This window comes from Phyllobates terribilis, unplaced genomic scaffold, assembly GCF_046119375.1.
Source record: "Phyllobates terribilis strain yellow unplaced genomic scaffold, ASM4611937v1 Scaffold_10__3_contigs__length_209671492, whole genome shotgun sequence".
Taxonomy (NCBI): domain Eukaryota; kingdom Metazoa; phylum Chordata; class Amphibia; order Anura; family Dendrobatidae; genus Phyllobates; species Phyllobates terribilis.
This window is the reverse complement of record NW_027362770.1, coordinates 136,488,216-136,560,304: the sequence shown is the minus strand read 5'-3', so window position 1 is coordinate 136,560,304 and position 72,089 is coordinate 136,488,216. Positions and strand designations below refer to the sequence as shown.

Sequence of the window (72,089 nt, the reverse complement as noted above, 5' to 3'; positions counted from 1 at the left end):
TTTAGTAAGTTCTTCTTTAACCCAATTTTATTTGTGTAACTGCATATGTACTGTATTGTTTCCTTTAGTAAAACTTTTTGTACATTTTTTATAAACAATACCTACCTTTTAGATTAAATATAAAATTTAATAGTCCTATTTCTTTTGTTCTGTAATTGTTCCCTCCCCCGAAGCCATATCAGCTATCAGAAAGCAGGCATCCGATCAGGCCTGTATTGTATTTTAAAAGCCGGTCGGTGGTGGCAGAAAATAATAATAAGTGGGTTATCATGAAGCTGGCAGGGACCGTACGGGGTGTATACATGACGCGCCCCCTGGGCCAGTGTTGTTTGGGGGATACCCGGAGCCGGATCAGATGGGGGTTGTAGTCTCCGAGTGGCGGTGACCCGGTCCGTGCCCAGGGTGTCAAGCTCAGTGTGTGGCAGTCCTACAGATGTTACTGGATGTTCTTTAGTGTCGACTACGCCACCCGTTGATTTGCGGTCACTACGGCCGCCGCTGCAGCAGGGTCCGCTGAGGCTGGTGGTGTGTGTGCAGCTCAGGTAGTATAACCCAAAACGGGAGGGGTATAGCCTCAGGGGGTCAGTTGCAGAGGATGGTGGTTGTGGAGGTGCAGTGAGGATGGTAATGAAACTCAGAGTCGGGCTGTGCAGTTCAGGGTTTTTACTTACTGCTTTTGTGTTGGTCACTCCGGCCTTGAGTGACCACCCGAGCCGTGCTGCGTCCACCAGGTCCTGGACTCGGCCAACCCCCAGGTGATTCTGGAGCGTGTTCCTGAGCTCCCTTTCTGACTTGTCCTTCTCTCTGGCCTTCCCCACCAGGGATCCACCTAAGTCCGGCTCCCTCGGGCCTCTTGTTGGTAAAACCCTTGTCTCTGGGTTCCCTGACCCTATTCTTGGTTTGCCTTCCGGGTGGATTTAGTGGGTGGTCGTGGCAGATCCTGCCCACGACCTCCGGTCTCTGGCTAAGGATTAGTGCCCTCCACCAGCTTGGGATCCGGTACCCTTGTGCCAACTCTTCACCCTCTGGTCTAATTTTGGGTTCTTGGAGTTCCCTCTTCTCCCCCTCTGGGTCCTTCTTTTCTCCTCTCTCTCACTCTCTTGGCCTTGGAGCTGGCTGAGCTGCTCTGCTTGTCGGACCAAACCTCTACAAAAGACTCTGTTCTAAGATGGTTCCCACCTTATATACTCCCTCTATGTGTGAGCTCAGGTGACCTGCACCCAATGAGCTCCTAGCATTACCCAGACTGCTCCCCCTATCTGCCCCTACACTACTGGGATGTTCCACCCCCCTCCCACTCCAGCCAGGGACAGACGCTGTCGTACCTGCACATTTCTCTAGTGGGAGTACCATTGGTCTGTCCCCCGGAAATGGGATGTATGCAGTGCATGCAGCCTACTGAGCTCAGTTCCACACTCCATCCTTACCCGGGAGTGGAATACCACACCTCTGGGTTGAGGTGCAATACCCCTGTAGCAGCCGAATCCTCAGGGTGCTACATTCCCCCCTGGTAAATCACAGCACGTCCTCGGGCTGTAAGATATAAAAAAACATCCAAAACATACAATTTTTTTTTTTTTTTTCATAAACATAAACATATAAAACATCACATATATTATCAGCAATAAAACTTTTCATATAAAACTTTTCATAAATAACATCCTTGTAAACACTCTTGCTCCTCCGGCCACGGTGCAACTTGTGACCGGGAAAAGTGCGACAGTCTCCTTTAGAAACACGGTTTTCCTATAAAACCTGTAGAGGGCGCCTTAGAAAGCGCAACTATATACAGGGGGAAAGTGGCCGCTCTCAGTCCTCGGCCAGGTAATGGGAATAGGGACACACGGGTTAACAGTTCACTCTTGTCCCAACGGGGACATATTTAAAGCAGCAACAGTTCACTGTACCCCGATGGGTAACTATTTACAGTCTCTTTACCGTACTTTAACGACGGCGTCCTCCTGCTCCTTCTTTGGATTCAGACCCGTCCGGGTCCTCCTGCTCCTCCTCACACCGCAGCTCCTCCTCCGTCAGGCGATGTACATGGAGGGCGTAGGGTCCTTTGGCACATTTGTGCCGGGTGAAGGTGACCTCGTCCCCTACATACAGGTCACGACCTCTGTGTCCCTCCGGCAGATGGCTTTCTACGTCTCTGCGGGTGACAAATACGTCGCCGGGGGTATGATGGTCTCTTATGAAGCCCCACCCATGCTGCAGGTTGAATTTAATCACAGTCCCGGTGGTACGGGGACCATGAGCTGCACGGGGATCTCTCCAGGTCCGGCTCTTCTGCTCCGCGCTCCTTATCTGTGCTTGCTGTTCCCGGACCCGCCTCTCTCTCCGCTCCTTCTCGAAGACCTCGAGCTGCTGGCGGCAGCACTCTGCACGCTCTGCTGCGGCCGCCCGAGTCTCCTGAGTGAACCCCATGAGGTCTCCTCCGGTGGGGTCCCACTCAAACTGTGCCTCCTCTAGCGGGGGCTGGGTCCTCCTGACGGGCTTCGGAGCCGGAATCAGGGGCTCACACAGGGGCCTCGCCCTTTGGAGTTCCAGTTGGTAGTACTCCTGGGGCCATATGAAGGGCTGCCCATCCGGGCACGTATGCTGGGCGAACAGGTCCTCACCCGGGTGCGGTACTTTAGGTGTTATGGGCGCTGTGGTGGTAGCGGCGCCCGGGTTGACCAGGCCTTGCGACCAGGCTTGGGGCACGCTAAAGGAAAAGGGCACCGTAAGAACGGCGGCGCCCGTGGTTACTCGGCCCTGCGACCAGGCTGGTGGCTCCGCGGAGGTAGGGGGCGCTGTTGGAATGGCGGCGCCCGGGTGTACTAGGCCTTGCGACCAGGCCGATGGTATTTCCTGCTTTGCCGCGCTCAGGGTCGAGGCGTGTGACGTCACAGGGGTCGCGGCCGCGGCTTCTGCTTGAGGCCTAGTCCGGCACGGTGACGATGCAGCAACGGGCACGGCAGGGGGAATTTCGGGCTCTGCGACGGGGAGCTGGGGCAGGCACGCGGTTTCCCGGCTCGGGGTAGAGACGTCCCCTTTACCTGCCTCCATTCGTTCAGCTCCCTTCTCGGCGCCGTCTCCGGCCTTGAGTCCTCCTGCACCATCCTCAGAGGCGGTCTGTCTCCTCGTCTCGGGTGGCGTGCTCCGCTGACGGGTTTCGGTCCGCTGGGCCATCTCTCGGCTCCACTCCGCCAACGTCTCTCGCTGCACCCGGGCCATCCTCCGTGCGAGGCCCTCCAGCGCAGTCTGTGCACACTCCCGGTCTCGGGGGAGCTGTGCCAGGACCTCCACTAAGCCTAGTGGGGTTGTTGCTTGCAGCAGGCTCCTGACCACTGGGTCGGTGCTGCCTGACTCTCCCTCCATCTCCGGGTACGCTTTCTCTGGACTCCTCTCCAGACTTCTTGTCTCCGGGTGCGCTCTCTCCAGACTGCTCCAGGCGACACCCATCTTCGTTCTCTTCTTCTGTCTCCGCCCACACTGAAGGTGGTCCCGGGGCAACTTTGTGATTGTCAGTTCCAGAGGCAGTTCTCTCACGCTGATGGACACTTCCAGCATCACAGTCTCTGTTGGTGGGCGCGGTTTCCGCTTTTGGCGCCATTCTTCGACCTGGCCCACGATGGGAGGTGACCTCTTGCCAACCTCTGGCACGCCCATAATGGCGTCCGCTCTTCCAAGGCGGGAAATCTTTGGAAATGGCGGGAATCGTCTCCCAGTGGCGGGAAACTCCACGGATGGCGGGAAAAAGCTGCAAATGGCGGACAACCGGCGGGAAACGACCTGTGATGGGGTCCGTTGGCGGGGACCCTCCGGAACCGGCGGGAGACTTCTTTTTGAGGTAACGGTGAACTTTTCTTCAGGCACGCAGTACCCGGTTGTTGCGGGCACGTTATCCTGCCGACTACGCCAAAGTTGACGCGCCCCCTGGGCCAGTGTTGTTTGGGGGATACCCGGAGCCGGATCAGATGGGGGTTGTAGTCTCCGAGTGGCGGTGACCCGGTCCGTGCCCAGGGTGTCAAGCTCAGTGTGTGGCAGTCCTACAGATGTTACTGGATGTTCTTTAGTGTCGACTACGCCACCCGTTGATTTGCGGTCACTACGGCCGCCGCTGCAGCAGGGTCCGCTGAGGCTGGTGGTGTGTGTGCAGCTCAGGTAGTATAACCCCCAACGGGAGGGGTATAGCCTCAGGGGGTCAGTTGCAGGGGATGGTGGTTGTGGAGGTGCAGTGAGGATGGTAATGAAACTCAGAGTCAGGCTGTGCAGTTCAGGGTTTTTACTTACTGCTTTTGTGTTGGTCACTCCGGCCTTGAGTGACCACGCGAGCCGTGCTGCGTCCACCAGGTCCTGGACTCGGCCAACCCCCAGGTGATTCTGGAGCGTGTTCCTGAGCTCCCTTTCTGACTTGTCCTTCTCTCTGGCCTTCCCCACCAGGGATCCACCTAAGTCCGGCTCCCTCGGGCCTCTTGTTGGTAAAACCCTTGTCTCTGGGTTCCCTGACCCTATTCTTGGTTTGCCTTCCGGGTGGATTTAGTGGGTGGTCGTGGCAGATCCTGCCCACGACCTCCGGTCTCTGGCTAAGGATTAGTGCCCTCCACCAGCTTGGGATCCGGTACCCTTGTGCCAACTCTTCACCCTCTGGTCTAATTTTGGGTTCTTGGAGTTCCCTCTTCTCCCCCTCTGGGTCCTTCTTTTCTCCTCTCTCTCACTCTCTTGGCCTTGGAGCTGGCTGAGCTGCTCTGCTTGTCGGACCAAACCTCTACAAAAGACCCTGTTCTAAGATGGTTCCCACCTTATATACTCCCTCTATGTGTGAGCTCAGGTGACCAGCACCCAATGAGCTCCTAGCATTACCCAGACTGCTCCCCCTATCTGCCCCTACACTACTGGGATGTTCCACCCCCCTCCCACTCCAGCCAGGGACAGACGCTGTCGTACCTGCACATTTCTCTAGTGGGAGTACCATTGGTCTGTCCCCCGGAAATGGGATGTATGTAGTGCATGCAGCCTACTGAGCTCAGTTCCACACTCCATCCTTACCCGGGAGTGGAATACCACAAATCTGGGTTGAGGTGCAATACCCCTGTAGCAGCCGAATCCTCAGGGTGCTACATACACATATTCCATGCATTAGAATCCTGAGGTGTGTACGCCATACTCTCTCTGCGCGCTTGCCGATACCTACATAGTGAGTAATCGGGATCGTGTGCGTGCGAATCCCTGTTTAATCCTGACAGAGTGATGGTAGTGGTGGGATATTGTGTGATCTCCCCGGTGTCGTCTATGACAAATCCTGACAAATTCATGGCAAGCGGTGGGACATTACAGAACATCAGTGGCTGGATTGAGCCATCATTCCTGTCACTGAAAACTTGTATGGCTCTGTGCAGAGTTTTAAGAAATCAGACTTATTGTTTTAATATTTTTTATCTGGGACATTACTGTATGTGTAGCAGTTGCATCCCCCACCCCCTTCTCTTGTTTTTCTGTCCTATCTTTTATTTGGCAATGATGGCTACGCGTGGAGAGCCCTTGTATCACCAGAGGTCAAAGGATGTTCTTAGTGCCCTCTGTGGGATGGGACAGATTGACCCCACGGGCAAAATCAGAAACCAAATGATTGCTGAACTGTTGCAAGGTGCCACAGAACCAGTCGGACAGCAGAGACCTGATGATGGGGTGGCCAGCCAAGGCCCGGATGACGCTGCTGCAGGGGTCCCACCTGCGATTGCCAGCCAATACCCGCAGCCAGGGTAGTGTGGACTCCCATCTGCAGATGGCCTTGCAGCAGTTCGCTGCAGACGACCGTGACGGACGACTGCAGTTGATCCTGAAATTCCAGGAGCAAGCAGAGCAACGGGCCCAAGCTGACTGAAAGGCTGCTGAGCGAGGCCCAGGCTGAGAGAGCCGAGCGACAGGCCCAAGAGGAGCGTCTGTACCAGCTGAAGCTATCCCAGATTCAGAAAGAGCCATCTCCCACACAGACCTGTGAGTCCAACAGTGCCAACGGATTTAAACCCCGTCCTTGAACATATTTCTGAAAGGGTTTGAAAAAGCCCGCAAGCCGTACCAGCTGCCTGAAAACCAGTGGGCCAGATATCTAACTCCAGGGCTCAGAGGAAAAGCTCTGGAAGTATTTGCTTCTCTCCCTCGAGAACAAGATGGAGACTGTAGAGCCATCAAGCAGGCCTTGATAAAAAAATACAAGCTGACTCCGGAGGTTTACCGGTAAAAGTTCAGAGCCCTCCAACGTGGACCGCATGATAGCTACAGTGATATGGTAGATGGGCTCAGGACCAACTTTGAGCAGTGGGACCAAGGACTGTCAGGCACCACCTTCGAGGACCTGAAGGATCTGATGGTGAAGGACCAGTTTCTCCTTCTTCCCAGTGGAAGTGAGACAGTTTGTGCTGGACCGGGAGCCGAAGGAAGCCGCCAAAGCAGCCCAGATCGCTGATACCTATGAGGCCAACCACACACCAGAGGTGCAGAAGTCGGCCGCCATCAGCTGGAAAGGGGATAAGCCGACAGCCACCCCCAGTGTTCCAGCCAGCCCTTAGCGGGTTCTGCCCCATCTTCCAGCACCCGGCCTGCGTTTGACTCCTGTAAGTGTCACATTTGTGACCAAACAGGTCACATCAGCCTTGTCTGCCCGGAGAGGCAGAAGATGAACCCCACACCTAAGGCCCCAGGGCCTACTGAAGCCATTCTTTTTGCGGGTGGGGCGGTCAACAGGGCCCATGAGAACTTATAAAAGGTTACTGTGGGCAACACCGTTACTGTTGGCCTTAAGGACACTGGCGCAGAACGTTCCCTCATCCACCCTGAGATTGTATTACCAGAAGAAATCATTCCTGGGAAGACCCTGACTGTAACCGGGTTTGGGGGCGTTCACCGTTCTCCCATGGCCCGAGTTTTCCTGGACTGGGGTGCGGGGATGGGCTTTAGGGAAGTGGGGGTGTCGGAGAATCTCCCCACTAATGTGCTATGGGGAACTGATCTGGGATGGATGGTTGCCTTCCTGACAGCCCTCCCAGATCTGATATGTCATGTGATGTAACTGTCAATAATGTCAATGTCATGCATAATAAAAATGTGTGTAGTCATAAAGGGAAACTCAGCTACATCACGCCGCGAGGTGATGCTGCTGAGGTTCCCCTAAAATGAGCCAGCATAAGTGCTATGGGCAATGGGGGCAGGCAAGGACACCAGGAAGCAGGTCATCCCATGCAGGTGGCCAGTGTCACGCCAGATGGTGACATGGTCGGTAGTAGCTGCCCCATTACTAGCACAGCTCCAGAGGTAATGAGAAAGGATAGGGAGAAACACGGGGATCATAGAGAAAGTGGTCCCATGATGGACTGTGACATGGCCGGTCGTAGCTGCCCCATTACTAGCACGGCTCCCCAGGTAACAAGGTGGGGTGGGAGGGTAGGTCCCAAAAACAGGCAAAGTAAAATGAATGTGTGTCCCACTGACTGTCAGGAGTATGGGAAGAAGGTACCCATAGGCTGTCAGAGGGATGGGAAGAATGTACCCCGAATCGGTCAGGGTGATCGGAAAGCTGGATGCCCAGTCGGTCAGAGTAGTGGGCTAGTTGGGTCCATGGCTTGTCGGATCAGCAGGAAGGGTGGGCCGCGAGGTAGGCTTAAGGGGCGATCTGTAAATTGGCCCCTACGCTACCTCAAAGAGAGGGAGATATCATAGAAATATTAAGGATCTCCCTCTCCCCCTGAAACCTCTCACCCCCCCTCCTCCATATTGGTTGTTAGAGTAGCAGAGCTGACAATCTACGGAGCTGTCTGTATGCAAACTAGCACACACAGGAGAAGTGGCTAAGAGGCAAATGCCAATACAAAGAGAAGTGGCAAACCCAATTAACATGTGAGTGTATTTTCCAGTGGCACAGACCTGTGATACGTTTACACCTAGGTGAGAAGCATGTAATCCCCGGCTTCGAAAGAATTCTCTCTCACCCCCTGGGGCCTCCCCCTTTAGCTGAACAGCAATCTTCAGTCTGGCCGGCACCAACGCGAAATATGGAATATGTAAAATTCTGTACCTCCGATTGATAATGGAAAATATGGTATCACTTTCGGGCTTTTGTGATCAACCAGCGAGAAATTATCACAGAAGCCAGATATTTTTGATAAAAATATAAAGGCTGGAGCACAGCCCACATGATGTTATCAAAGGGGGTGTGTGGGCAGGTTCCCTCCTTCGACATAAAAGACCCAGCCGAAGATGGGTCAGTACTCGTAGCTGGGAGGTATAGATTCTATAAGCAAGGGGTCACGTTCGCTGAACAGGCATTGGAGCGCCTCTCCTCCAGCTAAGCTCAATCATCTCTACAATCTCTTTAGTAATTTCTTCTTTAATCCCATTTTATTTGTGTAACTGCATATGTACTGTATTGTCTCCTTTTGTAAAACCTTTTGTACATTTTTTATAAACAGTGCCTCCCTTTTGGATTAATTATAAAATTTAATAGTCCTGTTTCTTTTGTTCTGTAATCGTTCCCTCCCCCGAAGCCATACACTACCAGAAAGCAGGCATCCGATCAGGCCTGTATTGTATTTTAAAAGCTGGTCAGTGGTGGCAGCGAATAATAATAAGTGGATTATCGTGAAGCTGGCAGTGATCGTACGGGGGGCGTATACACATATTCCATGCGTTGGAATCCAGAGGTGTGTATGCCATACGCTCTCTGTGCGCTTGCCGATACCTACGCAGTGAGTAATCGGGTTCGCATGCCCTGCTCAATGCTCACAGAGTGACGGCAGCGGTGGGATATTGTGTGATCTCCCCAGTGTCGTCTCTGATAAATCCTGACAGTTTGCATCAAGAATTTGTTGAAATTTCATTGACTCTTTCTTCCCTCTACATGTGGAATGTTCCCTGTGCCATTGGCTGCAACACAACCCCAAAGCATGATTGATCCACCCCCATGCTTAATGGTTGCCGAGATGTTCTCTTCCTGAAATTCTGTGTCCTTTTTTATCCACACATACAGTTGAAACCAGAAGTTTACATACTTTTTTGTTTGTGTATATTTATATGTCTGTTTAAATGAATTTTTGCATATAGGTCTTCAAATACAGTATGTACTTTACCTTTGATCATTGTGGCCAAAGAGTTCTATTTTAACATCATCGGTCCACAGGACTTCTTTCCAAAATGCATCAGTCTTGTTTAGATGTTCTTTTGCATACTTCTGACACTGAATTTTATGGTGAGGACGCAGGAGAGTTTTTCTTCTGATGACTTTGCCATGAAGGTCATATTTGTGCAGGTGTCTCTGAACAATAGAACAATATACCATAACTCCAGATTCTGCTAAATCTTTCTGAAGGTCTTTTGCAGTCAAGCGGGGGTTCTGATTTGCCTCTCTAGCAATCATACGAGCAGCTGTTACTGAAATTTTGCTTTATCTTCCAGACCTTATCTTGACCTCCACTGTTTCTATTAACTGCCATTTCTTACTTATATTTTGAACTGAGGAAAGAGCAACTTGAAAACGCTTAGCTATCTTATATAGGCTCCTGTTGTTGGCACAAGGTTAGAGGAGGCTGAGTTTTTATAAAGCTGGGAAATTTGCATCACCTGGCCTTTCCTAATGATGATAGTAAACAAGCTATAACCCCAACAGGCTAATTAAGGCCTGAAACCTTGGTCAAAGCTATCTGAGCACATAAATCTCCAAGGGAGCCCAAACTTTTCAATCGCCCCAGTTTCCTTTTTGCAATTTTTAAAATGTAAATGATGAAATTATATATATATATGTATATATATATATATATATATATATATATATATATATATATACAATACAGACCAAAAGTTTGGACACACCTTCTCATTTAAAAAAAATTCTGTATTTTCATGACTTTGAAAATTGTATATTCACACTGAAGGCATCAAAACTATGAATTAACACATGTGGAATTATATACTTAACAAAAAAGTGTGAAACAGCTGAAAATATGTCTTATATTCTAGGTTCTTCAAAGTAGCCACATTTTGCTTTGATGACTGCTTTGCACACTCTTGGCATTCTCTTGATGAGCTTCAAGAGGTAGTCACTAGAAATGGTCTTCCAACAATCTTGAAGGAGTTCCCAGAGATGCTTAGCACTTGTTGGCCCTTTTGCCTTCACTCTGCGGTCCAGCTCACCCCAAACCATCTCGATTGGGTTCAGGTCTGGTGACTGTGGAGGCCAGGTCATCGGGCGTAGCACCCCATCACTCTCCTTCTTGGTCAAATAGCTCTTACACAGCCTGGAGGTGTATTTGGGGTCATTGTCCTGTTGAAAAATAAATTATGGTCCAACTAAACGCAAACCGGATGGAATAACATGCCACTGCAAGATGCTGTGGAGCCATGCTGGTTCAGTATGCCTTCAATTTTGAATAAATCCCCAACAGTATCACCAGCAAAGCACCTCCACACCATCACACCTCCTCCTCCATGCTTCACGGTGGGAACCAGGCATGTAGAGTCCATCCGTTCACTTTTTCTGCGTCGCACAAAGACACGGTGGTTGGAACCAAAGATCTCAAATTTGGACTCATCAGACCAAAGCACTGATTTCCACTGGTCTAATGTCCATTCCTTGTGTTCTTTAGCCCAAACAAGTCTCTTCTACTTGTTGTCTGTCCTTAGCAGTGGTTTCCTAGCAGCTATTTTACCATGAAGGCCTGCTGCACAAAGTCTCCTCTTAACAGTTGTTGTAGAGATGTGTCTGCTGCTTGAACTCTGTGTGGCATTGACCTGGTCTCTAATCTGAGCTGCTGTTAACCTGCGATTTCTGAGGCTGGTGATTCGGATAAACTTATCCTCAGAAGCAGAGGTGACTCTTGGTCTTCCTTTCCTGGGGCAGTCCTCATGTGAGCCAGTTTCTTTGTAGCTCTTGATGGTTTTTGCAACTGCACTTGGGGACACATTCAAAGTTTGCCCAATTTTTCGCACTGACTGACCTTCATTTCTTAAAGTAATGATGGCCACTCGTTTTTCTTTACTTAGCTGCTTTTTTCTTGCCATAATACAAATTCTAACAGTCTATTCAGTAGGACTATCAGCTGCGTATCCACCATACTTCTGCACAACACAACTGATGGTCCCAACCCCATTTATAAGGCAAGAAATCCCACTTATTAAACCTGACAGGGCACACCTGTGAAGTGAAAACCATTTCCGGTGACTACCTCTTGAAGCTCATCAAGAGAATGCCAAGAGTGTGCAAAGCAGTCATCAAAGCAAAAGGTGGCTACTTTGAAGAACCTAGAATATAAGACATATTTTCAGTTGTTTCACACTTGTTTGTTAAGTATATAATTCCACATGTGTTAATTCATAGTTTTAATGCCTTCAGTGTGAATGTACAATTTTCAAAGCCATGAAAATACAGAAAAATCTTTAAATGAGAAGGTGTGTCCAAACTTTTGGTCTGTACTGTATATATATATATATATATATATATATATTGCCTAAAATATAAAGGAAATGTGTCATTTTTAGAGATTATTTCATCTTCAACTTGCTTAACTGTTTACAATAACAGTAATTTGGAGTAAGGAATGCCCAAACTTTTACATGCCACTGTACTGTGCCAGAAACCCACTGTGTGTACTCTGCACCTATATCTATGGGAGTACTGTGCCAAAAAGCTGCTGTGTGTACTCTGCAACCCCGACTTTGGGAGTACTGTGCCTTTAACCTTCTGTGTGTACTCTGTGAAAATACTGTTCCAAAAGCCTTTGTGTACTCTGAAGCCGTGTCTGTACAAGTAGTGTATGCCTAAAAAATAATTCTACTCTGCAGCTGCGTCTTTGCCATTTCTGGGCTCAAAAAATAATTTTACTCTACCGCTTTGTCTATACAAGTAGTGTGCCAAAAAAATAATTCTACTCTTCAGCCATTTTGCCATTATTGGTCCAAAAAAATTATTTTACTGTACCGCTCTGTCTGCATAAGTAGTGCGCCTAAAAATAAATCTACTCTGCAGCCATTTCGGTCTCGGCCTCTTCCCTCCGCTCACGATCAAAAAGGCCGCAAAAAGAGGATGTGACAACACCACCAGCACCAGTGTCACAGAGCATCTGTACACCAGCTCAATGAAGTGTTCAGCTTTCCATCCCTATAACCCTTGAGAGAAAGAGGAGATACCCCCCTACACACCAAAGAGCCATTGTTGAATGACAGCATTTACATATTGCTGATCTTTGAAATGCTGCTATTCCACCTGGTGGAGATGGATAGCTTTAAAAAAACTGATGGCGGTGGCTGTCCCGTAGCACACTCTTCCCAGCCGCCACTGCTTTTCCAGGTGAGCCACCCTGCCCTGCACACACATGTTGCGGACAAAATAAGGTGTGCACTGCGCAACGCCATCAGTATTCTTCCACAAGCTATTCTCAATAGTTGGTCGGAATTTGGGCCCATTCCTCCTGACAAAATTAGTGTAACTCATTCAGGTTTGTAGGTCGCCTTGCTCGCACCTGCCTTTACAGCTTTGTCCATAAATTTTCAATAGGATTGAGATCAGGGCTTTGTGATGGCCACTCCAAAACATTGACTTTGTTATCCTTAAGCCACTTTGTTACCATTTTGGCAGTATGCTTCGGGTCATTGTCCATTTGAAGACCCATTTCAGCCCAAGCTTTAACTTCCTGGCTGATGTCTTGTGATGTTGCTTCATTATTGCCACATAATCTTCTTTTCTCATGATGCCTTCTATTTTATGAAGTGCACCAATCCCTCCTACAGCAAAACAACCCCACAACATGATGCTGCCACCCCCTTGTTTCACAGTTGGGATGGTGTTCTTAGGCTTCCAAGCTTCTCCCTTTTTTCTCCAAACGTAACGATGGTCATTATGCCCAAAAAGTTAAATTTTAGTATCATCAGACCACAGGACATGTCTCCAAAAATTAAGGTCTGTGTTCCTGTGTGCATTTGCAAACATTAATCTTGCTTTTTTTTGTTTCTTTTGGAGTAATGGTTTCTTCCTGGCAGAGTGGCCTTTCATCACATGTTGAGACAGTACTCATTTCACTGTGGATATTGACACAATCTTACCAGCTTCCACCATCATCTTCACAAGGGGTTTTGCTTTTGTCCTTGGGTTGATATCCACATGTTGGACCAAAGCATGTTCATCTCTGGGACACAGAACCTGTCTCATTACTGAGCGGTATGATGTCTGGACATTCCCATCATGTTTGTACTTGCATATAATAATTGTTTGTACAGATGAACGAGGCACCTTCAGGCATCTTGAAATTGTACCCAAGGATGAGCCAGACTTGTGAAAGCCCACAATTCTCTTCCTGATATCTTGGCTCGTTTCTTTAGACTTTTTCATGATGCTACATAAAGAAGCAGTGTGTTTCAGGCGTGCATTAAAATACATCCACAGGTGTGTATCTAATAGTGATGAACGAGCATGCTCACTATTGATCGGTGCTCGCCCGAGCATCTCACTGCTCGAGATGCTCGGCGCTCGCAGAGTATTTCCGGGGTTGCTCGGCAGGAGCTCTGGTCTCCTCCCTGCATGTTTGGCGCCAATGAACACGCAGGGATTGCTTGCCACTCACTGTAATGCCATAGCCATGTTGGTTGTGGCATTACAGTGATTGGCTGGCCGCACAGCATCATCAGGTCTATATCAGACCTGGCACCGCCATGCTCGTCACAGTCACTCCGGAATCAGACAGTGTAGAGAGAGCTGCTGCTGCGTCAGGGAGAGATTTGATTGTTTCTAGTTAGTGTAGTTGTACCAAACACCTAGAGACACATATCCATCTCAACAAACAGTCCTTCTGAGGACTAATCCATCTGCAGAGATATCAGGAAGGCAGTGTATATAGGCAGGCAGGCAGTGTATATAGCAGACAGCAGTGCACACAGCACAAGAGGCTCCATTCCAGATCTGTCTGCTGCTGCTGCTGTTAGATATTTCTAGAAATAGGCCCAGGTCTCAGGGGCCAGGAATATTTTTTTTGGATCTTAATAATCATTATTTGCTGAAAAAGCAATCCAGAGAACACAGTTTTTCTGCGCCATTTGCTTGTTGGCACTGCAGAATACAGCCAGGTCCTTTCCATATTACAGCGCTAAAAATCCAGCTATTTAAAACAGTTTTCTCTGTCACACGGATTACATATACATTTTCAGAAAATACTGCCATTTCTGGCCTCCATTAAAAATTCCTTTCAGTGTGTCAGTGAAGCAATTGACACCAGTTTGCTGTTCAAAATAGTCACCTACAGGCCAGGTATTTAAAACCGTGTTTTCCCGTCACACGGATCACATATACATTTTCAGAAAATTCTATTAGATATTGTCCTCCATTTAAAATGGGCAAGGCACGTGGCAAGAGACGGGGAACTGGACGTGATGGTGATGATGGTGCATGCAGAGGCCGAGGCCATGGGCAAGCTGAAATTGTGCCACAACAAACACCCACATCTTCTCGCTCAGCCTTCCTGTCCCAATTAATAGAGGACCGCAGAACACCACTATTGAACACAGAGCAGTGTTACTTAGCCACCACTACCACCACCTTGTCTTCCACATGGTCAAGTCTCAGTAGCTGTGAGTCTGGACCGCATATTCCTCACCCTGATTTTCCTTCCTCCCGCCATGACGAGTGCCCAGAGACAACTGATTCCACACTTGGACACTCAGAAGAGCTGTTCACTTTTCCATTTATAGATTCTGGCATCTTGCCCGGTCCACTTGAAGCGGGGCAAGAGGAGATCGCGTGTAGCAATGCCCAAATATTTGAGCAGCCACGGTCACACGAAGGCGATGGTGGGAAAATTTCACATGAGGTGGACGATGATGAGACACAATTGCCAGAAAGTCAGGAGGAGGACCAGAGTGCGGAAGTGGAAGAAGAGGTGGTGGATAATATAGTAACTGACCCAACATGGCGGAGGGAAGCAGAGCACCCCAACAGGCAGGAAGAAGCAGTGTGGTGGCCACAGAAAGAAGACAGGCAACCGTTCCCTGTAACATCAACACGAAGGAAGATGCCATAACAACTGTTAGGTCTTCCTGAGTCTGGTTGTTTTTTAAAGACTCTTCCAATAACCCCAAAAAGGCCATTTGCACCATCTGCCAGGCCAGCATCAGCAGGGGTGGCAAAATGACCAGCCTGACCACCATCAGCATGATCAGGCACATGGCAGCAAAGCATCCGACTTTGTGGGTCGAACCCCAGGGTCCAGTAACAGTGTCTGCGGGTGGCACCACTGCTTCTTCCACTGTTGTGCATGCAAGCCAATCCACTGTCCATGGTGCATGCGAAGATGCCTCCTGCCTTGAACCTGTCATTGCACACTCTCAAGTAGCAGCATCAAGAAGTATTTTGCGCTAGAAATGTTGCCTTTTAGGCTCGTGGAGACGGAAGCACTCCGCAACCTGATGGCGGCGGCCATTCCTCGGTACTCGGTCACCAGCCGCTAATATTTTTCCCGGTGTGCCGTCCCCGCATTATACAAGCACGCGACCCACATGGACAAGTGCTTGTGGGCAGGGATGGTACATCTCGCTGATGGCACACTGGGTTAACATAGTGGAAGCCGGGACCCAGTCGGACCTTGGGACGGAACACGTGCTCCCGACGCCAAGGATTGCGGGCCCTAGGTCAATCAGGGTTGCCCCCATGGTCTACAACTCCTGCACCTCATCCTCCTCAGCCTCCTCCTCCTCTTCAGCCTCCATCTCTGAAATAACCACATAAGTCACAAGCTGGAAGCACTGCAGCACTGCCTCTGCCAAGCGGCAACAGGCTGCGCTGAAGCTAATATGCTTAGGTGAAAAACCACACAATGCTGAAGAGTTGTGGACAGCTTTGAAAGAGCAGGCAGATCTGTGGCTCACACCGCTGAACCAACAGCAGGCATGGTCGTGTGTGACAATGGCCGGAACTTGGTGGTGGCTCTGAGGCGAGGCGAGCTCACACACGTACCATGCCTGGCCCATGTGCTTAACCTCATGGTTCAGCGGTTTCTCAAATCCTACCCGGAGCTTCCGGATCTGCTTGTTAAAGGATGCCGCCTGTGTGCCCATTTTAGAAAGTCAGCTACAGCTTCCGCCGCCCTTGCAGTGTTTCAGCAGCGTTTGCAGCTTCAGGCTCACAGACTGGTGTGTGATGTCCCCACATGTTGGAACTCTACATTGCAGTTGTTGGGAAGGATTTGTGAGCAGAATAGGGCAGTTGTTGAGTGCCAGCATCAACAAGGCCGTCGGTATTCAGTTCAGACTCCACAAATAAGACCTCAGGAGTGGACATGGATGTCAGACATATGTACCAACCTCCAAAACTTTGAGGACTCCACCAAGATGGTGAGCGGCGATGACTCCATAATTAGCATCACCATCCCGCTTCTCTGTCCTCTGAAACGCTCTCTTCTCACAATCAAAGAGGATGCATTGCAGGCAGAGCACGATGAGATGGAGCAAGGAACCATACAGGGTCATTACACACAGCCAAGCCTCATCTAATCCCAACATGGATTGGGTGACAATGAGGAAGAGGAGGAGGAGGAGGAAGGACAGGAGCTAGTTTCATGCACTATAGACGGTACTACCTGCACAGCTGTCATACCGTCTGTTCAGCGTGGATGGCCAGAGGACAGAGAGGAGGAGGAGGAGGAAAGCATGGTCAGTCATCCTCTTGGTGAGGACACGAAAGTCTTGCCTGTTAGCAGTCTGGCACGCATGGCTAAGTTTATGTTATGCTGCCTTTCCCATGACCCTTGCGTTCTCAAAAATTTGAGTGACAATCATTACTGGTTGGTGACACTTCCAGACCCATGCTACAAGGAGAACTTTATATCTCTTATTCCTGAGGCGGACAGGTCTACAAAAATGGGGCTGTACCAGAAGGCCCTTGTTGCGGAACTATTAAAAAAAATCCCATCTGAAAACGCTGGCGGCAGAGGGCACACTTCGTTGGACAACCAAGGAGTACAGGCGAGAGAGACACAACTTCAATCCAGCAGAGGCAGGGGAACACTGTCAAAGTTCTGGGAGAGTTTTCTCAGACCCTCCCAATGGACAGGCCCTGAGGCGCGGGGTACTCTCACAAGGAGTGCAAAGTTTGGGAAGATGCTGAGGGAGTACCTTGCCGACCGTACCAATGTCCTCTGTGATTCCGCTGTGCCTTATAATTATTGGGTATCCAAGCTGGATACGTGGAATGAACTGGCTCTTTATGCCTTGGAGGTCCTGGCCTGACCTGCCGCCAGCGTTTTATCAGAGTGGGTTTTTAGTGCCGCTGGTGGAATTATAACTGATTAGCGCATCCGCCTGTCAACTGAAAATGCTTACAGGCTGACTCATAAAAATGAACAAGGGCTGGATTGGGCCAGACTTCTCAACACCACCGAATGATAGCTGCGTAACATAAACTCCAATCCAGTGTCTTTTCTTGGGATGTGTATTCCCATGCACCTTTTCACACCCACACATGGGTATACGCTTCCTGATTTTGGCTATTTGCTCTTGTCCTCCTCCTTCTCCTCATCCTCCACCACCATATCACCAGGGTGACCGTGGTCCGTGATGCAACACCCACAGAATTTTTTAAAGGGTGTTTATGATGCCCGTAAAAAAAAATTTGATACAGTATGTTCATGTATACGCCCAGGGCTAAATGTTTATTAGCCCATACACTTAGTGCATGGCATTACAAGTATAGGAGACCCGCTCCTTTCTAATGGGAACATTTTTTTATGAAGCCCTCCTCCACGTCTCTTCCAAGGGGCATTGAAGTGCCTCCAAATTTTTGGCAGCCCTTGCATTCACTGCATAGGCCAACACTATGGGAGACTCTCTCTTTCTAATGGGAACATGTCGTACTTGTTACTGTGGCCCTGCTCCACGTGACTTTAAATTCTTAGTGGGGTTTTTCCTAAAATTGGTCAGCCGTTGGACTCACTGCATATCCTATAACTGTATAGCAGACCCTCTCCTTTCTAATGGTAAAATGTCGTACTTGTTACTGTGTCCCTGCTCTGTGTGTCTTTAAATTCTTAGTGGTGTTTTTACTAAAATTGGTCAGCTGTTGGACTCACTGCTTCTGCTATAAATGTATAGCAGACTCCCTCCTTTCTAATGGGAGCATGTCATCAGGGGTGGATTACGAGTAGCAAAGGCCCCGGGCAGTTTAGAAGTCGCGCCCCCCCCCCCACACCTGATTTATCACATGTCACATGATCCCCTGTGATAGATCATGTGATAGTTCACGGGAAATTAATTTGGCACAATATTAATTGTGCTGCCCCATCTGAGAGCAGCACAATATAGGGGCAGATACCCTGATTCCAGCGATGTGTCACTTTTTCAGCTGCTTGTTGTCATTTTGAGAAAATCACCGTTTTATCTGCTGCAGATCTAGCAGCTCTCTGAATGCTGCGCTCTGTATAGCCCCACCCACACCACTGATTGGCAGCTTTCTGCCCATGCTCAGTGTACACAGAAATCTACTGATCAGTGATGGGGGTGGGGTCCTACAGAACTTACTAGTCATCTAGTGATAATTACCTTCTGACAAATCAATGATTTTATCAAAACAGCACTAAGCAGCCCAGTAAGTGACACATTACTGGAATCAGTGCCTCTAACCCTACATTATGCTGCTCTCAGATTAGGTGGCAAAAAGCTGATGACAGATTCCCTTTAAAGGAGCTGTAAACACAAAAAAGTTTGTATTAAAAAAAATACAAGCCATTTGTGAAATTAACTTTTTTTCATTGTTAATTCACATTAGACTGTATCTTCAACACTTTTGTCAGCAGGTCTTATTACAGACTCTGAATAGGGCAGCTCTCTCCCTCTCCCTCAGCAGAAAGTCACAGCATGGTTAAAAAATGGGATCTTTTATGATTTTCTCATAATAAATAAAAAAGGACATGCAAGTCCTCCAAACTATTTTCCGTTTCTCTATAGGGGAGGTCCTAAATCTTTCTTGTTCTTTAGTTGATCACATGTCAAAAAGGCAAAGCATTTACTATGAACTCGCCTAAAAAAATATACACTGGGAGAGTAATATCATCATCTGCATGTAAATATTCCTTGACTCTATGGGCTCGCTCACACTGTCGTATAACACGGCCGAATGCTATGTGATGTTTTATTGGATAGGACTCGGCCCTATGTTATGCTATGGGACAGTGCAGATCTGCGATTATCGGCATGAGAAAATAATCTCATTCGATATTCGGACCATGTGCACCCATACAAGTCTATGGGTGCACGTAAAACATTAGACTGCACTCGGATGTCATCCAAGTGCAGTCTGATGAACACTCACAGAGACTATGGAGAAGATGGAGAAAGTAAGTTCTCCATATCTGTGCTGCGAGAGAATCGGATCACATTCAGTTGAAGCTCTGACAGAGTTTGAGCCGAGTGTCATTAGCATAATTGGCCCTATTCTCTTGCATGAGAGAATATATGGCTTAATGAGTGGACCCTAAAACTGAATAGTAGTGACGGACAGGCACCTCACAAGCGGGATCCATGTAGCTCTCAGATGTCATGTAGGTAGGGCTTCATTCCATGGGGTAGGGCTTAATTTCAAGGTATATAAAAAAATGGACTTCAAATAAAAATTAAATGAACACAAAAAGCACTAATTGAATAATTTTTTTTGTATTTATGTTTGCAGCCCCTTTAAAAACCCTTTGAGGACCAAGGCACATATATGTCCCATAGTTGAATAAAATTTAAGGTCCTCGAAGGTTTAAGTAGGTCATAAATTCATATGAATACATGCTCATACAATTGCACATGCCAGTAGATGAAGAAGAACAGAATCAAAGATATGACATTAAGTGGTACAGGTATTCAAGGTGAAAGAGACCAGCAAAGGCATCGTCTCGAATGACAGTAAATGAGTTAGAATTCAGCAAGCTGAAAATGAAGACAGCAGGTTAGAAGCGAACCAGACTTTATGGTGCTCAGAATTAGTCAAGCAGAATTTATTGACTGCTCTTGCAAAGCACTGAGACTCCCGGGGTGTATAGATGGCGCCGTGTGGCCTCCCGCTGTGTATAGATGGCGCCGTGCGGCCTTCCGCTGTGCATAGATGGCGCCGTGCGGCCTCCCGCTGTGTATAGATGGCGCCGTGCAGCCTCCCGCTGTGTATAGATGGCGCCGTGCGGCCTCCCGCTGTGTATAGATGGCTACGTGCGGCCTCCCGCTGTGTATAGATGGCTACGTGCGGCCTCCCGCTGTGTATAGATGGCTACGTGCGGCCTCCCGCTGTGTATAGATGGCACCGTATAGATGGCTAGGTGTGGCCTCCTGCTGAGTATACGTGTATAGATGGCTACGTGCGGCCTTCTGCTGAGTATAGATGCCGCACAGCGCCCCCCCCAGAGACAGCAGGAGGCCGCACAGCGCCATCTATACTCAGCGGGAGGCCGCACGTAGCCATCTATACACAGCGGGAGGCCGCATGGCGTCCCCCCCAGAGACAGCAGGAGGCCGCACAGCGCCATCTATACTCATCGGGAGGCCGCACGTAGCCATCTATACACAGCGGGAGGCTGCATGGCGCCCCCCCCCCAGAGACAGCAGGAGGCCGCACAGCGCCATCTATACTCAGCGGGAGGCCGCACGAAGCCATCTATACACAGCGGGAGGCCGCACGGCGCCCCCCCAGAGACAGCAGGAGGCCGCACAGCGCCATCTATACTCAGCGGGAGGCCGCACATAGCCATCTATACACAGCGGGAGGCTGCACGGCGCCCCCCCAGAGACAGCAGGAGGCCGCACAGCGCCATCTATACTCATCGGGAGGCCGCACGTAGCCATCTATACACTTCGGAAGGCTGCATGGCGCCCCCCCAGAGACAGCAGGAGGCCGCACAGCGCCATCTATACTCAGCGGGAGGCCGCACGAAGCCATCTATACACAGCGGGAGGCCGCACGGCGCCCCCCCAGAGACAGCAGGAGGCCGCACAGCGCCATCTATACTCAGCGGGAGGCCGCACGTAGCCATCTATACACAGCGGGAGGCTGCACGGCGCCCCCCCAGAGACAGCAGGAGGCCGCACAGCACCATCTATACTCAGCGGGAGGCCGCACGTAGCCATCTATACACAGCAGGGAGCCGCACGGCGCCATCTCTACACAGCAGGGGGCTGCACGGCACCATCAATACACGGCGGGGGGCCGCACAGCGCCATCTATACACAGTGGGGGGCCGCACGTAGCCATCTATACACAGCGGGGGGCCGCACGTAGCCATCTATACACAGCGGGGGGCCGCACGTAGCCATCTATACACAGCGGGGGGCCGCACGGCGCCCCCCCCAGATACAGCAGGAGGCCGCACGGCGCCAACTATACTCAGCAGGTGGCCGCACGCAGTCACGCACACACACAAACATATACATACACGCATAAACACATTTGAAACACAAAAATACATATAAACAGACATCACACAATCATATCTGCCCACACACACACAAACAGACATCACACAATGACATCTGCCCACACACACACACAAACAGACATCACACAATGACATCTGCCTACACACGCACACATACACACACAAACAGACATCACACAATGACATCTGCCTACACACACACAAACAGACATCACACAATGACATCTGCCCACACACACATCGCACAATGACATCTGCCCACACACACACACACACACATACAAACAGACATCACACAATGACATCTGCCCACACACACACACACAAACAGACATCACACAATGACATCTGCCCACACACACACACACAAACAGACATCACACAATGACATCTGCCCACACACACACACACACACACATACACACACACACACACACACACACACATACACACACACACACACACACACACATACATACACACACACATACACACATACACACTCACCATCCCCCGGCTCGGCTTCAGTCCTCAGGCTCTTCGGTGCAGCAGTGCAGGCCGGGTGCGCACTGCGTGACGTCACAGCTAGGAGACACGGCCGCGCACAGGGCCGTGTCTCCTAGCAGTGACGCGGCCGGGCCAGCACAGGGAAGTTAACTGCTGCAGTGCTGGCCCGGCCGATGAAGAAGTAGCGGCGGCCGCTGCTGGGGGAGCGGTACGGGGCCCCCCCTCCCGCCACTGCTATCGGTATGTGCCGCGGCGGCCCGCACATATAATGAGGGCAATCCGGCATTAGACACCCCGCCCGGAGCCGCGGGCCCTCTGGAGGCACGGGGCCCCGGGCGGTCGCCCGGATTGCCCTCATTATAATCCGCCTATGCATGTCATACCTTGTTACTGTGGCTCTGCTCTGTGTGTCTTTAAATTCTTAGTGGGGTTTTTCCTACAATTGTCAGCCTTTGGACTCACTGCATACCCTATCTACTATATAATTGTCTTATCCCGTCTGTCTGTCTGTCTGTCTGTCCAGGAAATCCCGCGTCGCTCATTGGTCCGGCAGCGGCCAATCAGCGCCGCGGGATTTCAGAAAAAAAATGGCGGCCGTTAGCGGCTCATCTGCGGGACGGAGCTCAGCGGCGATGTAGCCGGGAGATGAGCGCCGCGAGGCGACCAATCAGCGAGATTGGCGCCAAATTTAAACAACGCTCTGCTGATTGGTCGCGGTCGCCGGCCTCGACCAATCAGAAGAGCGATGGAGAGCGGGGTTTAAATTTGGCCCCAAAGTCGCTGATTAGTCGCGTCTGACGGCCGCGACCAATCAGCAGAGCGGTGTTTAAATTTGGCGCCAAATTGGATGATTGGTATAGGCCGCCGGCCGCGACCAATCAGCGATTTTGGTGCCAAATTTAAACCCCGCTCTGTATCGCTCTGCTGATTGGTCGCGGTCGGCGGCCGCGACCAATCACAGATATTGCCGCCAAATTTAAACACCGCTTTGCTGATTGGTCGCGGTTGCCTAACGCGACCAATCAGCGATTTGAGCGCCAAATTTAAACGCCGCTCTGCTAATTGCGCCCCGTCGGCCGCATACCTATTCTAGAATACCCGATGCATTCGAATCGGGCCACCATCTAGTCTATATATATAATCGTCTTATCCCGTCTGTCTGTCTGTCTGTCTGTCTGTCCAGGAAATCCAGGAAAATGAGCGCCGCGGGATTTCTGAAAAAAGATGGCGGCCGTTAGTGGCTCATCTGCGGGACGGAGCTCAGCGGCGATGCAGCCGGGAGATGAGCAGCACAAGGCGCTCATCTCCCGACCGCCGGCGCCGCTGACCTCCATGCGGCTAGGGTGTCAAGGGAGGACCGGGGAGCGGCGCTGCGGGGCGGGATACTTCTGCTGCGAGCGCCCGCTCATGTTCCGGGTTCTCGCAGCGGAAGTAGCCGCACAGGCAGCGGCACTCCCCGGTCCTCACCAATACGATTCCGCTCCCCGGTCCTCAGCAATACGATTCGATGATTGGTCGTGATCTCTCGCCTCGACCAATCGCTGATCTTGGACCAAAAGTTAAACACCGCTGTTCTGATTGGTCGCGGCCTCTGCCCGCGACCAATCACCGATTTGGGCGCCACATTTAAACACTGCTGTGATGATTGGTCGCGGACGCTGCCCGCGACCAATCACCGATCTTGCAGACACATTTAAACACCGCTGTGCTGATTGGTCGCGGACGCTATTTAAATGTGGCGCCCAAATCGGTGATTGGTCGCGGGCAGCATACTCACTCAACACTAGTCTCTAATTAACTCAGATGTTGCTTCCAAACACATGACATCATCATATGGGCAGTCCAGAGTTGTTTAAAGGCATAGGAATCTTAGTTTATGTAAACTGTTGACTTTTCAGTAAGTAATAAAAATGCCTTAAAACATTCTCTCTCTCTCTCATTATTCTGGCATTTGGCAAATATTAAAAATTATAGTAATTCTAATTGACCTAAAATGGAAAAGGTTTATTCTGATTTCATGTCAGCTTTTGAAAAAAAAAAAACATGCAGATGTGTCTTTTTATATAGTGTATGTAAAGTTCTGGTTTCAACTGTAAATATTTGAAAACATATATACAAAAATTCATATAAACAGACATATAAATATACACAAACATAGATATACACACACTAGATGGTGGCCCGATTCTAACGCATCGGGTATTCTAGAATAAGTATGCGGCCGACCGGGCGCAATCAGCAGAGCGGTGTTTAAATTTGGCGCCAAAATCGCTGATTGGACGCGGCCGGTGGCCTTGACCAATCAGCAGAGCGTTGTTTAAATTTTGCGCCAATCTCGCAGAGCGGTGTTTAAATTTGGCGCCAATCTCGCTGATTGGTCGCGGCTGGCGACCGCGACCAATCAGCAGAGCGATGTTTAAATTTTGCGCCAAAATCTCTGATTGGTCGCAGCCGGCGGCCTTGACCAATCAGCAGAGCGTTGTTGAAATTTGGCGCCAATCAGCAGAGTGTTGTTTAAATTTGGCGCCAAAATCGCTGATTGGTCGCGGCCGGCGGTCGCGACCAATCAGCAGAGCGTTGTTTAAATCTGGCGCTAATCTCACAGATTGGTCGCGTCTGGCGGCCGCGACCAATCAGCTGAGCGGTGTTTAAATTTGGCACCAATCTCTCTCATTGATTGCGGTCGGCTGGCGGCCGCGACCAATCAGCCGAGTGTTGTTTTCATTTGGTGCCAATCTCGCTGATTGGTCGCGGACGGCCGGCTGCCGCGACCAATCAGCAGAGCGTTGTTTAAATTTGGCGCCAAAATCACTGATTGGTCGCGGCCGGCGGTCGCGACCAATCAGCAGAGCGGGGTTTAAATTTGGCGCCAATACTGCTGATTGGTCGCGGCTGGCAACCGCGAGCAATCAGCAGAGCGGTGTTTAAATTTGGCGCCAATAATGCTGATTGGTCGCGGCTGGCCACCGTGACCAATCAGCAGAGCGGCGTTTACATTTGCCGCCCATATCGCTGATTGGTCGCGGTCGGCCACCGCGACCGATCAGCAGAGCGGGGTTTAAATTTGGCGCCAATAATGCTGATTGGTCGCGGCCAGCCACCGCGACCAATCAGCAGAGCGGGGTTTAAATGTGGCGCCAATAATGCTGATTGGTCGCGGCCGGTGACCGCGACCAATCAGCAGAGCGGCGTTTAAATTTTCCGCCCATATCGCTGATTGGTCGCGGGCGTCGACCGCGACCAATCAGCGTCGTATTAGTGAGGACCGGGGAGCGGCGTTGTCAGTGCGGCTACTTCCGCTACGAGAAGCCAGGAGATGAGCGGCTCCTCGCAGCAGAAGCATCCCGACCGGCGGCGCCACTCCCTGGTCCTCCGTTCACACTTGCCGTCCGGAGATCAGCGGGCCAAGCCGCTGATCTCCCGACATTAGCCGCATGGAGGTGAGTGGCGCCACCTGTCGGGGTACTTGTGCTGCCAGCAGCGGGGAGATGAGCGGCTAGCGCCGGTCATCTCCCTGCTGCATCGTCGCTGACCTCCGTCCGGCAGATGAGCCGCTAACGGCGGCCATCTTTTTCTGAAATCCTGCGTCGCTGATTGGCCGCGGCCGGACCAATCAGCGACGCGGGATTTCCTGGACAGACAGACAGATAGAAAGACAGACAGATGGGATAAGATGATTATATCGGGTATTCTAGAATATGTATGCGGCCGACAGGGCGCAATCAGCAGAGCGGTGTTTAAATTTGGCGCCAAAATCGCTGGTTGGGGAGAGACCGGCAACCGTGACCAATCACCAAACCGGCGTTAAAATTTGGCGGTTATATCGCAGATTGGTCACGGCCGGTGGTCGCGACTAATCAGCAGAGCAGGGTTTAAATTTGGCACCAATAATGCTGATTGGTCGCGTTCAGCGAACGCGACCAATCAGCAGAGCGGGGTTTAAATTTGGCGCCAATAATGCTGATTATTTGCGACCAGTAACCGTGACCAATCAGCTTAGCGTTGTGTTTAAATTTGGCGCCAATATCGGTCGCGGCCGGCCACGGCGACAAATCAGTAAAGCGGTGTTTAAATTTGGCGCCAATAATGCTGATTAGTCGCGGCCGGCAACCGCAACCAATCAGCAGAGCGGTGTTAAAATTTGGCGCCAATATCGCTGCTTGGTCGCGGCCGGACACCGCCACCAATCAGCGAGGCGGTGTTTAAATTTGGCGCCAATATCGCTGATTGGTCACGGCCGGTGGTTGCGACTAATCAGCAGAGCGGGGTTTAAATTTTGCTCCAATACTGCTGATTGGTCGCGGCCAGCGACCGAGACCAATCAGCAGAGCGTTGTTAAAATTTGCCGCCAATATTGCTGATTGGTCATGGCCGGCGACCGCGACTAATCAGCAGAGCGGTGTTTAAATTTGGCGCCAATACTGCTGATTGGTCGCGGCCGCCGACCGCAGCCAATCAGCAGAGCGGGCTTTAAATTTTGCACCAAAATCGCTGATTGATCGCGCACGGCGGTCGCGACCAATCAGCAGAGCGGGTTTTAAATTTGGCGCCAAAATCGCTGATTGGTCGCGCACGGTGGTCGCGACCAATCAGCAGAGCGGGGTTTAAATTTGGCGCCAATAATGCTGATTGGTCGCTGCCGGCGACCGCGACCAATCAGCAGAGCGGGGTTTAAATTTGCCGCCCATATCGCTGATTGTTCGCCGGGGAGCGGCGCTGCCTGTGCGGGTACTTCCGCTGCGAGCAGCTGGGAGATGAGCGGCTGCTCGCAGCAGAAGCATCCCGACCGGCGGCGCCGCTCCTCGGTCCTCCGTTCACACTTGCCGTCGGGAGATCAGAGCGTTGTTTAAATTTGGCGCCAACCTCGCTGATTGGTCGCGGCTGGCGGCCGCGACCAATCAAAAGAGCGTTGTTTAAATTTTTTGCCAATCTCGCTCATTGGTCGCGGTCGGCTGGCATCCGCGACCAATCAGCAGAGCGTTGTTTAAATTTTTTGCCAATCTCGCTGATTGGTCGCGGCCGACTGGCGGCCACGACCAATCAGCAGAGCGTTGCTTAAATTTGGCGCCAATCTCGCTGATTGGTCGCGGCTGGCGTCCGCAACCAATCAGGAGAGCGTTGTTTAAATTTGGCGCCAATCTCGCTGATTGGTCGCGGCTGGAGTCCGCGACCAATCAGAAGAGCGTTGTTTAAATTTGGCGCCAATCTCGCTGATTGTTCGCGGGCTGGCAGCCGCGACCAATCAGCAGAGCGTTGTTTACATTTGGCGCCAATCTCGCTGATTGGTCGCGGTCGGCTGGCGGCCGCAACCAATCAGCAGAGCGTTGTTTAAATTTGGCGGCAATCTCGCTGATTTGTCGCGGCTGCTGTCGGCGACCAATCAGCAGAGCGTTGTTTAAATTTGGCGCCAATCTCGCTGATTGTCGCGGCTGGCAGCCGCGCCCAATCAGCAGAGCATTGTTTAAATTTGGCGCCAATCTCGCTGATTGGTCGCGGCTGGTGTCGGCGACAAATCAGCAGAGCGTTGTTTAAATTTGGCGCCAATCTCGCTGATTGGTCGCGGCTGGCGGCCGCGACCAATCAACAGAGCGTTGTTTAAATTTTTTGCCAATCTCGCTCATTGGTCGCGGTCGGCTGGCATCCGCGACCAATCAGCAGAGCGTTGTTTAAATTTTTTGCCAATCTCGCTGATTGGTCGCGGCCGACTGGCGGCCACGACCAATCAGCAGAGCGTTGCTTAAATTTGGCGCCAATCTCGCTGATTGGTCGCGGCTGGCGTCCGCAACCAATCAGGAGAGCGTTGTTTAAATTTGGCGCCAATCTCGCTGATTGGTCGCGGCTGGAGTCCGCGACCAATCAGAAGAGCGTTGTTTAAATTTGGCGCCAATCTCGCTGATTGTTCGCGGGCTGACAGCCGCGACCAATCAGCAGAGCGTTGTTTACATTTGGCGCCAATCTCGCTGATTGGTCGCGGTCGGCTGGCGGCCGCAACCAATCAGCAGAGCGTTGTTTAAATTTGGCGGCAATCTCGCTGATTTGTCGCGGCTGCTGTCGGCGACCAATCAGCAGAGCGTTGTTTAAATTTGGCGCCAATCTCGCTGATTGTCGCGGCTGGCAGCCGCGCCCAATCAGCAGAGCATTGTTTAAATTTGGCGCCAATCTCGCTGATTGGTCGCGGCTGGTGTCGGCGACAAATCAGCAGAGCATTGTTTAAATTTGGTGCCAATCTCGCTGATTGGTCGCGGCTGGCAACCGCGACCAATCAGCAGAGCGTTGTTTAAATTTGGCGCCAATCTCGCTGATTGGTCGCGGCTGGCAGCCGCGCCCAATCAGCAGAGCGTTGTTTAAATTTGGCGCCAATCTCGCTGATTGGTCGCGGCTGGCAGCCGCGACCAATCAGCAGAGCAGTGTTTAAATGTGTCGGCAAGATCGCTGATTGGTCGCGCGCAGCGTCCACGACCAATCAGCACAGCAGTGTTTAAATGTGGCGCCAAAATCACTGATTGGTCGCGGGCAGCGTCCGCGACCAATCAGCACAGCAGTGTTTAAATGTGGCGCCAAGATCGGTGATTGGTCGCGGCCGCTATTTAAATGTGGCGCCCAAATCGGTGATTGGTCGCGGGCAGCGGCCGCGACCAATCAGCAGAGTGGTGTTTAACTTTAGCGCCAAGATCACTGATTGGTCGCGGGCGGAGAGCGCGACCAATCAGCGAATCGTATTGGTGAGGACCGGGGAGCGGAATCGTATTGGTGAGGACCAGGGAGCGCCGCTGCCTGTGCGGCTACTTCCGCTGCGAGAAGTCGGGAGATGAGCGACTGCTTGCAGCAGAAGTATCCCGACCCGCAGCGCCGCTCCCCAGTCCTCCCTTCCGCATGGAGGTCAGCGGCGCCGGCGGTCGGGGTCCTACTGCTGCTACCGGCCGGGAGATGAGCGACTCGAGCCGGTCATCTCCCAGCTGCATCTCCGTCCCGCACAAGAGCCGCTAACGGCCGCGATCTTCTTTCAGAAATCCCGCGGCGCTGATTGGCCGCTGCCGGACCAATGAGCAACGCGGGATTTCCAGGACAGACAGACAGACAGACAGACAGACAGACGGGATAAGACAATTATATATATAGATATATATAGATCATGGGTGTTTTTACTTTCCCTGGCTTGTCTCCAGTTCAGCACACATACTTCTTTGAAGCTCCTCTCCGGCGGCAGTGCAGGGTGCACTGTGTGATGTCACTGAACATTGTCTAAGGTACTGCTGAAAAAGCCAAGCTCTACGCTCCTCTTCCCAGAAGTCCCATAGACAGTCAATGGAGTAAAACTTCCATTAAATATGGGACTCTGCAGAGCTCAGCTCCTAGGAATCAAGGCCCTATGGATAGGGGACAACTTAATATTTTCAAAATGACCCTTGAAGGTTTTGTGCACATGTAGTATTTTCACAGAGTTTTCGGAGCAAAACGTCAGCAGAATCTACAAGTTATTTTTCGAGGAGTTTTGAGTAGGATTTAGAAAGTTTCCGCTCCAAAAAATTCTATGTGGACAAAGAGTCTTTTTGCTGAGTTATCAGAGCAGAGATTGAGTGGAAACTCAACATTTTTGAGTTTTGAGATTTAGAGGAGGATTTTTAGAGTTTCCACTCCAAAAGCTCAGAATGCACATACCATGAAACTATGTGCATTTTATAGCTCTTTTGTGGCGCTTTTTCAGATTCCGGGAGGAATTTAAAAATAGTTTAAAGGAAAATTGGTTTTCTAAATTGGGCAGCCCTTTATTAAAAAACATTAGCGTTTACAGGAATGGAGATCAGTAATACTTCATTTTATAAAGGATCCAGATAGTTTACAAATTGAATATCTATATCTTTAAGTCCCACGGCTACAATATTGATTGTTGTTTATGGCTCATTTCCCGAATAAAGATTACAGAGATTTTTTTTTTCACACAACGAGCTGTACATTTGGGCAGATAAATAGCTTTGTCAGTTTTTTTTTTAGCCAGCATTGCCCGCATAGCCACGTAATTAGCGCAGAATGTATGTGATAGGATTTTAACCCTTTCTTTGACACCATTGTTAAACTGCTGTCAGTGGAACTTGATGATGAATAGCAGCAAACCACCTGCAATAAGCAGACTCTCAGTCTTAGATACATCCGTGCTAAATCCTGCTTCAAGTCATTGTGAGAGTGTTGAATAATCCCAAGCACCCAATCAGCATCATTCGGGGAGGAGAAATTCAGCTGAAAACACAGATCTTTGAAAGGCAACTGGTGTACAGTATCACAGCAGCACAAACTGAGAGTTAGGCAGCATTTTCCCATCATCCGGGAAACTCAAGTCTTCATATGAAAAGTGCCTGGAAAGAAGATTTTCTGTCATTTGTGTTATTTTTTCTGAATTAATTTGCATTATTTCTCCATTTTTCGATTATTTTATTAACTTTTAGTTCATTCATGTTCCATCCAGACATTATCAGTTGAGTTTTCTATCTATTTTAGACCTCTTCCATATGTATTTTATTCTCATTTGTGTCTTTTTAGTGTATTTTATGTCCCCCCATCTGCATCCTGTTACTTATGTTCTGTTTTAACCATCAATCACTCATTCCCAGTTTTCTGCCCATTTCTTTATTATTATCGACATAGTCAACCCTTTTTGGACTCGCTTTGTGTCCTTCTGACTTTATCGAGCCATAGTCATGGATGACCTGCAGAACATCAATTCCTCGTGGCCAGGTTCTACTTTATCTTCGGACCACTCTTTGCTGAGGTATCTAAATAGCACTGAAGAATATTTAGCACATCTTTGTGGGCCAAAGCGCAGTCGCTTATCATTGCCCATGACTCTAGTTTACGCAGTTATCTTCTTGGTGGGGGTCAGTGGTAACATGCTGGTGTGTCTGGTGATCTTAAAGCATCATAATATGAGGACTCCTACAAACTATTACCTGTTCAGTCTGGCAGTTTCTGACCTCCTGGTCCTTCTTATTGGGATGCCACTTGAAGTCTATGAGATGTGGAGCAACTACCCTTTCCTTTTTGGTCCCTGGGGTTGTTATTTTAAGACAATTCTTTTTGAAACTGTATGCTTTGCCTCTATTCTTAGTGTGACCACCGTCAGTGTGGAGAGATACGTAGCCATTATGCATCCCTTCCAAGCCAAACTGAAGAGCACCCGAAGAAGAGCGCTTAGGATACTCATCACACTTTGGATCTTCTCCATTCTTTTTTCCATTCCCAATACCAGTACTCATGGCATCGAACTGCAGAACTTTCCCAATGGAAGTCTTATTCCTGATTCTGCCACTTGTACTGTGATCCAACCCATGTGGATATACAACTGTATCATCCAGGTCACATCTCTGCTCTTCTTTGTGCTGCCAATGGGAGTCATCAGTGTCCTTTACTGCCTGATGGGCATTAAAGTAAGTTTGATGTCTTTGACAACATAATATTTGTACTTATATGTTATTTTGAGGTTATATACGGCTGTAGATATAGGAACTTCCTGTCTCATAACTTAATAAGCCTTAAAAATGTACACTTTGTACAGTGAAACATCTCAAAAATATCACCTTTTCGAGATGACCACCAAATCTCAGTACCATCATATAATTTGTACATAGGCTATTTCTTTGAGAGGATATTCTGCATACTGGCTATTTCTTTGAGATGACCACTCTGTATCTAGACAAGATCTTCATTACCATAATATAATATGAATACTTTCTACTTCTTTTGAGATGAACATCCCTTTATCTAGAACAGATCTTCAGGACCATCATATGTTGTATACTTGCTATTTTTTTTTTTAAAGAACCATCCCAATTAAAGGACCATCAAATATTAGGAATACTAACTACTTCTTTGAGAACACCATCCATTGATGTAGACAAGATGTTCAGTACCACCATACATTTTGTACATGGGCTATTTCTTTGAGAGGAACACCCCTTTTCATACCAGATCTTCCATACCATTATATATTTTACATACTGGCAAGTTCTTTGAGATGACCACCTCTCCCCTCTTTATCTAGACTAGATCTTCATTACCATCATATATTTTAATTGCTTGTTATTTATTTGAGAGGAAAACCCTTTGATCTAGACCAGATCTTCAGTACTTTCATATATTTTTGTTTACTTGCTATTTCTTTGAGAGAACCATACCTTTATCTAAACTAGATCTTCAGTACCATCATATTTTATGAACACTAGCTGTTTCTTTGAGAAAACAATCCCATGATCTAGACCAGATCTTCAGTACCATAATATATTATGAATACTTTCTATTTCTATGAGAAGAACATCCATTTATCTACACCAGATGTTCAGTACCATCATATATTTTGTAGATGTGCTATTTCTTTGAGATGAACACCCCTTTTCATATTGTAGACCAGATCTTCCATTTCATCCATATTCTGCATACTGGCTATTTCTTTGGGATGACCACCTCTTAACGTAGACTAGATCTTCATTATCATCATATATTTTGAATACTTGCTATTTATTTGAGAGGAACAACCTTTGATCTAGACCAGATCTTTAGTACTCTTATATATTTTGTATACTTGCTATTTCTTTGAGAGGACCATTCCTTGATCTAAACTAGATCTTCAGTACCATCACATGAATACTTTCTACTTCTTTAAGAAGACCATCCCTTCATATAGACCAGATCTTTAGTAGCATAATATATTATGAATGCAGGCTACTTCTTTGAAAGGATAATGCCTTGATCCAGACCAGATCTTAGTACCATCATATACTTTGCATACTAGCTATTCTACAAATGATCACATTAGAGTATAGATGTCAATGAAATTTGGGGCATCAATGGTTTAATTAAATATACATTTTTAGAAAAAGGTAACCACTACTAAGAATGGCAATATCAGTTTGACAACAGCTACCAATGAACTAGGTGAGACATGACTTCACGATACATAAGCATAGCAGGATACCAACTGCTGGGAACTACCATAATTATATCAACAGGAGGAATGGAGAAGGGGGAGACTTTAGTGCAGGTGGCAATGAGTTTATTGGATGCATGAGGTCTATAAATCTCTGTTTTATCCTTAGTGTTTTATTTCAATAAATGATTCATCGCCTGCAGATGGAGCAGGATTAAAATTGTTTTTTTAACTCTTTGTGTAAGCCTTGTGACATCAGCAATCTAATAGACTGGGCTGTCGGAGACTAGAAATATGACTGGCATGTTTTTGATCATACCAATCCTCCATGAAATGGTAATTAAATCCAGCCCTTTGGTCTGTCGAAGTATTGTCACTCATTCGAACAGCGGCCAGGCAGTAGCAATGGATAGACTGATAGTATAAAGCAAAAAAATAATACAATGAGCTCTGCTACATATTCCAAAGATAGGATTATTTAGATGCATTGCAACAATGCTATTCCTGGAGACTATATATATATTCTGGGGGGTTCGGCTCTCTGGTATAAGGTTTTAATATCCACACAGTATATTTCTTGTCTTTCATGAACTTTACAGCTCCAAAAATGAAAACAGTCCTTTCTTCAGCACAGACGATTAACAAAACAATTCTTTCTCTGGGTAAGGAAAAGTACATCAAATGGTCTCACCAACTTGGTATTACAGGCATCTCTCAATTTCCAGGATAGACTGTCAGCAATGAACGGTCTTTCTCATGCTCCAACACAACACGCACACTGCTGAGCTACTCCCAGCTGCCTCTTATTAGGCCTGTAAGACCCGGACAGAAGTATGGGAGCAACCTTTCCCACCAAGACTCTTTTGGTCGTTCCTAAATCCTGGACCCAAAATCCAGCCAAAACAAAAACCACCTCAGAAACACATGTCTGCTATCCTGGACCTTACCTCCTGCTTTCTTGCTATATATATATATATATATATATATATATATATATATATATATATATATACATATATTGTGAGGCAGTGACCGGGACCGTATACGAGGGACGTTATATATCCCCCAGAATGTGTACAGAGACCTATTAAACCTGTTGGAGTGCATGACAGTCACAGACACAGCTGCGGCTGCAATGCTGGAATGAAGGTGAGCATTGATCTGGTCAGACTATCCAGCTAAGGCAGATTAAGTAAAGCTCGGCAGGGCCTTCATTTCTTGGAGGAGGCTGCAGGAAGGCAGTGGGGCGGCCTCCTCCCTCCAACCCGGGTTTTCCAGTGGCTCTTGCCACAGGTCCTTTAAAAACCCTGCACTGAGGATTAGTGTTGTTCAGTGTTGGGACCTGCTAGGAGCTTAGCAGGAAAGCTTGGTGGACCTGTGAGTAGCTGAACCTACGCCTGGGAAGGCTCTGCACCCATCAGGCTCTGAGCGGCCCGGAGTGGCCGTTGCCCCCTGCAACCATTGTTATGGACTTGTGTTAAGCAGGCTACGAACCGGAGGACTTTTCTGTTCACCCGTAGTCTGCTGAATAAAAGCTGCTTGTGTTGGACTTGCTTGGGTCACTGCCTCAGTTACTGCATGGTGTGAACACCGCCGCCTTACAATATATATATTCAAAGCTTTTTATAGTACAGAGCTGTGTAATGTACCTCCTCCTCCTCATCTAACCTCCTGTTGCTAGAGGTGTCTGCAATTTAATGCTCGAGTTAAACTCAGCAAGATGGAAAAACTAGGCATAATGTAACAGGATTCATTCAGCTGATATTTTGCTTTCCGCGGCTGAAGATAACAGAAAACAAATCACATTAGTTGCAGTTTCCTGTTTCCGAATGTTGCACAATCTCCAATCATTTACCGCTGTGTTAATTCAATTCGATGGTGATTGGATTTAATAGCCGTATTTTCATAAAATGTAACAAGTGGGAAATATTGATAAATTGAAGGAAATAGATTCAGGTTTCTTGCAGCACAGAAGGGTTTAGGTGTTTATTAACCATTGCCACCAATAGATTTGCTATAATCTGTCCTGATCACCATATAATATATCCCATTTCAGTAACTGTTTATTACTTGGAGTGAGAGTTTCATTGTATATGTATCTATTAATCTGACCATACACTTTAGATGACTGTTGAACTAACAGCCTCTCCTCAAGACCCTTTCTTCCCATACACATGCTCATTCTGGTCAAGTGTGCATGGGTTCTGAAAAGGGAGTAAACTAATGCCAGTCTCCTCTGATGGCTTATCTCTCTTACCCCTTTCTTACTTGAGCCGTAATAATACGTCCTTGTGTCCTGGGCTGTCCTAATTCTGACAGCTGACACCTGGCACTCAGTGCCAGGAGCGGTGCCCGCACTGCCCCCGGCACTTTAACCACCGAAATGCTGCGATCGGTGCGATCGCAGCATTTAGAGAGCAAGCAAGCCCCTCTGCTCTTGGACGTCATTGTAGGGTCCTGATCATTTTCATGACTGCATCCGGGTCACCAGGCACTAGCAATATAGTTTGATCTTGCGCAGTGCATGATCAAACTATCTTGTGTCTGCAAGGCTGACAGGTCATAACTCATAAGGTATAGAAGTTATCCTGGTATCGCTGTAATCGCACCGACCTGAAGGATAAAGTCGCCTAATCACTTATACCGCACGAGGAACGGCGTTAAAAAATAAATAAAACCAATTCTTCACCTGCTGCTGATTTGTTCATTCTGCCTCCCAAAGATCGCAGTACCGTTCAGCTCACATTTATCCTGTGATCTGCGCTGAGCACTTACACCGGGGTTTCCGTGTAAATCTCTGAAATACATGATTCAGACGGAACCCCCGGTGGAAGATTCCCTGTAATGAGGCAGATGGAGGCACCGTGAACCTGCCTGGCCTGTGATCTCACAGTGTCCGTCTTTTTATTAGGCGTGCATAAAAGTGGCATCAGCCACAGTTTTGTTAACCTCTGAAAAAAAGGACACCGGCACCGCTAAACAGAGGCCAGACGGAGTAGAGAATAAGGCTGGTTTCACACGTCCTGATATTTCCGGAAAAAACAGGACCGGAGATATCCGTGTCCATGTGTCTTTGTGCACCTGTGTGGCATATGTGTGGCAGCCGTGTGCCTCCCGTGTGTTGCATCAGGAGCACATGTACCGGCACCTGGGAATCAGTGTTACAGTAAGCGCTGTTCCCAAGCGCCGGGTGCTGAATGCTGCCCTCATCATTGTCCCCTGCCAGGGCTGTGATCAATGTTGAGAGGGAGTATTCTGCTCCTGCTGTGCCCTGGAGTAAAAATAAGAATAAAATAAAAAAATCCTTATACTCACCTGTCCGAAGATGTACCCCTCTGTAACCCATCTGACTGCTCATGCCGAGAAGTCAGGAAGAATGACTCACTCCAGTGAGCTGGCCCCAGAGCTGCGCTCAGTGAGCAGTGTCCTGTCTCTCACTGAGCTCAGCGCAGCTCTGTCGCTCGTTCGCTGGAGCAAGTCATTCTCCCCTGCTCCTCTGCGTGAGCGGTCCGGTGGATTACTGCGGGGGACATCTTCAGACAAGTGAGTATAAGGATTTTTTTTTTTATTCTTATTTTTACACCAGGATGCAGCGGGAGCATAATACTACTCTCATCATTGTCCCTTGCTCGCGCTGATCGCAGCCCCAGCAGGGGACAATAATAAGGGCAGCATTCAGCACCCGACAATTGGGAACAGCGCTAACTGGACCGCTGATTCCCAGGCGCCGGTATGTGTCACACTGATGACACATGGATGTCTTCCGTGTGTCATCAGTGCAGGACGTTTTGCAGCCTGTGCAGCGCGGAAAAAAACGGACATTTCGACGTGTTTTGCCCATGGACACACGGTCTGTGGAAATACATTTGAATGGGTCTGCGTGTGTATGTGTTTCCGGTACGTGTGGAAACTGCCACCACATGTACCGGACACACTGACATGTGAAAGAGGCCTAATTCTGCTGCCTCATTACAGTGAATGGATCCCTCGGGGGTTTCATTTGAATTACGTCACTCAGAGATTTAAATGGCAACACTGATATCTGTGCTCAGCATAGAGGATAAATGGAAACATTTTACATAACATTTTGGATCACAATAAAAGCTTCAACTCAGTCCACAAAAGAAGCAAGTCACCACTTAAGTCCATCATCTGTTCGCGGAAATATAGGGGGCTTCCACGTTACTAATAGCAAAAAGGCTCTAGAAACGCAAAATGGCCCTTGCCCCTTAAAAGAAATTCATTAAATTCTGTGCTCCCAAATACAAATGCTATCTCCCTTTTAAGCCCCACAGTGTGCCTAAACCGCAGTTAGCGTCCACATGTTTGGCATTTCTGTAGCGATGAGAGGCAGACTCATTTACGGGTGCATGTCTCTGTCTCCAGAAGCGTGAGCTGGGCATAAAGTATTGGTCAATACACAGGACTGTACATTGGTCAATGTACAGGACTACAATGTCCTGGTCACTACAACGGCAGTTTGCAATTTTCAATCAGCAGCATCCACTGCTGCTTGTTTTCGGAAAACAACCATGTAGTTAAAATCCTCACCACACTTGTAGATAAATTTCCAAAGGGTCTGTATTCCAAAGCGTCACTCCTTCCTTCCGAGCCCCGACATGCGCCCAAAACAGTAGTTTTCTCCAACACTTGGGGTATCAGCGTATTCAGGAGAAATTGCACAACAACATTTGGGGTCCAATTTCTCCAGTTACCCTTGTGAAAATAAAAATATTGGGGCTAAAATATAATTTTTGTGGAAAAAAGGTGATTATTTTATTTTTCATGGCTCTACTTGGGGGTTCAAAGTGATCACCACACATCTAGATAAGTTCCATAAGGGGTCTAGCTTCCAAAACGGGGTCACTTCTGGGAGGTTTCCACTGTTTAGGCATATCAGGGGCTCTCCAAACACGACATGTCGTCCGCTAATTATTCAAGCAAATTTTACATTTAAAAAGTCAAATGGCGCTCCTTCCCTTCCGAACCCTGCTGTGTGCCCAAACAGTGTTTTTTCCCCACTTATGGGGCATCGGCTTACTCAGAATAAATTACACAACAAATGGTATAGTGCAGTTTCTTATGTTACCATTATGAAAATGCAAAATTTGGGGCTGAAAAACATTTTTGTGGGAAAAATGTGATAGTTGTATTTTTATGGCTCAATGTTATGAACTTCTGTAAAGCACCTGGGGGCTGAAGGTGCTCACCACACATCTAGATAAGTTCCTTAAGGGTTCTAGTTTTCAAAATAGGGTCATTTGTGGGGGATTTCCACTGTTTAGGCACATCAGGGGCTCGCCAAACGCAACACGGCATCCGCTATTTATTCAAGCAATAAATAGAGATGTTTATACTTTATGTGGTCGTATGCGACCACCAGGTGGTTATAATGTAAATTGCAGCCAGTCGAGAGTTTTACTAGCATGTTGTCATAATGTATTACATTCGCATTGTGAAAAAATTATAGTCATCAACAAAATTTTAGTAAGGATGGACATACTTTCCCACAGTACCCAACATTTTAATAATAAAGGCGATATCTTCTATTTGGGCTGTATCCAAATTTGTGTTGCCACTAAATGTCCAAGCTGTTACCACTGCCATACTGTTGTAGCTAAACTCAAGTTTGGTCTTGAAGATATGTGTCTTTTGTAAAACAGATAAATCTGTTATCTTTTTTTTAGGGATTTAACACTTTTGCAAGGCACTTTACTTCCCCGACATTGTGAAAGTTTAATTTTTTGGATCAATACCCTGTTAAATATGTAAGAAATTACACATTTAAAATATTTTAAAAAAGAGCCTGTCAGAGCACAATGACTGTTCAATCCATGCACAGGTACTTGGTGCACCCTTGACATGGCGAAACAGTTCAATTCATCTTTTTTTCTGTCTTTCTCTTCTTCCTTGAGCCAGAGCTGTCAATCAAGGAAGAAGAGAAAGATGGAAAACCAGAGCCAGAGAAGGACAGAAATAGATGGAAAACAAATAGGTGGAGGTTCACTCTAATGTTTCAACGCACCAAGGGCGCGCCAAGCGATTGTGCTTTGTTTGAACAGTCTTTGTGTGCTTACAGTCTCTTTTTAAACTTAATGATGTTCTGCTGTCTGAAATAAATAGCTATTCCCCCAGTAAATCAGCTCACACAGAAACACTGAGAAGGTAGACAGAATGGTTTCAGACCGCTGATAGCCAGAGAAGCCTTTTCAGAGCAGACGGCTCTTAATAAGCCGAGGTCATTTGGTGAATGGTTGATTGTGTAACAGTCATTTCGCTGACTTTAATGAGAACACTGGCAGCCTCCAGGGCTGTGAACCTGTTGTCTCTGATAAAAGCAGTAAATGCAGGAATTAACTCTTAGTTTGCTCAATTCTATAGCCCACAGTTACATCACCTTTGATTACCCTTCCTGACAGCCAATAGTGCCACTTATGGGACCCGCAATGGCGCCCATGAGTCGGGGCAGGGCCTGTACCAGCACCGGCATCGCACTTTCAACTGCATCCAATACAGTTGAAAGCAATGGTGCAACAGTGAACCGTCAGCTCTGATTCTCATTGCGGCTCAGCGCAGTGGGCGAAATGATGTCACTACAGCGCGCCTGCTCTGCAGAGCTGCACAGAGCTTTCATAACATGCTACGGAGACCGGAGCGGCGGGGGTATGAGGAGAGATGAGAATTTTTTTTAAATCAATAGGGGCCAGTATACTGTTTGGAGTGCTGTGTGGGGGCCATTATATTATTTGGGAGGCTATCTAGGGGACCATTATACTGTTTGCAGGGCTATGTGTGGGATATTGGAGGGCTGTATGGAGGCCAGTTATACTGTTCGGAGGGCTACATGGAGGCAATTATACTATTTGCAGGGCTATGTGGGGAACAGAATACTGTATGGAGGGCTGTGTGGGGGCCACTATAAAGTTTGCAAGGCTATGTCGGGGATATTGTAAGGCTATGTGAGAGTCATTATACTGCTTGGAGGGCTATGTGGGGGCCATTATACTATTTGCAGGGCTATGTGGGGACCATTATGCTATTTGGAGGGCAATGTGGGGCCATTATATTGTGTGCAGGCCACTATACAATGTGTAGGGTTGTGTTGGGGCCATCATACTGTGTATAAGATTGTGCAGGGGCCATCATACTGTATGGAGGGGTGTAAGGCCATCATACTGTATGGAGGGCTATGTGGAGGCCATTATACAGTTTGCAAGGCTATGTGGGTGATATTGTAGGGCTATGTGGGAGCCATTATACTGTTTGGAGGGCTATGTGGGGGCCATTATATGATTTGGAGGGCAATGTGGGGCCATTATAAGTAGATTTCATGGACTGCATCTTTTCAATATTTATCATTGCAATTACTTAATCTTACTGAGTACAGTCTTATTAAATTATTAAGGGCCTAATCTAATTAAAATGAGGGGCTCAATAGTATTATTTATTTTTAGAAGGGTAGCCTGACAATAACTTTATTACAAGAATTCCTGCTTCTAACATTCTCAGTGATCAACTGTAATCTGTGGTGGAAGCTGGTAACAAGTATTTATTTTCCCTGCAGTGCCTCCGCAGGAGAAATGGAGCATTACACACTTTAGGTCCTCCAAAGCAAAAGATTATCTTTGTGGGTGCTTTAGTCTTTTTTTCTGCATTTTAAGGCATTATTATTATTTTATTATATGCAATGTATATCATATACCGTGAAAACTACAGAAAATATTGAATTTTATCTACTTTTGCATGAACGGTTCATTCGCAATTTTTTTTTGTTGGATTTCAATATATTGGAGTCTGGACTCATATTTTACTTGTCAAAAGAGTGGCTTCTTTATTTTGCTGTATGACAGAATGCTTGCATTTGTGAAACATTGTAAAAATAAAATTGTAAGTCAGCTGTTTCAAGGATTTTATATTTCATCACTTTGTCTTCTTCAGCTCAGGGGCGATCATTCACTGGGAGCTGACAAAATGTCTGTTAACATCCAGAGACCATCACGGAAATCGGTCACAAAGATGCTGTGTAAGTATGAAGTGACATTTACTGTTGTGCGGTGGGGTCAATGGAGACTAAAGGAAATTGTTGTCTTCGGAAACCAACAAAAGAAAATGTTCCATTTACAAACAATATTTATTTGTGATGATATTAATCATTCAATAAAGGTTGTCTTTTTTTGCCCTAATTTCTCTGGCCCCGAGGGAAAAAAAAATTCCGTGAAATGACACCCCTAATACAATGCCCACATTTAAGTAGCATTAAAATCACAAGAAAGTAGCTCATTGGGAATTAGTTTCCATAACGGGTCAAAAATGGTGGCACATTAATGATATACATCCCATTCTAATATTTCCTATGTGAACACATCCTTTATATAGTAGAATCACTCATCACTAGTCACCAGATTTTACATAACAAACTGCTTATATTATTAATTAGATCTCTTTGACCTATTGAGACTGGTGTACTCACTGTGAAAATCCATTTCAGAACGAATGAATAATCATTTTTGAAAGTCTGAACTCAATATCTTCCCTCCTAGCCTGATTGACAGTTCCTCAGTGTCCCTCCTTCCTGCTGAAATCACACACTGCTGAATACAAGCCGCAGCGGTCAGCCAGATAATGAATATATTCTTGGACTCATTAGATCTTTAGCTGGATAATTAAAATGCTTTTCTTAATATCAGAATTATACACCCGTTGTAACATGGATTTGCAGAGTAATTACACCAGCATCATCAGGTCTGAGAGATCTATTGAAGAATGTATGCAGTTGATATTGCAAAATGTGTCGACAGATTCACTTGAAATGATGTAATGAAGTGTCAAATAATATTACCATAAAATGCTGTCATATAGTGCCACTCAGTGAATACATAACAGTGCTATATAATGCAAAAATAACAATGCTATACAGGTCCAGGACTTAAAGGGGTTGTCCGAGATTTTAATAATTATGGCCTATCCTTAGGATAAGCCATCAATGTCTGATCGGTGGGGGTATTTGACAAAATAGTGACCGCGGCTGGATACTGCACATCCGCCCCCTATTAATTTGAATAGGGGACGGATGTGCAGTACCTGGCTGCGGCCACTGTGCAGTGCACCTCTGTAACTGAGCAGTTCCATATGCCGCCAACACTGGGAACAGCTGATCAGTAGGGCTGTCGAGTGTTGCACCCCCACCGATCAGACATTGATGACCCAGCCTAAGGTTAAAATCCCGGACTACCCCTCTAAAGAAATTACCACTTTTGCCCATCATATAATCCAGTTACTATTTTACCACTTCTCATATGCAACTCAATAAAATAAAAATATGATTGATTTGCTTTCTATCAGTTGTAATATCTCCAGCTGATAACTGGTTCTTTATTAATAGACAAAGCAAGGAGAGATGTAATATAACCAAGTCATATATTGTTATAATAAAAATATTCTAATAATGTACCAGGATGGCTATATACTTCCCTGCCTGGGGCAAAAGATAATCTTCTGCTCTCAGTGTGAATGTCTATGTGTAACATTCCGGAACAATCAGATATTAAGCTGAATCCTCCTCTTCTTTATATACTAATATCAGTCTTTTTTTGATAGTTGTCTTAGTCACGGTCTTTGGCATCTGCTGGGCTCCCTTCCACGTGGATCGACTTTTTTTTAGTTTTGTCGTGAACTGGACTGAACCTCTCGCCGATGTGTTTAACCTCATTCATGTTGTTTCTGGTAAGTTTCATCACATACATTTTAATCTAATTTATGAAAAAGTAAATTTGCATCGTTTGTATACATGATGTCATATGGTAATTGGAATCAGCTCACTTTGAATAACTTCCATTAATCATCGGCTTTGACTTGGGTTGCCCGTATTCTTGATTAGAGAATCAAGAGACGGGACAAAATTTGGGGTAAAGGCAAAATATGAATGTGAGAGTTATGACTGACCCCTTCCAGTCGCAAGGGGATGAACAAACCAGGGGAGATGTTAAACCTACACACCACAGGTTCCTATATAGACTAGGAAAATCCCTAACTTGACCCTGATTTGTTCCTGCCTGACTGCGGAGGTTGGCACCCTAAAATTATGCAATGGTGCCCCCACTCAATGGTGGCTGACCTTGAGTATCCTTAACTGCACCCTCAACTATACACAGAATGTAACCCACAACAACCACAACTTAATGTAGTGCGCACAGACAGAGGGTGAGTCATAGGGATAAGGACGTGTTCACACAGTCATACATGAAAGACGGAAGAAGAAGAAAGGAAAAAAGACCTTTGGTATACGTGAAAACCCCCAGACCTTAAATGTAACAAAATGGGAAAAGTGCTGGGAAGGGGAACACACAAACAAACCACAAGAGAAGAAATATCAGCAAGATAATCCTTTACTGGGGAGCTGGGACTCCAAACTTTAGTCTAGGAGAGACAAGTTTGATAGTGTAGGCTACCATCTACAATTAGGTACACCTTGTCTTTGCAGATAGGCACACACTAGTTGGCCAACTTAAAACTAAGTAAGTCTAGTTAATCAGTATAGTCTATATCAGTGTTTCCCAAACCCCATCCTCACGGCCCCCCACGGGTCATGTTTTCAGGATCTCCTTAGTATTACACAGGTGATTGAAGTATCATCAAGGCATCAGGAATTCTCTCACCTGTACAATACTAAGGAGATCCTGAAAACATGACCTCTGGGGGTCCGTGAGGATGGGGTTTGGGAAACACTGGTCTATATGGTAGTAATGCAGTTCAAAATTACTAGATTCAATGCTCACATATGGTTTAGCTCACTCCGTTTGCAGCTGTAGTTCTTTATTTTAACCCTTATGAGTAGAGGTCACATGACAAGATGCCCAGACACAAAAGATTGTTGATATATCATGGCAGCCCCAAAGCAAGCATCAATCAACCCAGAGGCAGTTTTTTAATATAATCATATTTTTCCATGTGTCTACAGTGTGTTCACTATGACTTATCCTTAAAGAGGGGGTCCAGGTTTGGGATGAAAGTCTGAAGGCACTCTACGTGACCACAGGCTTCTGAATCCTGATAGCATGCGGTGCTCACGCTGTCAGGATTCTCCAGTATTGCCAGTGAGAGCCAGTGGTCACATGACCGAATATAAGTGATTTGCATACTTGTGGTCATGTGACAACAAGACTTGCTCGTCCTTCGTCCCCTTCCAAAAAAAGTGCACTAAGAGAGCACAAGCACATCTAGTAGGAATGCGAGTAGAAGTATGAAAATGACATACATAGGGTCATGTGACCGCTGCTTACATCAGCAATACCGTAGAATCCTGACAGCATATGCACCACACACTGTAAGGATACAGAAGTCTGCACTCACATAGAGTGACAGCAGACTTTCATCGCAAGCCTGGACAATCCCTTTAAGGATAATTCATAGTGAACACACTATAGAATCTTGCTTGGGATAAAATTCTGCAGTCTCTCCATATAATTACAGACTTCTGTATCCTGACAGTGTCTGTTGCGCATGCAGTCAGGATTCTCCAGTGTTGCTGGTGAGAACGTGAGGTCACATGCATGTATTTTATTTGCATACTTACGACCACATGTCAAGGAGATGTGCTCATCTTCTCTCCATAGAAGTGCACTGAGAGAGGACGAGCATATCTAGTCAGCATGTGAGCAGAAGTATGAAAATACTCTCAATGTTAAAATTAACATATCCTTAAAATTGTAGACCGTTCATGTCTTTGTCAGTGGGTAAATTTAAAAAAACAGCAAGGGATCAAATACTTGTTTCCCCCACTGTACATGCAGCCACATGATCGCCTGCTCACACTGGCAATGCCGGAGAATCTTGACAGTGTGCCATGTGCACACTGTAAGGATTAAAAAGTCTGTAGTCACATAGAGTGACTGAAAACTTTTATTCCATGCCTGGACAACCCTTTTAAGCCCCAGTAACCATGTAGACCCAGACTGTTTGGCATGTTGGAATCTGAACACCAAGGAGGACCCACTTTTTGTCCTTTATTACGATAAAATACTCCCCTCACTCGACCCTGGGTGTCCTCCTTCAATTCCCACAGCTCTGTTCGCTTTTTCTTCCCACAGGTGAACGTCCCCCAGGGTATCCTATAGGTACAATTCTTCTGTTCCTATAGGTAAATTCATCCACATTTCTAATTGTTTATAGATACATCAGTTTTTTCCGTGTTTTTCATATTATTGTACAGTTTCCAAAGTCACTGCACTGTAACTACATTTAATCTATTCTCTAACATATGCGGATATTGCTTGCAGATTTTTGGCTGCTGCACAGAATGGTTCAGATGCGTTAAACCCTCTGGCGTCTTGATATGGAGCGTGTCTTGATTAAATGTCTGAGATCTGATGAAAAGCCAGACATTCTTTGTAAAAAAAAATCTTTTGACACCTGCTAAATGTTAGCCTCCAGTGATGCAAAGAATAGGAAGGGAGAGGAACTGGATGCAGATCATCTCAAAACTGGCAAAAATTACCACCTTGTCCTTTATCTGTGCCCTCTAGGAGAACAGGGTTTTGGCAGTGAACACTACCTGTTTTGGGATAGAGAAGGATTCCGCATTTGTTGCTGGTGCTGACTCCGCACCTGTTCTCTGAGGTTGGCGTTCCAAACAGAAAGCCAAAATTGTCCTAGAGCAGAGTCACATTATGTAACTATTTAGGTACAGAAGAACATACTTAACCTCAAATATGCTACATTGTATCATAAATGTGTATGATTGTCTATGTGGCATCTAGCTTCAATCCCAATTTCAAAAAAGTTTGGACACTGTGTAAAATTTAAAGAAAGCAAGAATGCAATGGTTTGTAAATCTCTTATAGCCATATTTTATTCAAAACAGAACATTGATCACAGATCAGAAGGTGAACGTTAGATTTTTTCAAATGAAATGGAAAAACATCCAACTAATTTAGAAATTGATGGCCAACGCACCTCAAAAAGGTTGGGTCAGGGCCAAGTCTACCATTGTGTAGCATCTACTCTTCTTTTTACAACAGTCTGTGAACGTCTGGGAAGTGAGACAACTGCTGGAGATGTGGGAGAGGAATGTTGTCCCATTCTTGACTGATGTAAGATTCTCTCTGCTCCGCAGTCGGGGATTTTTCATTCCATAATGAGCCAAATGTTTTCTATTGGTGAACAGTCTGGACTGCAGGCGGACAATTCTTCACCAGAACTCTTCTTCTGAGGAGCCAAGCTGTTGTGATGGATGCAGTATGTGGTTTATTGTTGTCTTGCTGAAATATGCGAGGCCTTCACTGAAACAGACATTGTCTGGATGGAATACATGTTGTTCTAAAACCTCTATATAATGCATTGATGGCGCCTTTTAAGATGTGTGAGCTGCCCATGTCATAGGCACTAATGCAGAGCCATACCATCAGAGATGAAGGCTGAGAAATGTGCTAATAACAAGCTAGATGGTCCCTCTCGTCTTGAGTCCACAGGACACGGCGTGCGTGGATTCCATAAGGAATTTCAGATTTTGATTCATCTGACCTCAGAACAGTTTTCCATTTTGCCTCAGTCCATTTTAAATAAGCTCTGGCCCAGAGAACAGGACACCATTTCTGGATTGTTTAGATTTATGGCTTCTTCTTCGCATGATGGACCTTTCACTTGCATTTGTGGATTGCACAGCGAGGTGTGTACACAGACAATGATTTCTGGAAGTATTTCTGAGCCCATGCAGTTCTTTGCACTATCTAATCCTGTTTCCAATGCAATAAAGCCTGAGGGCCCCTATATCATGAACATTCAGTATCAACCGTCAGCCTTGTCCCTTGTGCACATGGATTTCTCCAGAATCTCTAAATCTTTTGATGATATGTCCAGTAGATGATGGGATATTTCAAGTTTTTTGCAATTTTACATTGAGAAACATTTTTCTACATTTGTTCCCCAATATTTAGACACAGTGCTTCACAGATTGTATTACCTCTCAAACATCTGAAGTTGGGGAGCTGCCCCACTGTCCCAGGAGATCGCAGGCATGTCCCAACAATGGCTGTCTATGACCTACAGTCACAGATGCAGCTAAATATAACGGTGGAGGAGACGGCAGACAGGTCCTTCTTCCACCTCTCAGTCTTTGAAGGGAGGAAGGTCCAGCCAGGACCTTCGGATCACATAACAGTCATTCGTCAAGTGACTGGCAGTAAAGAGAAGAGCAGGACACAGTTTATGTGTAGCAGAGCTGCAATTATAAGTTTGCATTGATGTAGCAGAGCTGTGTGTGCATGTGTTTGTATTAATTTAGAAGAGCTATGCTATTTTTTCCAATAGCAGAGTTATTATGTTAATGTAGCAGAGCTCTGTATATGTGTTTGAAATGATGTTGCAGTGCTATACGTGTATGTATGTATTGATGTAGCAGAGCTGTGTATGTGTGTGTATTTATGTAGCAGAGCTGTGTGTGTATTTATGTAGCAGAGCTGTGTGTGTATTGACGTAGCAGAGCTGGAGAGTTTTCGTTCTCTTTATTTGTTCTTTTTCTAACTTTCTATCTTGGTCTTTCTTTTTTTTCTAACTTTCTTTCAAAGGAATAAAGTATATGATGCACATATTTCATGCACGTTTTTCCTGCCAACACACTGGTTTTTGGTGCGGAAAAATCTACTCAACGTGTGCACAAACCCTAACACAACACTAAAATCCTCATCATCACAATGTTTGTTCTCGACCTTCTGAGTCCAGACAGACACTGATGTAAGTAATTTTGTGTCCAGACGCTTCCAGTATCCAGAGACCCAGAGACTTGCTCATCCTTTCGACGTAATTGTGCAGAAGTGGAAATTACGCCAGTCTTCCTGTAGTTGTCATATCATGGCAGATGTCGTTCAACATGTGAAGCTGTTATTAATATTTAATGAAAAAAAAAGATGTCAGAAATGGATATTGTCTGAATTGCGGCGAAAATCGTAAGTCCTCTGTTAGCATGTCGTGACGCATTCTTTTTATTAGAAATTAACAATATTAGACAAATGTCGCATTATATGTCATTCCTGCATTAGTGACGTACCACTGAGAGATTTATATTTTATAACAACTGTTATAAGTTTTGGTTTTGTGGCTTTATTCTATTTCAATAGATATCAAAACATAGCAGAAAGTATACCTGTCATTTCAGATGACTTCAGAATAGGCTGTCATATCTGTATACACGCGGAATATCAGTATTTCTGACCCTTATATTAGTTATATTCTGCATTTTCAATAGTTTTCCCCTCTGAAGACTTTATCTCTAAATTTCAGTTGTCTCTAAGCTAGTGGGTGGAGATTAGATTGTAAGAGGGATGAAAATGGGCATTACAATGTACTGGTCCTCTAATTGCGCACTGCAAATGTGTATGTGCTAATGTTTTATTGCTCACATCATGGTTTATTATGGTTATGCAGCAATACTATTTTTCACTATGTGTTGCATATGCTTATGGGAGCACAGGGCTGATAGGCTGAGGCACCCCCTTGCTAATCTTATCTGAACTGGATCCTAGGAGGTTATATTAATTGCCTTCTGAGTGAAAAGGTTGCTTAAAGGGAATCTGTCAGCAAGTTTTTGCTATGTAATCTGAGAGCAGAATGATGCAAGGGAAGAGTCCCTGATTCCAGTGATGTGTCACTTACTAAGCTGTGTTTTGTTGTTTCAATAAAATCAGTGTTTTATCAGCAGGAGATTATCACTAGAGGACTAGGTGTCTTGTGCCTTCTAGTCCAACTATGCACCCACCACTGATTAACAGCTTTATAATAATATACAATATACACAGAAATAGGCCAATCAGTGGTGTGGGCGGGGTTATACACAGCTCAGCATTTAAAGCTCTGCTAGATCTGCCACAGTGAATACTGCAATTCTATTCCAACTGCAGCACCCAGTAGACTTAAGTGATATATCACTGGAATCAGGGTCTCAGTCTCTATATCATGCTGCTGTCAAATTACTTAGTAAAAACCTGCTGAAAGGTTCCTTTTATAGACCAGATTCCAGGCATTTGAGGTCAGTTGCAGAGGGCATGTCCACGGATAATTTGTAGAACTTGCCTGTGGAAGGTTGGGGACAGGCACATTAGTTAAACATAGTAGCGACTTAGAATCGGGGAAAGATTGGAGGCCTTCCACAGTGCTTAGAGACAACTGGGAGATGGAACTACAAGGGATGGTGAGGTGAACCCCACACCCAAGAAAGGGAGTGTGGTTCTGCCTCCAAGATTGAAGCTAGTGACCATTGCCTACAAGTGCTGGCGAACACAAAGGCTAAACAAATTTGTGACCCATAAGAGACCATTCTTCAAGTGAAGAGTGTACCACTGTAGAAACAATGGTCTAAGATATAAGAGAAACATGACTACTGTGGAGACAACAAGAAAGATCATTCAAAATGTAAATCAGAGAGGGAAGAGCTCCTGTGATCAGGGTGAGGCCAGATAGGGCCAGTATCACATCATTAATCTGTGGCTGATGGATGCATGACCTGAGGACAACCTCCTACCTCCTGGAATGTATGACTCTTCTTTTGATTATCCGGTTTGGCACAACCTCATCTTTGCAGTGTGACGCACAGGTGACATCACACCAGGCCAACAAATCAAAAGAAGCAGGTTGAAGTGGTGTCAGTGCTCTCATCAGCACAGTTAGCATCTCACACTCCCACAATACCTCCGCATCCCGCCCCGTCTCTTTTGGAGTCCCTCAAAGCTTAGTCCTAGGACCCCTACTCTTCTCAATCTATACCCTTGGCCAGGGACAGCTCATAAAATTCCATGGCTTCCAATTAGTGTTGAGCAAGCATGCTCGACACTGCTCGGTACTCGCCCGAGCATCTCACTACTCGGGATGTTCGGCGAGCACCGAGCATTTCCGGGTTACTCGGGCGGGAGCTTGGGTCTCCGCCCAGCATGTTTGGCGCTCTTTACAGAGCCAATGAACATTCAGGGATTGCCAGCTAGTCACTGTAATGCCACAGCCATGTTGGTTGTGGGCATTACAGTGATTGGCTGGCCGCACAGCGTCACCTCGAGTATTTAAAACCGGGCGTCGCCATCTTGGACACAATCGCTCTGGATCAGACAGTGTAGGGAGAGTGCTGCTGAGTTAGGGAGAGATTTATACTGCGAAATAGGTAGTGTAGGGTCTCTAAAGCCTGCAAAATCAAACAAACAGTCCTTCTCAGAACTAATATCCATCCCAGATATCAGGCAGGCAGGCAGGCTGTAAAGGAGACGCAGTGGTTATACCAACAAACACTGCATTACAGTCCTGTGTGCTGCTTTTCAAATTGCTAGACTTAGCCCCAGGTCTCAGGGGCCAGGAAAAATCCTTTTTTTTTCATGTAAATCCTCTTCTTTTTTTTTGTCCTCAGTCAGACTGTACAAATACCCGTCTTATTACCTTTTGGTATCCCCCCCCCCCCCAAAAAAAAAAAAATTGAGTGTCTGTGAGTGTTCAGACACAAATATATCTGTTTAAAAGAGTCTGGTGTAGGCCAGATAACTAGAACTGTGGTTTTGCAGTTCCATGGTTCAAATCTCTGTATTATCCACTTTTTTGCCTTTTTTCTATAAAAAAAAACATTTTGAGTGTCTCGCTGACTGTTCAGACACAAATATATCTGTTTAAAAGATTCTGGTGTAGGCCAAATAACTAGAACTGTGGTTTTCCTCTTCCACGGTTCAAATCAGGGTGTAATCCACCTTTTTGCATGAAAAAAAAACATTTTGAGTGTCTCGCTGACTGTTCGGACACAAATATATCTGTTTAAAAGATTCTGGTGTAGGCCAGATAACTAGAACTGTGGTTTTCCTCTTGCACTGTTCAAGTCTGGGTGTAATCCACCTTTTTGCATGAAAAAAAAACATTTTGAGTGTATCGCTGACTGTTCAGACACAAATATATCTGTTTCAAAGAGTCTGGTGTAGGCCAGATAACTAGAACTGTGGTTTTGCAGTTCCACGGTCCAAATCTCTGTATTATCCACTTTTTTGCCTTTTTTCCATAAAAAAAAACATTTTGAGTGTCTCGCTGACTGTTCAGACACAAATATACGGTATCTGTTTAAAAGAGTCTGGTGTAGGCCAGATAACTAGAACTGTGGTTTTCCTCTTCCACGGTTCAAATCTCCTTTTTATTACCCTTTTGCCATTGATAGTGCGAGTGTAAGCTATTTTACTTCATTTACAATGGGCAAGGCGCATGGCAAGGGACGTGGAACTGGACGTTCTGGTGATGGTGCGCACAGAGGACGGGGCCGTGGCCAAGGTGAAAATGTGCCACAACCAACAGCCACATCCTCTCGCTCCCAGTTCTTGACTGAATTACTAGGGAAGCACACAACAGCACCATTATTGCAAACTGATCAGTGTGAACAGGCTATTAATTGTATAGCAGATAATACTTCCACTCACCTGGGCACCACCACCTCCGGTCTGTCTTCCACACGGTCAAGTGTTAGTAGCCGTGAGTCTCGACTGCATACTCCTCCTCACCCTGATGCTCCTTCCTCCCACCATGCCGAGTGTCGTCAGACAGCAACTGATCCCTCACTTGGACACTCTGAAGAGCTGTTCACTGGTCCATTTCCATATTTGGGCCCCTCGCCTGCACCGCTTGAAGTGGTGGAAGAGGAGATCCCATGTAGCGATGGCCAAATATTTGAATAGCCACGGCCACAGGAAGGCGATGCTTGCAATTTGTCACAAGAGGTGGACGATGACAAGACACAATTGCTATGAAGTGAGGAGGAGGACCGTGGTGCAGAAGTGGAAGAGGAGGAGGTGGTGGATGATCTAGTAACTAACCCAACGTGGCAGGAGGACACGCAGAGCGAGGCCAGCAGCACACAGAGGGAGGGAGGCAGAGCACCCCAACAGGCAGGAAGAAGCAGTGTGGTGGCCGCAGACACAAGGCAGGCAACAGTTCCCCGTAACACCAACACGAGGGACGTTGCCAGTACAACCGGAAGGTCTTCCAGAGTCTGGAAATTTTTTATAGACTCTGCTTGTGAGGAGTTGCCCATTTTCTAAAGACTGATACTTTTCCAGCAACAGACCACCATTTTTGTTAATATTATTATTATTGTGTTTTATTAGTGATTTACTTGTCATGTTTTATATAGTTCTGCTAACTTGTCAGTGTGTACACTAGATTCACTTGTAAATGTCCAGCATTCCACTAATCTGTATCTCAGGACATCGTTATATCAGGAGTCCATTGTTTCAACAGCCAATGGTCTCATTAGGTGAGTTTGGATTGAGACACAGTGGAGCCGTCATCACAGGGGGTCTTACATCCTTTCTCAAATGAAGGCTTCTAGAATATTCTTCATTGTTTTTGGCTTACAGTGAATGCTTGAGTGGGAGGGTGATCACTTCTGTGCTGGGAGGGGGCTGACCCCAGAGATGTAGAGGAAAGACATGTTTTAGTGGGGGAAGTTGATGGAAGGACACTGCAGAGATAGGACCTATGGCTGTGGGAGAAGAGATGATGGATGGATGGCTTATGGAGTGTTGGAGCTCAGTTATCAACTGATCCCGGATTGAGAACTTAAGGACTGAGAGAACTGTATTTTGGCCATTTACTTGGAATTGCTGCATTACCATGGATGTGATTAATAAAATATTGTTGCATCGATAACCTGCCTAGGTGATTACTTACAACCCACAACCGCACATCTTTACAAGTGGTGGCAAGCGGTGGGATCACCTATCTCTGGAGAGCATACCAGGGAAAGTTACCGAGCGGTGACTTGGCAGAAGAGATGACGGAGGATGGACCGACTGAGTTGAGGCGGATGCTGGACGCGCTAGGAGAGCGGGCCACGGAGATGGAGCGGGCGGCAGTGTTAAACAAATTGCTGGGTGTGCATGTAGAGATCCCCCCAGCCGCCCCATTGCAGAGGACAATGGATAACAGGAGAGAGGGGCCTACATATTTAAGGTACCGGGATATACCACAGTTCAATGAGGACACCTCGGATATTGATGAACATCTCCGGTTATTTGAGAACCTCTGCCTATTGAATGAGGTGTCAGTCTATGACTGGCCCAGATATTTGAGTGTTGGCCTGATAGGAAAAGCAAGAGAAGCTTTTAATAACTTGTCTTCGGTGGATCAGAGATGTTACTCTACCATTCACAGTGCATTGCTAGAGAGGTATGCCGTCACGCCGGAAACCTACCGGAGGAAGTTTCGGGAGACTGACAAGCCCACTGCACACACACATCGGGAGTTTGCCAACACACTACGTACGGCATGCACTCAGTGGATAGAAGGACTGAGGGCTCGGGAAGCAGAACATGTAATGGATATAATCATGCTGGAACAATTTATGTCAAAGCTCCCAGGTAATTTGAAAGAATGGGTGGCAGATAGAAAACCACTCAGCCTGGATGAGGCTGCAAGATTGGCGGATGATTGGTCTGCTAATCGACCAGGGCTACGTGGAAGTACAGCCCCAGTGAGTCAGGAACAGGATTTTACAGGGATGCCATCGAGACCCATGGATCAGCCAGATGAGGAACTGCAGGGAGTTCAGACTTCACAAAGAGGGGGAGGTTGCCCAAGCCCGCAAGTACGGCCCGTGTTGGGGCAAGGAAGGCTTAACTGCCATAACTGTGGACGCATGGGACACTTTGCCAGGGAATGCTGGGAACGTTCTAGCCCACATCACAACCTAGGACAAGGATTGGTGTGCCACTGGGCCAATGTCGTAACCCAAAGCCAAAGACCGGTTGTAACCCAAAGCCAAAGACCGGTTCTCACTGCTTCAGCTGAGAGGGAGCGGCACTGTCTGCAGACTAACCCCCCCCACGTGGTGAGTAATACACAAAATGCCATGACTGTCACAATGAAGGAATGTAATCTGGGGGAGGTAAATTACATCAGGGAGGAGGCCCAGGGACTTCGGGACACTGGATCTACCCTCACCCTGTTCAGCCCAGATACTGTCCCCCCAGAGCTCCCTTTACCAGGTCGCCAAGTGACCACCCCCCTAACCGGGTGTCAGCACTCTGGGGTTGGTCACAATGGATACAAGTTTGGTTCTCATTGGGCACGTGGGGAGTTTCCCAGGACAAACCGGGGATCAGGGGAGGGATGTGGCGGACCCCGCGGAAAGGACAGACCCCTGATCCCGCTAACTAAATACAGAGTCCTTGTCTCCGGGCTTCCCCCATCGGGAAGTTGGCAGGATCTGAAAGACCATGTGAGAGAAGCTGGAGATGTCTATTACACTGAGGTATACGAGGGTGGAATGGGAACTGTGGAGTATATTCACAAGGACGACATGGAATATGCTTTGAGGAAACTGGATGATACAAAGGCGAGACCTCTTACATTCGTGTCCATGCTGAAAAAGTGGGGGAGGTATGTGAGGAGTTGCCCATTTTCTAAAGACTGATACTTTTCCAGCAACAGACCACCATTTTTGTTAATATTATTATTATTGTGTTTTATTAGTGATTTACTTGTCATGTTTTATATAGTTCTGCTAACTTGTCAGTGTGTACACTAGATTCATTTGTAAATGTCCAGCATTCCACTAATCTGTATCTCAGGACATCGTTATATCAGGAGTCCATTGTCTCAACAGCCAATGGTCTCATTAGGTGAGTTTGGATTGAGACACAGTGGAGCAGTCATCACAGGGGGTCTTACATCCTTTCTCAAATGAAGGCTTCTAGAATATTTTTCATTGTTTATGGCTTACAGTGAATGCTTGAGTGGGAGGGTGATCACTTCTGTGCTGGGAGGGGGCTGACCCCAGAGATGTAGAGGAAAGACATGTTTTAGTGGGGGAAGTTGATGGAAGGACACTGGAGAGATAGGACCTATGGCTGTGGGAGAAGAGATGATGGATGGATGGCTTATGGAGTGTTGGAGCTCAGTTATCAACTGATCCCAGATTGAGAACTTAAGGACTGAGAGAACTGTATTTTGGCCATTTACTTGGAATTGCTGCATTACCATGAATGTGATTAATAAAATATTGTTGCATCGATAACCTGCCTAGGTGATTACTTACAACCCACAACCGCACATCTTTACACTGCTGATAACCCCAAAAAGGCCATTTGTACCACCTGCCAGGCCAGCATCAGCAGGGGTGACAAAGCTACCAGCCTGACCACCACCAGCATGATCAGGCACATGTCAGCAAAGCACCCAACTTTGTGGGGCGAACCCCAGGGTCCACGACCCGTGTCAGCAGGTGTCACCACTGCTTCTTCCGCTGTTGTGCGTGTAAGAGAACCCCCCGCTGGGTGTGCAAGGCAATCCCCTGTCCATACGGCATGCAAAGATGCCCCCTCCTCTCAGTCTTCACTTGTTATGGCAGTTTCTCAAGAAACAGCATCCACGTCCTCTTCCCACCCCAGCATTCAATTGTCCATATCCCAGACCTTTGAACGAAAGCGTAAATTCATAGCCAGCGCCCCACAGGCCACAGTCCTAAATTCGCACATTTCATGACCGCTTGCATTGGAAATGCTGCCTTTTAGGCTGGTGGAGACTGAATCCTTCTGCAACCTTATGGCGGTGGCCGTCCCTCGTTACTCGGTCCCAGTCCTGGTCCCGGTGTGCCTTCCCCGCACTACACAAGCACGTGTCCCAAAACATCTGCTGTGCCCTCAACAACGCAGTTACTGGGAGAGACCACCTGACAATGGACACGTGGACAAGTGCTTGTGGCCAGGGACGCTACAGCTCCCTGACGGCACACTGGGTAAACATAGTGGAAGCCGGGACCCAGGCAGACCTTGGGACGGAACACATCCTCCCCACATCGAGGATTGTGGGCCCTTTGTCAGTCAGAGTTGCCCCCACAGTGTACAGCTCCTGCGCATCCTCCTCCTCCTCCTCCTCCTCATGTTCAGCCTCCATCTCAGATATCACCACATCAGTTACAAGCTGGAAGCATTGCAGTACTCCCTCCGCCAAGCGGCAACAGGCTGTGCTGAAACTCATAAGCTTAGGTGATAAACCTCACACTGCTTGTGAGTTGTGGACAGCTGTGAAAGAGCAGGCAGATCTGTGGCTGAGACCGCTGAACCTACATCCAGGCATGGTCGTGTGTGACAATGGCCGTGACCTGGTGGCGGCTCTGAGGCGAGGCGAGATCACACACGTATCATGCCTGGCTCATGTGCTTAACCTCGTGGTTCAGAGGTTTCTTAAATCGTACCCCGAGTTGCCAGATCTGCTCGTCAAAGTACGCCACCTGTCAGCTCATTTTCGGAAGTCGGCTACACCTTCCGCCACCCTTGCTGTGTTGCAGCAGTGTTTGCAGCTTCCGGCACACTGACTGGTGTGTGATGTCCCCACACGTTGGAACTCTACCCTCCACATGTTGCAAAGGATTTGTGAGCAGAAGAGAGCAGTTGTGGAGTACCAGTTGCAACAAGGCCGTCGATATTCAGGTCAGACTCCACACATAAGACCTCAGGAGTGGACCTGGATGTCTGACATATGTACTATCCTGACAAACTTTGAGGAGTCCACCAAGATGGTGAGTGGTGATGACGGCATCATTAGCGTCAGCATCCCACTTGTCTGTCTTTTGCAATGAGCTCTGCATAGAATTAAAGAGGAGGCATTGTAGCCAGAGTATGATGAGATGGATCAAGAAGCCGTAGCGGGCGATTACACACAGCCCAGCCTCATCTCATCCCAACGTGCATTGGGTAACAAAGAGGGAGAGGAGGAGGAGGAGGAGGAAGAACAGGAGCTTGTATCATGCGCTGAAGATGGTAGTACCTGTACAACTGTCATACCATCGGTTCAGCGTGGGTGGCCTGAGGACAGGGGGGAGGAGGAGGAGGGGGAGGAGGAGGAGAGCATGGTCAGTCGTCATCTTGGTGAGGACACGGACGTCTTGCCCGTTACCAGTCTGGCACGCATGGCTGACTTTATGTTACGCTGCCTTAACCGTGACCCTCGCGTTGTCAAAATGTTGGGTGACAGTCATTACTGGTTGGTGACACTTTTATACCCCCGCTACAAGGAGAACTTTCACTCTCTTATTCCTGAGGTGGAGAGGTCTACAAAAATGGGGCAGTACCAGAAGGCCCTTGCTGCAGAACTGTTAAATAAATTCCCATCTGAACACGCTAGCGGCAGAGGTCACAGTTCGTTGCCCAACCAAGGCGTACAGGCGAGAGAGATGCAACTCCAATCCAGCAGAAGCAGGGGAACACTGTCAACGTTCTGGGACAGTTTTCTGAGACCCGCCAAGCTTACAGGCCCTGAGGCGCGGGGTACTCTCACAAGGAGTGGAAAGTTTCAAAAGATGGTGAGGGAGTACCTTGCCGACCGTACCAGCGTCCTCCGTGATTCCTCTGTGCCTTTTAATTATTGGGTATCCAAGCTGGACACTTGGAATGAACTCGCTCTGTACGCCTTGGAGGTCCTGGCCTGCCTTGCCGCTAGCGTGTTATCGGAGCTTGTTTTTAGTGCCTCTGGGGGAATTATAACTGATAAGCGCACTCGCCTGTCAACTGACAATGCTGACAAGCTGACCCTTTTCAAAATGAACAAGGGCTGGACTGGGCCAGACTTCTCATCACCACCAAATGACAGCAGAGTAATATAAAGTCAAATCCACTGTGTTATTTTGGGAGGTGTATTCCCATGCACCGCTTCACACCCACACATGGGTGTACGCTTCCTCATTTCGGCTGTTTTTTGCTCTTCTCCTTATCCACAGCCTCCACCACCACTATACCACCAGGGTGACCATGGTCTGTGTTGCCAGCATTGCATGTTCCTCCGTCCTAATTTTTGGCAGCTTTTGCTTGGAAGGCATAGGCAAAGACTATGGGAGATCCACTCCCTAATAATGGGAATAATGTTTTTAATATGCTGAACTACATAACTCTTGTAAGGGGCATTGCAAGTTCCTCCGTCCTAATTTTTGGCAGATTTTGCTTGGAAGGCATAGGCAAAGACTATGGGAAACCCAGCCCCAATAATGGGAATAATGTTTTTAATATGCTGTACTGCATGGCTCTTGTAAGGGGCATTGCAAGTTCCTCCATCCTAATTTTTGGCAGCTTTTGCTTGGAAGGCATAGGCAAAGACAATGGGAGACCCACTCCCCAATAATGGGAATAATGTTTTTAATATACTGTACTGCATGGCTCTTGTAAGGGGCATTGCAAGTTCCTCCGTCCTAATTTTTGTCATCTTTTTCTTGGAAGGCATTGGCAAACACTATGGGAGACCCACTCCCAAGACTATGGGAGACCCACTCCCCAACAATGGGAATAACGTTTTTAATATGCTGTACTGCATGGGTCTTGTAAGGGGCATTTAAACCGTCTTGTTAAGCTACTGTGACCTCCACGTCTCTTCCAAGGGGCATTAAAACCATCTTGTTAAACCACTCTGAACTCCACGTCTCTTCCAAGGGGCATTAAAACTGTCTTGTTAAGCTACTGTGACCTCCATGTCTCTTCCAAGGGGCATTAAAACCATCTTGTTAAACCACTCTGAACTCCACGTCTCTTCCAAGGGGCATTAAAACCATCTTGTTAAACCACTCTGAGCTCCACATCTCTTTCAAGGGGCAATAAAACCGTCTTAAGCTATTGTGACCTCCACGTCTCTTCCAAGGGGCATTAAAACCGTCTTGTTAAACCACTATGAACTCCACGTCTCTTCCAAGGGGCATTAAACCATCTTGTTAAGCTACTGTGACCTCCACGTCTCTTCCAAGGGGCATTAAAACCGTTCTGTTAAGCTACTGTGACCTCCACGTCTCTTCCAAGGGGCATAAAAACCGTCTTGTTAAGCTACTGTGACCTCCACGTCTCTTCCAAGGGGCATTAAAACTGTCCTGCTAAGCTACTGTGACCTCCCCGTCTCTTCCAAGGGGCATTAAAACCGTCTTGTTAAGCTACTGTGACTTCCATGTCTCTTCCAAGGGGCATTAAAACCGTCTTGTTAAACCACTCTGAACTCCACGTGTCCTCCAAGGGGTATTAAAACCATCTTGTTAAGCTACTGTGACCTCCACGTCTCTACCAAGGGGCATTAAAACTATCTTGTTAAGCTACTGTGACCTCCACGTCTCTTCCAAGGGGCATTAAAACCATCTTGTTAAGCTACTGTGACCTCCACGTCTCTTCCAAGGGGCATTAAAACCATCTTTTTAAGCTACTGTGACCTCCACGTCTCTTCCAAGGGGCATTAAAACCGTCTTGTTAAACCACTCTGACCTCCACGTCTCTTCCAAGGGGCATTATAACCATCTTGTTAAGCTACTGTGATCTCCACGTCTCTTCCAAGGGGCATTAAAACCGTCTTGTTAAACCACTCTGAACTCCACGTCTCTTCCAAGGGGCATTAAAACCGTCTTGTTAAGCCACTCTGAACTCCACGTCTCTTCCAAGGGGCATTAAACCATCTTGTTAAGCTACTGTGACCTCCACGTCTCTTCCAAGGGGCATTTAAACCGTCTTGTTAAAGCACTCTGAACTCCACGTCTCTTCCAAGGGGCATTTAAACCGTCTTGTTAAGCTAATGTGACCTCCACGTCTCTTCCAAGGGGCATTAAAACCATCTTGTTAAACCACTCTGAACTCCACGTCTCTTCCAAGGGGCATTAAAACCGTCTTGTTAAGCTACTGTGACCTCCATGTCTCTTCCATGGGGCATTAAAACGGTCTTGTTAAACCACTCTGAACTCCACAGCTCTTCTAAGGGGCATTGAAATGTTGTTTTTAATTACCTCTAACCTCCATGACTCTTCCAACGGGCATTGCATTTCCTCCTAATTTTAGTCAGCTTTTGATTTTCAATGCATAGGCGAACACCAAGAGAGACCCACTCCCCAATAATGGGTAGAAGGTTTTTAGTACGCTGTAATCCACGTCTGTTTCAAGGGGCATTGCAGTTCCTCATAATTTTTGGAAAGCCTTCCATTCACTGCTTAGGCCAACAGTGTACAGGATACCCAGTTGCAATAAATGGAAAAATCGGTTTAGTTAAGGCCCTCTGACCTCCATGTCACTTCCAAGGGGCATTGGAGTGCCTCGAAATTTTTGGTAGGCATTGCACTCACTGTATGCCCTATAACTGTGTAGCCGAACCGCTCCTTTTGGTACAGAAACATATCCTACAAGACATGTGTGGTTGACTGGCCTGATATTGATGTGAATGGTCCCTGTTCCTCCTGCTCTTTCTCCTTTGCCACCACCTCATCCATCATTCATCACCTGAAGCTTGGTTTTAACGGGAGTCATAGAACTTGGATAGTAGTAGGAAAACATCCAGCAATCCTCGGAGGAGGTAGGATATGCGCCAAAACGCTGACCACCTCAGGCCTAGCCGCTACTACATACATGCGCTTGCATTCCAAGGAACAGAAAGCTAAGGAGATGGATGGCCTCATGATCATGAATAATTTACTCGTTGTGTAGGAGGCCGACCACTGCTGCTGTCTACTTTCTGAACTTTGTGTTGAAGCTTGATTGACCCAGGACCCGCAATCCTCTATGTCTGGAGGATGTGTTGCATCCCAGTGTCCAACTGTGTCCCGGCTTCCACAATATTAACCCAGTGTGAAGGCGTCAGTCAGATGGACCATCCCTGGCCACATTCACTTGTCCACGTGTTTGTTGTTAGGCTGTCCTTCCCACTAAATGCACCGGGGAGGGCACAGGTATTGTTTTGTTATGCGCGCTTGTGTATAAGGCGCACCAGGACAAATAGGGGTGGCTGGGGACCGTTAATGGACACCCGGCCGCCCCCTGGCGGCTGGGGACCAAGCGTGGACACCCGGCCGCCGGACGGCTGGGGACTGAGTATGGATACCAGGCCGCCGACGCAGCCATGACTTGGTGGCCAGATTCCGCCTCCACATGCCTAAAAGGCCCAATTTCAAATGCAAGCAAGCAAGCAGTATGGTGTTGCAGCCTGGGGGTGCGTGGGTGTCAGGCTGCATACTTGCCCTTGCATTGCAAGGAATGGGGGAGGTACAGTTGAACACTGCCCTGGGACAAGGACTTGCACGGGGATAATTGGAAGTCTGCATCTTCTGATGCGGCAAGGATCACTTCTGATGGGCACACTTTTAGGCAGTGACCTGGGTGTCAAAGATGCTTCCAGGGGTCTTCCCCATGCTGTTCCCATTTCTTTTTAGCACTATATGCATGTGTCACACAGCACATGGCCAGATAAGGTTGTAAAATGTTAAAATGACATTTCCTGGTGAATGCATTTGTCATGGTTGAAAGCAATACAAAAGTGCAAAAACGCTTAAAAAATGCTACTTGTGAACATAGCCCAAGGTGTGGAGGAGTGTTTTTGTTTTTGGTTATTTATTTTACCTTATACACAAGTCTTTACCCTGGAAAGGATGTTCCTTAACATATTTCACAGGAAAACCGTTTCAGTTTCGTTTTTGAACGTTTTATTGTGAGCCCGTAAAAGTGGCTTAATACCTCTGACCACGTTGTTGACAGCAGTTACCTGGGGGTCAGAAATGCTTCCTGGGGCGATCCCCATGCTGTCCCCATGTCATTTGAGCATTGTCACTATTGTTTTGGACATTTTTTAGGCTTTCTACAGACTGCCGGGGGTGCCGGTGCAAAAATGCTCGGGTCTCCCATAGACTAACATTGGGCTCGTTGCTTGGGTCGAGCACCCGAGTATCACGGTGAGCTCGGCCCGAGCTTCGAGCACCCGAGCATTTCAGTGCTCGCTCAACACTACTTCCAATAGCATCTGTATGCTGATGATACCCAGATCTACCTCTCTGGTCCAGATGTCACCTCTCTGATGTCCAGAATCCCAGCATGTCTATCAGCCATATCCTCCTTTTTCTCCTCTCGCTTCCTCAAGCTCAATGTGGACAAAACTGAACTCATCATCTTTCCCCCATCTCGCATATCTTCCCCATCTGATCTTTCTATCACAATAAATGACATCACGCTTTCCCCTGTACCGGCAGTTCGCTGCCTCAGAGTAACCCTTGACTCTGCACTTCAAACCCCACATCCAAGCTCTCTCCACCTCCTGTCACCTACAGCTCAAAAATATTTCCAGAATCCATCCTTTCCTCATCCCTAAATCTACTAAACTGCTTGTGCATGCCCTCATCATCTCCCGACTTAACTACTACAACACCCTCCTCTGTGGCCTACCTGTTAACACTCTCGCACCCCTCCAGTCCATCCTTAACTCTGCTGCGTGACTAGTTCAACTCTCGGCTCGCTACTCCTCTGCTACCCCGCTATGCAAATCCCTTCACTGGCTCCCAATTGCCCAGCATATCCAGTTCAAACTACTAGCACTGACCTACAAAGCCACCCATAACCTTTCTCCTCCGTACATCTCTGAACTAATCTCCCCATATATTCTCTTACGTAATCTCCGGTCTTCCCAAGACCTCCTTCTCTCTTCCACACTTTTTCGTTCCTCACCCAATCACTGTTAGTTTGTTTACTGTTAGTGATATTTGTATTTGGTATGTAACCCCTTCTTATGTACAGCACCATGGAATCAATGGCGCTGTATAAATAAATAATAATAATAATAATCAGCAACCACAAATTACAGATGTGGCCAATGGATCAGGTTGTACCAATCGATTTGTTCAAACTCAACTCTTTACCATAAAAAATGTAATTGGCCTACCTCAGTTGGCATTCACATGTCCATTGGCTTCTGTTACATTTTAATAACAAATGAAATGAATATAAAAACAACAAAGAGTAATAAAGAGTCTGCCCAACCACTACAAATATTTTAGATTATTTTTCTTCAAGATGCTATAAAATAACAAAACAAGTGATACTTACCTTAATAGTCTTCCACTACTCCTGTGCACCACGGTTCTTTCTTCTTCACGGTATAAATATGCCGTGCTGACATACAACTGAGTTCATCACTTGAGAAGAAGAAGCAGAGACTGGTTGGGAACCAAGTTAAGGCTGGAGAAGAAGAAACAGAGACTGGTTGGGTACCAAGTTAAGGCTGGAGAAGAAGAAACAGAGACTGGTTGGGTACCAAGTTAAGGCTGGAGAAAAGAAACAGACTGGCTGGGTACCAAGTTAAAGATTGGCAAAGAAGCAGTGGAAAATCAGTGTTGGATGTGTGGCACCCCAGGGGTCTGGTTGCCACAGTAATAGAAATATTATGTCTGAGAGCAAGTGGGAGGTTTCTCTGGTCAGGAGCCCTAAGCATGCAACACTGCCCGCCCAGACCTGGGAGGGGAGGAATCTGCCCTTATAAACTGGGTCTGGGGCTGGATTAGGTGAGTCATAGCCTGGAGAGGGAAAGATACACCAGGAGCTCTGTAGGAACGGTAGCTAAAGACCAGGGGCTGGAGCTGAGCAGAGCTCGCCCTGGCTGAGGACACTACAACCGGGCACCGGAGTCCGAGGCTGTGGGGACTGATATACACCCAGCAGCAGAAACCAGCCGGCAGGGGATTCCAGATCCTCTGGCCATAGAAGCCCGGAGGCTCAGTCACAAGGAAGGGACCAGCGCCGCCATCCAGGAGCGGAGGCTAACAGAAGGCCCCAAGTCACCAGCCATACGGGTGAGCACCACACGGTATACTCAGGGACGTGGGCTACTTGTAACCGCTGACAGCAAGGTAGCCAGGAAAGAGTGCAGATAGACGGGGAGGCCTACAAATCCGCCTGGCCAGGGGAGATCCTGCTTGTTCACAGACTGACCAGGCCTCTACTGCTAACCAGTACTCCCGGGAGGGTCTGCTTTATAACACCAGTAAAGACCCTGAACTGCACTACACGTCTCTGTGCTTCTTTGCTGCACCAGCACTACCAGTGCTGGGACGCTCGTGCACCATCACTACCATCATCCACACTAACTGCCCTGAGGCTATACTCCTCCCATGGGGAGTCATCCCTTTCTAAGCTGCACACCTAATACCAGCCTCAGCGGTCTGCCCTGCAGCGGCGGTCCCCACTGGCCGCAATCCACAGGTGGCGTAGTCGGACAATTATCGCACTAATAAGCCTGCCACTGGTTTGACCACCCTGAGCCACGGACCGGGTCGCCGCCACACTGAGACTACCACCCCTAGCATCCCACCAGAGGCCCGGTTCCGGGTTCCCCACGCGGCCCAGGGGGCGAGTCAGATGTAAATTTTTTGTTACTTCATAGTATCTAAGTTGTGTTTTTTTTTTAAAAATTACCTGGCTGGACAACCCCTTTCATGTTCAGAAATCCATCCTTTGAATGCCATTACATTGGTTGAATCTCTACTACCGTTAGGGCAGAGGCATATTATTATCTCAGACTTTTCTTTTATTTCCATTCCACCAAATGATATAAACTGTTGCACGATTTTCGTGTAGGTTTGAACTTTTGGTAAAGAACATAACCCAAAATTGTATGCGAAAGATGATGACATTAACATCTTGTTTGTCGGTTTTTTCATCTCCTAGGAGTCTTCTTCTATTTGAGTTCGGCTGTCAACCCCCTGATCTACAACCTCCTCTCCAGACGCTTTCGCTCTGCGTTCAGAAACTTTCTGCCTCCTCTCTTCAAACACTGGACCCCTAAACTTCCTGTTCAGGTTCTTGTTCCCCAGAAGAGCACTATAATTGTGGCCAATCGAAATCGCAAAGACTCTGCTGAAGAAGGAAGTCCTTCGTTTCCTCATCGTGCTTCTGTCTGCAGCTCCCATCTTTCTACCGTTCTGTGACCGGGCCATGGCCAACTGAACAGTAGGGTGTTCTTACTGGACATGGGCATTGGACATGCTAGTAGTCAATAAGTTACTGTCAAAAAAAGCTAAAAAATCCTCTTTCTTGGAATGACTTTAGCCAGGTGCAAAAAACTGAATCTCATGCTCAGCCAATTGTCGACACAGCCATAAGGGAAGGGACTTAATCGAAGAACAGCATTATCATTTCATTGCTAAAGTGGATTAAAACATTTTGCTCTATGCATGCTGATCACCGTATTCAACTGATGTTTTCTCGTACTTTAAGCCTTGTGACAGTAAAGCAAACATATGGCTCTAATTTTTATTCTTTGTTATGACTGACAGATATACTTTTATATGCAGAATTTGATAATACACAACACTTTCAAAGGGCTTACATTATAAGGAAAAAGAAATAGATTTAGCTAAAATATTCTAAAAAATATTGATGTCTGGTTGTGAATAAAGCTGTGCCATGAAAGGGTTTTTAACTCATTGACAACGAGAGTAACTACCGCGGTCACAAAGGCCGGCACCGCGACTGGGCCTGGCAAGTGAGGGGACCGCAGACGACAGCAAATACTGCAGCTGGATGTGCATCGTGACTGGGGGCACATGGCAGTGACATTATGCGCTCCCATCGCTTGCACGCTGTAGTCAGCTGCCGGGTTCAGAAGAGGACGCCACGGCGGGGGAGCGGATGGGAGGTGAGTATAATGGTTTATTTTTCTCTATACATTAAAGAACAGCGGGAGGAAGGGGGACATATACCATGATGAGAGATATATATACCAGGGTGGGGCTCAGGATAAGAGACATACTGTATATATCAGGATTGGGGATATATCAGGATGGGGCCCAGGGTAAGAGACATATACAGGTGGGGGAAATAAGTATTTGATCCCTTGCTGTTTTTGTAAGTTTGCCCACTGAGAAAGACATGAACAGTCTATAATTTTAACATTGAGAGATAGAATATCCCCCAAAAAATCAAGAAAATCACATTGTATAAATTAGATATTTTTTTTGCATTTTTCAGCGAGAAATAAGTATTTGATCCCTCTGGCAAACAACACTTAATACTTTGTGGCAAAACCCTTGTTGGCAAGCACAGCAGTCAGATGTTTTTTGTAGTTGATGATGAGGGTTGTGCACATGTCAGGAGGAATTTTGGTCCACTCTTCTTTGCAGATCATCTCTAAATCATTAATATTTTGAGGCTGTCACTTGGCAACTCGGAGCTTCAATTTCCTCCATAAGTTTTCTATGGGATTAAGGTCTGGAGACTGGCTAGGCCACTCCATGACCTTACTGTGCTTCTTTTTGAGCCACTCATTTGTTGCCTTGGCTGTATGTTTTGGGTCATTGTCTTGCTGGAAGACCCAACCACGACCCATCTTCAATGCTCTTCCTGTGGGAAGGAGGTTGTTGGCCAAAATCTCACGATACATGACCCCATCCATCTTCCCTTCAGTACGGTGCAATCGTCATGTCCCCTTTGCAGAAAACCACCCCCAAAGTATAATGTTCCCCCCTCCATGCTTCAAGGTTGAGACGATGTTCTTAGGGCGGTACTCATCCTTCTTTTTCCTCCAAACACGGCGAGTTGAGTTAATGCCAAAGAGCTCAATTTTTGTCTCATCTGACCACAGCACCTTCTCCCAATAACTCACAGAATCATCCAGGTGTTCATGGGCAAACTTCAGACGGGCCTGCACATGGGCCTTCTTGAACAGGGGGACCTTGCGGGCACTGCAGAATTTTAAACCTTTAAGGCGTAATGTGTTACCAATGGTTTTCTTGGTGACTGTGGTCCCAGCTGCCTGGAGATCATTAACAAAATCCCCTTCCTCATGCTCAAGGATACCCGACGAGGTGAGATTTTGCATGGTGCACCAGATTGATGTCGATTGACAGTCATTTTGTATTTCTACCATTTTCTTACTATTGCACCAACAGTTGTCTCCTTCTCACTCAGCGTCTTACTTACGGTTTTGTAGCCCATTCCAGCTTTCTGCATGTCTATGATCTTGTCCCTGACATCCTTAGAAAGCTCTTTGGTCTTGGCCATGTTGTAGAGGTTAGAGTCTGACTGATTAATTGAGTCTGTGGACAGGAGTCTTTTATACAGGTGACTATGTAAGACAGCTGTCTTTAATGCAGGTAATGAGTTGATTAGGAGCATCAAAATGGTCTGCAGGAGCCAGAACTCATAATGGTTTGTTGGGGATCAAATACTTATTTCTCACTGCAAAATGCAAAAAAAATATTCAATTTATACAATGTGATTCTCTTGATTTATTTTTGGGATATTCTATCTCTCAATGTTAAAATTAACCTACCCTTAAAATTATAGACTGTTCTTGTCTTTGTCAGTGGGCAAACTTACAAAAACAGCAAGGGATCATATACTTATCTCCCTCACTGTACCAGGATGGGGGATATATATACCAGGATGGGGCCCAGGATAAGGGACATATATCAGGATAGGGGATATACCGATAAATACCAGGATGGGGCCCAGGATAAGGGACATAAATACCAGGATGAGGGACATATATACAAGGATGGAGGGGATATATGTATACCAGGATGAGAGGCATATACAGTATATCAGGATGGGAGGATAGGAACAAATCTTGCACCGGGGCCCATGAGACTCTAGTTACGCCACTGCTCATCACCTAAGATTTTACACCATATATAAATTATGCTGTAGTTTTGCCATTATTTGAGATAATTTCCCTACATGTTACATTGGGTTTCCATTACTTTAATACTGATGACCTATCTACAGGATATCAGATTATTGGGGTTCTGAGTTTTGACCCCCACATCGATCAGCTGATTAAGTGCGTCATGGTGCATTGGAAGTGGCACAGCGCCATAAATATATTGTGGCCATGAGTGGTATTGCTATGGGAATGCTTTCAGAACCATTTATGGCCTCTACGCAATGTAAAGAGCTGTGACACTTCCAGTGCAGACCCTTCGATCAGGTGATATGTAAAGTGTTGGGAGTTAAAACCCTACTTATTAACATTCCGGAAAAACCCTTTCAATTTTACATCATGTCTTCCCAAAACTTTTTCTCTCCCTTTTGACATCGCCAATAGAGTATTTTGCAGCTATAAATTCCGGGTGTCAGAGAAAACAAGTTTCGGACTTCAGGCGAATCCAATGGGATTTTGATCCTTTGAAAACCGATCCATCATGGCTGCATTTTGAACAGAAGTAGTGACACTAATGTGAACAGAACCAAAATGAAGCCATCATTTTACAAAGCTAATTTTTGTGTTAAAGAATAAAATGGTGTAAAAAATGTAAATTCCGGGGAAAATATAGTTTGTTACAAAACAGTATTAGCTGTCACATAATGGACAGTCTCAAAAAATGATGTTAGTTGCTAAACAAAAATATTCTAGGTCTTTTCGTGACCTAAAAATGATAACATTTACTGCTTACCAGGGGCGGACACAGACTGTAGTGGGCCCCTGTGCAAGAAATTTTGGGGGGCCCCCCCTGCCCTTCATAAGGCAACAAAGTTATGTAAACATAACCCCCCATGTGCATCTCTCACCCCCCCATGTGCATCTCTCATCCCACCCATGTGCAGCTCTCATCCCCCCATGTGCATCTCTCATCCCCCCCATGTGCATCTCTCACCCCCCCATGTGCATCTCTCACCCCCCCATGTGCATCTCTCACCCCCTCATGTGCATCTCTCACCCCCCCATGTGCATCTCTCACCCCCCCATGTGCATCTCTCACCCCCCCATGTGCATCTCTCATCCCCCCCGTGCATCTCTGATTCCCCCCACTCCTAGTTAATTAATTGTATTTAAAAAAAATAAAACTTGTTATACTTACCCCCATGCAATCCCTGCAGAATCCTGGCGCTCGTCCACGTCGCTGCCACCAGGTTCTCCTGACGTTCGGCCATGTGACGGCGCCACATACATAGCCATCAGCTTTTGTTTTGGCCAAAAGATTTTTAAAGCCGCCACCACGATAAGGTAGACTCTTCTGGGCGGGCCCTACTCTAACCTATTAAAATTTTCTTAAAATATCCAATACTCTTTTTAGATATATTTTTATTTAGTTTTCTTTAAGGGAATGTGTCATATACATTTTTTTTAAATGACCAATAATACCACATACAGGGAATACCGCCACACCATGACCAGACCACATATTACCACAACATAGTGACCGAATAATACCACACAGAAGGGAGAAAAACTGCCACACCATGACCAGACCACATATTACCACTACATTACTAATATTACCACCACATTACTAATATTACCATAAGTGTCATTATACACGGGAGCTCTATACATGGTATGTATAACGTAAGTGTCCAGGTAATCTAGTGATCACCAGTGAAATTATACACAGGAGCTCTGTATATAGTGTCAGTGTACAGGTAATACAGTGATCACCAGTGACATTATACACAGGAGCTCTGTATATAGTGTACAGGTAATACAGTGATCATCAGTGACATTATACACAGGAGCTCTGTATATAGTGTCAGTGTACAGGTAATACAGGGATCACCAGTGACATTATACACAGGAGCTCTGTATATAGTGTCAGTGTACAGGTAATACAGTGATCACCAGTGAAATTATACACAGGAGCTCTGTATATAGTGTCAGTGTACAGGTAATACAGTGATCACCAGTGACATTATACACAGGAGCTCTGTATATAGTGTCAGTGTACAGGTAATACAGTGATCACCAGTGACATTATACACAGTGTACATGTAATAGACTGACTCACCGGTGACGTCTCTAGGTGAAGTCCTTCATCTTCGCTTTTCTCCTTCATCCAGCACAGACCGCCATCACGTCTTCCAGCCAAGACTCGTCTCTGCATAAAATAACACAGTTATCTAGAGCACATTCCCCAACTTCTACATTACGCAGCTGAATACAGACGTGCATCCACCATCAATATATGGTTAGTTATTATGCAACCTACCATTCCAAATATAAATTGTAATCCACCACTGTGCCCCCATTAACTGTAAATAGGCACTTAATATATAATTTAATTAGAACCTCTACTCTTTCCGCCAATTTGTTACCAGTCACACTCCTGCATCCGCAACGCCCCCTACTCTATACTTCCTGCTCCCCGCATTCAATATTTACATGCACCCCCTGCCCCAATTCATTATATCATGTCCGTGCTCTCCCCACCCCATCATCATTTATCATTTACTCTCCCCCACCCCACATTCGTTATGTGCAGCTCATTATCCCCCTACTCCCAATTCCCCCATGTGCAGCTCTCAAACCCCACCATGTGCACATCTCTCACCCCCTCCCCCACATGTGCCCCTCTCTCATCCCCCTCCCCCACATGTGCCCCTCTCGTCCCCCTCCCCCACATGTGCCCCTCTCTCATCCCCCTCCCCCACATGTGCCCCTCTCTCATCCCCCTCCCCCACATGTGCCCCTCTCGTCCCCCTCCCCCACATGTGCCCCTCTCTCATCCCCCTCCCCCACATGTGCCCCTCTCTCATCCCCCTCCACCACATGTGCACCTCTCTCATCCCTCTCCCCCACATGTGCACCTCTCTCATCCCCCCCCACATGTGCATCTCCCATCTCCCCCCCCCACACATGTGCATCTCCCATCTCCCCCCCACCACATGTGCATCTCCCATCCCCCCCACACATGTGCATCTCCTATCCCCCCCACACATGTGCATCTCCCATCTCCCCCCCCATACATGTGCATCTCCCATCTCCCCCCCCACACATGTGCATCTCCCATCTCCCCCCCCACACATGTGCATCTCCCATCTCCCCCCACACACACATGTGCATCTCCCATCTCCCCCCCACACACATGTGCATCTCCCATCTCCCCCCCACACACATGTGCATCTCCCATCTCCCCCCCCACACACATGTGCATCTCCCATCCCCCCCCCACACACATGTGCATCTCCCATCTCCCCCCCCCCCACACACATGTGCATCTCCCATCCCCCCCCACACACATGTGCATCTCCCATCCCCCCCCACACACATGTGCATCTCCCATCTCCCCCCCCACACACACACATGTGCATCTCCCATCTCCCCCCCCCACACACACACATGTGCATCTCCCATCTCCCCCCCCACACACACACATGTGCATCTCCCATCCCCCCCCACACACATGTGCATCTCCCATCTCCCCCCCCCACACACACACATGTGCATCTCCCATCTCCCCCCCCACACACACACATGTGCATCTCCCATCTCCCCCCCACACACACACACACATGTTCATCTCCCATCTCTCCACTCCTAGTTAATTGTATTTAAAAAAAAATAAAACTTGTTATACTTACCCCCATGCGATCCCTGCAGAATCCTGGCGCTCGTCCAAATCGCTGACACCAGGTTCTCCTGACTTCCGGCCATGTGACGGCACCGTCACATGACCGGAAGTCAGGGGAATCATGAAGGCGCTGCTGCAACAGCGCAGCTCAGCGCTGAAATGTCCCGGACCCGGCGCATAGCATGGGGCCGGGGGCCCCATGAGGAGAGAGACGCACAAGAGGGGGGCCCCCCCTACCGGCCGGGCCCCATACTGGAGTCAGGGCAGTCATGCCCTGATGGCGGCCCTGCTGGAGGCTGGAGGGGCCCCCTCTCCCTCGGGGCCCCCGTTCAATGAACCGGCTGCACGGGCGGTAGTTCCGCCCCTGCTGCTTACAAACAAAGTCACATTCAGGGTTACGTTTGTCGCTGGAGGATCATGACCACCAGAAGGCTCCAAGTTAAATTGGTTCCTTAAAAGGAAGATTTCACAATAAAAACTGTGTACATTAATAAAGTGTCTCTTAGGTTTGATGAGGCTGGTGTGCTTACTTCTAAAATCCAGGTCAGTATGAATGTATAATCCCTTTTAAAATTGTACCATGTAATATTACAATGACCATGTTATAGTCCTTCTGTAGCTGGACGCATGAAAGGCTGATTTCAAAATCAAACTTAACTTTGGAAGAAGGATCATACAGCCATTATGACATGGCTTTTGCAAGTAAATACATCAGCCTCTTCAGATCTAAGACATTTATTTCATAATGTATGCAGTTTAAATTGTGAAATCTGGTAACAGATCTGCTTTAAAGTGGACCTGTCAGCAGGATTTTGGACTCTTAACTAAAGACATGGTTGTAATGGTGCTTTGAAGCTGATTAACCCCTTTTCGACCTTGTCAGTAATAGTACGTAGCTGTGACTTGGGACTTATAGACCAGCTACTATTGTTATTCGCGCTGCGATCGCTCCCACACACAAGCGGTGCGGGGCGATCGCCGCCGGGTGTCAGCTGATTGTCATAGCTGACATCCGGTGATATGTGCTGGGAGCGGTCCCGCACCGCTCCCGGCACAATAACCCCCGCAATGCTGCGATCTAAGTCGATCGCAGCATTGCAGTGGCAAGGGGGGAGGTGATCGGTATACTATCCTCTCCTGCCGGCGTCCAGCGATGTCTGCGGCTGCTTCCAGATGTTGCCATGACGACCCGATGTCG

The 72,089-nt window shown here is 47.1% G+C and overlaps 1 protein-coding gene across 4 annotated transcripts; it reads left to right on the top strand.

Annotated features, from left to right (window-relative positions):
• The first annotated feature begins 30,182 nt into the window (after positions 1-30,182).
• Positions 30,183-64,977, top strand: NMUR2 (neuromedin U receptor 2). Of its 4 annotated transcripts, none has more exons than XR_012250854.1 (5): positions 30,183-31,342; positions 40,777-40,861; positions 42,436-42,561; positions 47,586-47,777; positions 64,272-64,404. XR_012250854.1 is itself a non-coding variant. In XM_073649299.1 (5 exons), exons 1-5 carry the CDS (start codon positions 30,617-30,619, stop codon positions 64,529-64,531), a joined length of 861 nt encoding a protein of 286 aa, XP_073505400.1. In that variant the 5' UTR covers positions 30,183-30,616; the 3' UTR covers positions 64,532-64,977. The 4 variants fall into 4 exon arrangements, 3 of the variants coding, with proteins under 3 accessions (XP_073505400.1, XP_073505399.1, XP_073505398.1); XM_073649299.1 differs by lacking the exon at positions 47,586-47,777 and having other exon boundaries at positions 30,183-30,687; positions 31,024-31,342; positions 64,272-64,977; XM_073649298.1 differs by lacking the exon at positions 47,586-47,777 and adding an exon at positions 44,925-44,974 and having other exon boundaries at positions 64,272-64,383.
• The last annotated feature ends 7,112 nt before the right edge of the window (positions 64,978-72,089 follow it).

What these genes read in the sequence shown, in the direction of transcription:
- NMUR2 (XM_073649297.1), top strand. Translation starts at nt 30,617, where the DNA reads ATGGATGACCTGCAGAACATCAATTCCTCGTGGCCAGGTTCTACTTTA. An exon ending in ACTGCCTGATGGGCATTAAA is followed by an intron (nt 31,343 to 40,776) that starts GTAAGTTTGATG and finishes TGTCTTCTTCAG; the next exon opens with CTCAGGGGCGATCATTCACT. An exon ending in ATCGGTCACAAAGATGCTGT is followed by an intron (nt 40,862 to 42,435) that starts GTAAGTATGAAG and finishes TTTTTTTGATAG; the next exon opens with TTGTCTTAGTCACGGTCTTT.